Raw genomic sequence first — 72,089 nt, forward strand, 5'->3', positions numbered from 1 at the left:
TTGGGTGTCCTGCCCTGGGCTGGGGAGAAAGTCCCCATTGATGACCGCTGGCCTGCACCCTCCCCTGTCCCTCCCCTGTCCCTCCCCTTTCCCTCCCGTGTGGACTGGACCATCCCTTCCTCCAGCTTTATTTCACACCTGCTCCAGGTGCCTTCTCATCAGGGACCATGTGAACCTTTCTCAGGGCTGAGAGGGTCTGAGGGGACCAGGAGCCCCAGGCTGCCCCGGGTGTGACATCCTGTGATATTATTAGCACGAGAGGCGATGAGGTGCAGACAATTTGCCAGCTAGGACCGGAGCTAGATTAACATCAAAGCCATGCCAGAGATGGGCACCCACTCAAAAATGTAAAAATGTGAAAATATGTATTCCAGCTTTTGGAAGGGTTTCCAAGAAGGGGGAGGGGTCACTCGGTGGCACGGCGCCCCCTGCTGGTCATGCTGAAGATGCAGCATCACTCACAGGCATCCTTCGCTGCCGAGGGTGACCAGGGGAGACAGGGTGTGTGTGTGCACACACCATTTCCTTCTCTCTGTCTCACACACACACGCATACTGATGCTCCTCTTGGGGACCTCTCTGCCCACTGGCAGTACTAACCAACCAGTCACATAGCCAACAAATACATAAGCACCTAATGCATGCAGACACTGGCCCAGACTCACCTCATCCAGGGTGCCCCCCAGTCTTCTCCCTGTCTTCAATTTGCTATGGAGTCCTCTTGTCCTGCCTCCAATTGTCCCCTCCCCTCCATGTCATCACACCCCTACCGGGTCAATGGCTCAGTGCTCAACTAGTCACCTTGTCTCTGTGGTCCCTGCACCCACCCATCCTTCACCCTGCCCCGCACTCCATACGCTGCTCCCAAGCCTCCAGGGCCTCCATTGCGGCAGGTAAGTCCTCAGCGGCAGGTAAGATCAGCCCACGCATGCGCCTCCGACTCCCTCACTCATCCACCCTCTCCGCAAACCATAGCATCATGTCCTGAGATCACCTCCTACCTCCAGCCTCACAGACGCCGCCACAGCACCCCCTCTCACCTGCCAGGTCCACCCTGCTTTATACACCCACACCCACCTCGCCTCCCCTGCCCATGGACAGACCCCTTCCCCACCCTTTCTCTTCCTCACTCTTGGGCCACAAGTAACCCATCACCACTCGCCTGTGCATGTGAGACCCCCACTCTCAGAAGCACCCACTCGCCCCGAGTTCAGGGCTCTGCAGGGAAAGGAGGAACATGACAGAGATGACCCCAGGCCACCACCCAGTTTCCCAGGAGAAGCCTGAGGCATTGCATTCAGAGGGGAGCGCGGGTCCTGCAGGAGGGCAGCGGCTGGCCGCCAGGGCCCCACGTCCCGGGGGTGAGATGGGCAACCAGCAAGACCATTGTTTACACCGGGGCTACTGGAGCCCCTCCTCCATTTGCAGAGGCAGTGAGAATACAAGACCTTGTACCCAGGGGTCCAGGGGCCCGTTTGAGCAGCTCCCCTCAAGCAGAAGTTTCCCACATCGCCTTCCAGCCAGGGCACCGCACCAAGTTCTCCCACCTCCCCAGTAACACCAGCCTCCAGCTCGCTTGGCGCTGTGTCCGCGGAGCCCAGGGGAAGGCCTGGGAGAGGGGAGGGAGGTGGCAGGGGCTAACAGGCTGGCCGGGTTCCTGGAAGGTGGTGGCCCTTCCTGTGAGGAGACCTCTGGCCCTCAGACCACCTCTCCCCACCACCCAGAGACACCCTGGTCTGGCCATTGCAGCAGGGCCTCATGCTCCCTGAGCTCATGGTTCTATGGAGGCCATGGCTGCCGTGGTCTTTGGAGGCTCAGTGCCACCTGCAGAAGCCCCCTCTGAAGGGGCCTCTCTCATCAGGCCTGGGTACATGAGTGGCTATTCGCAAGCACCCATGGGGCATGGCTGGTTCCAGGAGCCTCTAAGCCCACCCCGCCTGCCCGCACAGCTGATGATGATGAGGCCAGTCTCCAGGCCTGCTCGCCCTTAGGACCACCCTGCTAAGACCTTGTCCCTGTTTCCTCGGACCTTTGATTTCTTCTTCTTTTAGTCCAGCTCCTCCACTAGGCTCGGTCCATGGGCTTCGGAATCTGGCCTTGACCTCCAGCTCACCCCAGAACTATGACTTGGACTTGGACTTGGACTTGGTCCTTTGGGCTTTTCTGCCCAGTGCATGCTCAGATGGGCTGCCTGGAGCTAATCTGGGCCTCTCAGGACCCATTGCCTCTGGCAGCTAGTGTTCCAGACAGAGAAATGTTCTGGAGGAGGGAGGGGAGCAGAGAGATGTACAGGACTCGGGTCCTGGAGCAGCAGACACTGAACTTACCACCTGACCCCTGGCAGGGCCTCAGACCGGATTCCATCCTCCTGCATCCCTTTGGGGTCCCAGTTCCCACACACGCCTGAGGAGGGGAGACTGTCCAGAGGGAGGTGGAACTCCTCTCCCACACGGCCATGGAGCACATTCTGAGGACGCTCTGGCCTGCGACTGTTCTCAGGTCTCATTGAATCTTAGCACTGGGGCTACCTGCCCTCCCGCCCCTTCATCCTGCTAAGTATAGGGTTGTCCAATAGAGGGCTAGAGAGGTCTGGGGGTAGAAAGACTCTGGGAGGAAGCAGTGGGGAAGGCAAGCCACTGTAATCAAAACAGAGAAGCATCAGTGGGAATGAGAAGAAAGAGGGTAAGCCTGAGAAGAAGGATCGAGCAGGCTCTAGAAAGAGCCCTGTGCTGTGCCATGGCTGAGTCCAGTGGCTGTGGTCCCCAGGAGGTAGAGCCAAAACCCAGGGGTCGGCAAGACCAGTGATCGAGCAGGACCCGGAAGACAGCAGGTGGCTCCCAGGGGGAGCTGTCTCTGCGATCCCGGTGCTCTGTGACTTCCCGAGGAATTCCAGTCTGGAGCGCAGGCACTGTGAAGGACCAGGCTGGCCCGCCTCTTAGGGGAGATGTCCTGGTCAGTGGGAGGGGCAAGCCTCCAGGTGCTCCCCTCATCCCCCAATTTCCCAGACCTCCTCATCCCTTGGTCACCACACTGCTTCCAGGGACTCCCAGGACCTGCTGTGAGGCCCCCTTGTGGACATGCCTCAGAGGTTCAGAGTCCCTTTAAAATATGATGTTGAAAAGTACTGCCCACCCCCCACCCAGCCCCCACGCAGAGGTGGACAAGTTCTCTGCATGCGTGTCATTCCATAGCTTGCTTTCATCAAGGAGAGACAGCAGCTGACATAGGACATCAGAACCGCCCATGACCCTGTGCTCAGCTCAGATGAGGTGGGGTGCCCCGCAGCCCCCATTGCTCTGCCTGGCTCTTTGGTTCCGCCCTTTGGTTGTCCCCTCTCGGATCTAGGACAGCAGCTTCAGTTTGGACCAAGGCCCTGACTGCTCTCTCCTCTCTGGACGCTGCTGAAGGAAGTTCATCAGAGATACAATCTCATTAGAGGAGATTCCCAGGGGCAGCTGCTGCTGCAGGGGATGTCCAGGGCTCCCCAGAGATGGGGTGTGGAGCACAGATGGGCCAGGGTTCTGCCCTGAGCAGCAGTACCCCCAAGGGTCCACGCCCACCACTGCCCAGCACCTCTGGGGTTCCATCCTCCCCTCTCTCTGTGTCTGCTCTCTGCCAGGCAGGCTGTGAGCTTGGAGACTCACACTCACGGAACCCCACTGCCAGGTGATGACAAGGTTCACCAGTGGTCAGTGCCTGGGAGGCCGCCTGCTGGAGGCGCCGGGCACCAGCCCACCCCAGGCTCAGCCCTTCCCGCACAAAACACAGGAAACTCCAGGCACTCAGTGTGTGTGGAGCCTAGCATGTCTATTCCAGTTTCCTCAGGAGTGTGAAAAGAATTTTACATGACAGCTCAATTTTCTTTCAGCAGGTGGGGTGAGCTGTGCAGGGCACATCCCTGATGCCAAACATCTGGATCCAACAGTGAAAAAGCTGCCCTTAATTTGGATCATCCCTAATATCCAGATGCCGGGCACCAGAGAACTCAAATTTCCACATGAGGACTTTGGGTTCTGAAGCGGGAAGGACCCCAGAGGCCATCAGGGAAGTGGTTGTCACTTTGCAGGTAAGTGGGCACACCCGGACCCACTTCCATGACACAGCACTGACCAGGCAGAATCAGGAGGCCCTAAGAGGGACTAGAAAACTGAAAGCCTCCTGTGCGCCTCCTGGGTCACCTGTCACTGTAGAAAATTCACCTGTGAGTGCTCGGCACACAGTGGTGCTCATTAAAGGCTGGAAGGTGTCCACTGACTTGAGGTCAAGTGGAGGAGCGCAGCCTTCCTTGCAGGCTAGATCCCCATCTGTGCTGAGCCCACACGTGCGCCTGCCTCGCCTAAAATGAGGAGGGAATTGCATCAGGACAACTGGAAAGCTTCTCCCTGGTCCCCTGCCAAGTGGCTGGATGCCAGAGCTGCGATTCAGGGCATCCCTGCCAAGTTTCCAGGCTCTTGTCATCCTCCCAGCTGCCCGGGGGGAAAACCCCTGCACTTTCTCACTTCTTTTGAGACAGATCAGTTGGAAAAGAGTTGGCTCCCCTCTAAGACAAGGCTGATTTTCTCTACATGTGTTTTTTTGGAAGGGGGAACAAATGATTTTCCTTCTTTTCCATGGGATGCTGGTGATGGGCTCTGGGGGAGGTGCTGCAAGGCACCTGTCGCTCACTCCTGGGGCCGAGCGGAGACGGTGCAAACTGCCAGCTGCTGTGGGCTCTGCGATTAAAAAGAGGAAAATCCACTCGAGTTCTCTGAAGTCCGGCAGCAGCGTCTTGCAGGAGATACGGCAGGGTTGGTGGTGCCTTGAATGTGCAAGTGGCAATGACGAAGTGGAAGGACAGATGGCACCACTCAGCCAGGAGGGCACCTGTCCACGAGCCCCAGGTCCTGTGCTCCTGGGAATTCCAGCTTGGGCTGAGGGGGAGCCAGGCACTCACACAGCAGCTGAGCCTGAGAGCTGCCTGGACTGGCTCCCTGTCCTAGAGAGAGGGCGATGTAGAGCCCTTGTTGGGAGGCGAGGCTGCCTCCAGGGCTGGAGGGGTTTATGCCCAGTGAGGTGAACTGACCATTCATGGGCTCAGCGAGCATCCTTTGAAGGCTCCTGAAGGGACAGCACCACCATGCTGGCATCTCTCCTTTTTCGGGGAAAATCACACAAGAGTCGCACCAAGGGTCCCCTTAATGCACTGGAGCACCAAATGAGGATCACCCCTGGGCTGCCCCCAAGGGGCTCCGGATCTGGAGAGAGGGGCAACACATGACCATGCCATCCCTGAGTGAACCCTTGATCCACTGGGGCCAGGAGAGCCCCCAGGAGGAGGCGGCTCCTCAGCTGAGCTTCACGAGGTGACCTTCAAGGACAAGATCTGTTCCTCCCACACGCAGGCCTCCACAGAGGGGCTAAAAAGAAGAAAGAAAATCATGCAGCTCAGCTTTACAGACCAGATCACACCGGGCAGAGGCTAAAGGAACGTATGTCCCCTTTTCCTATTTCTAGAACACTCTGGTCCCTCCCCTCCTTCAAATCTGAGGTCTTCCTCGACCTCAACACAAACACATACCCCCCCGCCTCCCCGCTCCACCACTTCCTCCAGGCCATCTCCCCGCTGACAGCATGGACTTGACTCCTGTGTATCACATGATGTCAGTCCTCCCTTCCGCTAGCGACATACTCTGCTTTCGTGATGTTTACTTGGGCCCAAGTGCAGTGCTAAGTTCTTTCCATGTGTTAAATCATTTGATTCACTCTGCACCTTCTGTGAGGCAGGTACAACCCATCTGTAAGATTACAGATGGGGAAACAGGGGCCCAAAGATGCTAAGTGTCTTGCCTGAATCGACCGGCTGGTAAAGGGCAGGGCATGGAGTGAATCCCACCCTGTCTGGCCCCAGGGGCTGTCCTGTTAACCCCTGGGCTTTAAAATCTCTACAATGTACATTATCTAAGGACCAGGGTTCTTGTCTGCTATCTATGCTGAAGTGTTCCCAGAACCTAAAACAGTGTAAGGGCTTCATAGATATTTGCCAAGTTAATAAATTTATATCACCTCCCCGCCCCCCCCACCTTGGGTTCACAGCCTCTGACACCCCTGCAGGGCACCAAGAGACCGTCGTCACCGAGGAAGCACTGAAAACGCTGGGTTCATCTGGGAGGCATCCCCACCTTCCATATCAGAAGCCCCTGGGACCCGTGACAGCAGTGCACACATGCCGCCGAGTCAGGGCCAGGATGCCACGAGAGGAGGCAGTGTCCAAGTTGGGAGCAAGGCCCGTGGACCAAGTAGCAAAGGAGAGCATGGGGCTGGAGGCACCTCCCTTCCCTCCTATCCTCTCACTCACACCTCTCTCCACCTCCCACCACAGCCTAGAGGTCCAAAACCTCATTGAAGAGACAACAGTGTGTCTCTTTGGAAACTTTGGGGTGATGGAGGGAGTGAAAAATGGTTAAAACTGGTGTTGAATCCCAACTCCTCCCTTAGAAGCTGTGTAATCTTGAGTGAGTGTCCCAACCTCTCTGAGCCAGATAACTCTGGATCTATAGGGCCAGGCTCCAAGCCCATCTGCTGATCAGGTTTCTGCCTGAGAAGTAACTTTCTAACACTAGGACATACACATGGGTGTCTTATTCTCCAGGCTTGCGTCCTGGGCCAATTTTAACCTGAGTCTCCCTGGATGTCTGAAGTCCTCCTTGTCACTGTCCTCCAGAGAGCCCTGTCTGCCCTTCCCGACAGGCCTCAGTGCTATCCTTTTGTAAAGTACAAGGCCAGCTACAAAAGTGTCTTTGGCCAGCCTCAGTTTCTAAAATCTTACCATGCTTCTTAAAGTAAGTGATATTGGACAACTTTATCAGAAGTTACCTTAAATCACGGTGGGGTGTACCCAGCTCCCAATTTTTCAGCATTACAATTCATTTCAATTTTGAAAAGGCTGTAGTGAATCCCTTTTGAAAATTCACCAGCAAGTACTCAGAGGACTTTTGAATTTGCCCAACAGGGAGGCTCTCCTCTTTAAAGGATTTCAGATTTAGGTACTTTTTTTCCTAGGGCAGGGGGAAGAAATTTCTTCCAACATTGACTGACAGTGAAGCTGGTGCCTAGGTCAGGATGTCCACTTCACTTCAGGAAACCAAAATGTCTTGAGACGTGGAAATCTTTTTCAACAAACAACCCGCTATTGCAAATTTGCTTTGTAAAAAAAAAAAATACACATTTCCATGATCTGTTTCAAGTTCAATGGTAAATTTATGCAAAAAAAAAAAAAAAAAGCCGTCTGGATACCATGAAACTCAACATGAGTGAGTGTTGGTTTAGCAAGTGAGCTTAGATTTCTTTTTTTTTTTTTTAAGTTTTTTAAATTTTACATTTTTTGAGAGGGGTAATTAAGTTTATTTATTTACTTATTATTTCTGGTGAAGGTACAAAGGATTGAACCCAGGACCTCATGCATGCTAGGCACGCACTCTACCACTGAGCTGACCTCCCCCCGCAAGCTTAGATCTCTTAATACACTTTTTTTTGTTGTTAACAAGAAGTGAGTTAACTTCTTAAGAGCCTTATGCAATGGGAAATAAAAGATGTGGTAAAGATTGACATAAAATAACAATTTCCATGTATGGAAAGTCTACAGTTGCTTACCAGGCGGGCCTGTGATTTTGTGGAAACCACCAGGCAACCTTAGTTTCTTGCCTGGAAAATTGGGGATGATGAAATCTACATTTCGGGGTTGTTTATTTATTCATTCAACAAACATCAGTCACGACTTCCACATTCTAGGTGAGCTCCCTACAGCAAGTGCCCATGTCGCCAAGCCAGAATGTCAGCTCAGGGCTGTGGGTCCTTAAGCCGACTCTCAGTGACAGCATGCTGCGTCCACCTTTGAGGACAGCCCTTCCTCCCTCTCTCCCTCCCTCCACGACTCCAGGGTGAGCATCCAGTGGTCACCAGGCCGGGGACGCTGCTCTAGGACTTGGTGATGCAGCAGTGAGCCGAGTTCCTGTTCTCATGCTGCTGCTGATCTAGGGCGAGAGGAGAGATGTGACAGAAATACACACAAAAGAATCCCCTCCGCTCTACACACCATCCTGACCCGTGGAACCCGGGCAAGAGGGCTGACCACACCGGGCCTTCCTCCCTTCTCATCAGCCCAGGCTGCCCATGCAAAGCGCTCAGGTGGGGAAATCACACCAAAGCGCTGACTCAGCACCTCACCAGCCTCCAGACTCAGCTGAGGGAGCTCCGTGGGGCCCAAGGATAGTGGCCACGGCCCCCGTCCAGAGTCCAGGCAGGTCTGAGCAGCACCTACCCTCAAAGTGGGCAGAGCAGCAGAAGGAGGAGGGAGGAAGGGAGGGACCAGCCGCATGTCCATCCACCGCCCTGTGCGGGTGGAGGCAGGCCCCCGATGTGGTGATGGGGCGGGACTGGGAATGGACCCCGCTCCAAGGAAGGGCGTGGGGCCATTTCACACAGCCTGGGACAGGCTTATCTTGCAACCTGGCAGGCAGAGTGAGCACTCTGGTGCCCGAACATGAGCCTGGCCCGCTGTGGGGCTTATCAGGGGACTGAGGCCGGTGCCCACCTGCCACTCAGGATGGGGCATGACCTACAGCCCAGTGCCAACAGACAGCAGTGTGGCATGGGGGTGCAGCTGAGCAGACAGGTAAAAGGAGGACCTGAGGTTGGCCCAGCCCACCTGGCCCGTCACCTGAGGTGAGCCCAGCTCTCAGGACTCGGAGCAACTGCACCATCGAAGTGGTTCTAAAGTGCATTTTTGCCACCAGACAATCTGAGGTTCAAATCCCACTTCTGCCCCTCTCCTCTGAGGGTGGGACCTCCCACACGTTTACGGGCCAGAAGTGTCACATGGAAACGGTGACACATGCCACACAAGGCTGTCTTGAGAATTGATGAAATGCTGAAATTTAAAGCTCTAGCTACAGCAAGGTGGTATTACTAGCAGGCCAGTCTGCACAGCTGAACCATCCTCTCCCCAGGCAGCCATCGGACAGCCCTGGGTGGGGACGCTGCGCTGGGCCGGCACGTTCTCATGCTGCCCACCTACTATGGACTGTTTATGTTAATGTCACAGCTCTAAAATATTATCACTGGAGGCCATGAGATCCCCAAAAGAGCTTCCTTTCCAGAGCCACGTTGCTGTCTATAATTAGCGCAAGTTTCCATAAGCATCGCAAAGAGGCGGGAGCAGCTGCCGGGCAAGCTAGGTTTGTTAATGTAAGGCATTCCTGGGGCTTCTGTGCAGCCCGAGCGCTGCTCCCCCATCCCCCGCGTCCCTGGATCCTGCCCTCAGCAGCCACCAAGACCTCATTAAGGGATTAGCAACATTGGCGGTGCAATGCCTTGGCTGTGGTCTCGAGAAATGCTGAGCTCTCTTCTCTGTCCCCTCTGTCCCTTATCAGTGGCCTCTGAGTCATGTTTGTGCTAGGGAAATCAAAACTGGGCTTGGGCGGAAATTATGGACCACTGGTGTCACACACTAATTGAAGACGCTGGGGTCAAACACCAGGGAGGGGACCAGACTTCTGTTCTCGGCCCCTCTGCTAATGGGATGTTGAAAAGCACTGCTGGGTGGGGCTGCAGACTGAGAAAACCCACGTTGCCCAGGCCCATGGGGGAGAGAGGAAAGGGTGACGCAGGCCGCTGTGTCTCAGGAAAGATGACAGGTCTTGCTTCACCAAGTGCAGAAGGGAGGCGTTCCTATCTGGACCCAGCGCCTGGGTCAAAAAGGATGCTGGTGCGGGAGCCGGCTGCGTGCTGTGAACACCCCAGGCAGTGGTTCACCTTCAATGGTCCTCTGCTTTCAGTTCAGGAGGGAGGCAGGAGCCCTGGGGGCAGGGAGGGGCAGATATTCTCATGTTGATCACAACACATTTATGACCTAGGAGGATGTTTAGGACAATTCTGAGTGTCTCTATCTCTGTCGTTTAAAAAGCAGATTAAAATTCAAGGACAATTCTGAATAATGGAAAATAGCCAGACAGACATACAGGGGAAAAAACAAAACGTAATTCCGAACAGCTTCTCCTCTGGTTCTCTGTTTCGCAGGCTCTCAGCCCACTCAACTGTGAGCAGCTCCATCAAGATGCTCCTTCTCTGCTCCTGTCCCCAGTCAGGCAGGTGCAAGGTGAAAGCTGGGCTCATCTAAGTGAGTGGCTGTGCTCACATCCTTGCACATGGGGTGAGATGACATCCCCAGGATCTGATCACATCTTCCTCTGCCTGCCGTACTCACTCAAGTCCCTCTTGTGACAAGGGGCCTTTGCCCGAGCCTCATCCCTTCAGATAAGGGTCTTACAGGCATCAGGAGGTCAACAGACCTGATCAGTAATCCCTGGGGTTCCCCAGAAAGCACATGAATTGGCACTAGGCTGCTCTCATGCCTGGAGAGCTGGTCTTGGCATGATTCTCTGGAGACTCAGGGAGCAGCCACTACTACAAAAACTGAGCAGGGTAGACATGGCTCTTCAATCTTTCCTCTCCCTGTGCCCTCTTGACCATGTCCCCTACACTCCTCCATCCAGCAGTGAGCTTCACCAGGGTTCAAGGGCCAAGGTGGCGGCCCAGGGCAGTGATGCCAGTGTGGCAGCAGCAGTGGCCTGGACCACCCACCCGCCTCCCCAGCTGACCTTGGCAGCCACACCTGCCTTGACTCCTGCCTCTTCCCCAAGCCTGCGCACCGGGCTTCTCTGTCACTTGCCTGATCTCCTCCAGTAAATTCAATTTCGTCAGAAGTTGACTCAGGTCTGTGAAGAAACAGAGCTTGGAATGATGAGATGGCTCATCTAAAGCGACACAAATAGTAACAGGCCGATCTGGGGTTCAGTTCCAGCTCCTCTGAACCTAACAGACAAAAGCCCTTCCATGCATCCACACTGTCCCTCAAGGAGTGACATCACTTGTTCCAGAATCTCAGAAATCGGCCACCACCCAGATGTGGCTGGAGCCATCCTGAGGCCCACCCTCATTCAGCCCCCAGCCAGGGCCTCCCTAATGACTTTTCTCAGGCCCAGGGCAGCCTCTTGCCCAACCTGCCTTCTTGGGAAACATGGTCAGATCCTTGGACTATGAAGTGGGTTCCAGAAATGAAAGCGGAGTTTTCAATCACATGTGGAACGGTGAGAAGGGGAGGGATGGGCTCAGAAGGTGCCGGTCAGCTTGAAGATGAGAAACCTCCCCCGTGGGCACCAGCCAGGAGGAGATGGGCAGGGGACTGAGTCCCTGGAGGGCCTGAGACTGAGTCAAGGAATGGAGAAGTTGAGCCTGTGGCGACTTGTTATTGTCTCAGAACAGGATGAGGAACAATTGGCCACCGGGTGGGGCCATGTAGGTGGGGACCTGGGAGTGACCTGGGCCGAGGGGAGGCTGCATGGGGCAGCGCCTCTAGCCTGCGCCCCTGCAGGGCTCCTGCACACCTACTGGTCCAACACGAGTCTTGGGGCCTCAGATTTTTTTCAGATACCTGAGGCTTATCTCTCTGAGCCTAAGGATGTGTGGACAGGATGGGTCAGGACCTTATTCCTTGCTCTTGCTGCTGTCAAGTGCTGGGCTGTACGACGCACCAGACATTAGGGGGAAAAGGTCGGGCTTCTAAATTTGGGGACCCATGGGTCCTGATTCGCTGTTCAAGGCCAGGGGTCCCTGGCTCATCCTCTAAAGGCGAGCATGACAGCCACACGCTAAGTCCTTACGTATTTACGTGACATAGGCCATCATGAGCACCAGACAGACATGTTTACTGGACTTCTAATCATCTTATTTTAAACCACAGAAGTGATAATAAATATGCTTTTTAAAAAAGAATTCCTTTTACTTGTTTTTGAAGAGACACTTAAGAAATTGTCTCACTTCCTCGGGCCTCCAAATTCCTGTTGAAAACTTGGACTGGGGGCTTGTAACATCCTTGTCGACTGTCCTTATTAACTCCACATTTTATTTAAATTGCACTTAGCACCTGCCTCCAATTACTCAGCTCTGGCAGAGAGCAGAGTTCTGATTAAATGTTCCGCCCAGCTCTCACACAGCATTACCCCAGGCGATGGCCCGGCCCAAGCAGGCCATCATCTGTCTTCATCAAGCTCTGTCCTCCAGCGCTCTGACAGCAGCTGCTCAGGAAATAATGAGGACGGCTAGCACGAAGGGGCTGAGATACTAACGACAGCTTCCATGGTACCCCGGGAGCGATTTGTATTCATTACTGTTCTCCCCAGTCCCTGTCCCTAGATTTGCATGGAGAGCAGGCACGGCGGGGCCGGGCCAGGCTGCCAAACCAGGGAGGCGGGAGGTTCATGGCCATGATGCTGATGACAGTGATGATGAGATGAGGTGGCGGCCGCCGAGGCTGATACTGGCACTGATGAACCCTGCCACTTCGGGAGCGCCTGCCGTGACTGGGTACCGTGCCAACACATGGCCTGATCCCCCCCGTGCCACGCCCAGAACAACTCGGGGAGACTGGTGTCCTCGGGTTCTCCGTCCACTCACCAGCTGAGGAATTGGAGATGGGCTCGTGATCGCTTGCCCAGACAAACTCAGCCGTGCCCTTCTGTCTGAAGCCCACCACCTTCAGCTTCCTCAAAGCCTCTAGAAAATGACCCTGCCCCTCACCTTTCCCTGCTGGGAGGTGCTCCCTGGGCCAATGGGGTTGGCTTCCTGGGGCCACAGGGAGGGACTTGTGCTGGGTGACTCTCTGGTCGTGAGCTGCCCCCTCAACCAAGGCCATTACCAATGGGTCTCTCTATTCAAACAGGGTTAATTAGTGAATGAATGAAATGTAGCTCTGTGTGTGTGTGTGTGTGAGTGCGTGTCTGTGTAATGCTGCATTTTAGAACTGGAACACGAGGAGGACTGTAGAATGAATGGAAGACACTACGATTCATGGGACTGGGGAGAGCCAGGTTGGAGCCACAGCATTACTTTCAACACTGTGATCTTGGGCAAGTCCTTCATTGACTAAACCTGCGTCCCAGCCATGCCCCCAGGGATGGAGCCCCCCAGACTTTTCGTGTACCACTGAGAGAGCCAGCATCTCTAATCTTCCAAGCCAGTTTATTCACATGAGGAGACGCTTTCCCCATTCAGCTCCAGAGTCTCACTGGCACTATTTCCTATCTCTCCGGCCATCTTTTCCTCTCCCAGTCCATTCCCACTGACCTATTTGCACCCTCATCACACATCACTCAGGCCACTGCAACCAAAAGGCCATCTTGCTAAAATGCATATGGCGCCACTTCCCTGCATAAAGTCATCTAAGATCTCTGGTCTCCAACCAAGAAGAGTGAAGTCTCTCAGGGCACAGTGCAAGTTTTCTCGGCTTGGCCCTCCCTTAGCCTCAGCCTATCTCTCAGCCCTTCCGGCCTCCCCTTTGCAACCCCAGTCATGATGAACCACTGCAAATTCCTCAAGCCTGCCCAAGGGCCCTGCCACCTCCATATCTTAACACCTTCTGCTCTCCAGCCTGGAAAGGTCTTCCCTCCTTTATTTACCTGTCACTTTTCAGACAACATCCAGAGAGCCGTCCTGAGCCCTGTACCTTCCTGTGCCCATGCCAACCCATCCACCACACCAAACCTAACACCACACTTTCTGCCCGCTGCTTCCTGTGTCTGTCTGTCTCTCATCACCACCAGACCACAGGTGCCAAGTCAGGAGCTGTGACCCATGCACATCTGCATGTCTGCCCAGCACCTGCCCCAGCAGGGCTCCCCGGGAGGCACGTGACTTGCCCTGGGCCATCTCCATCATGTGCTGTCACTTGTGAGTTCACACGGTTACCTCAAAGCTGTATGAATGGCCTTGGCATTGCCTGTGCCCACCTTCCCATCCTCAAAATAGTCACAGGATGCTCACCTCCCAGCTTTTGATTTGCTTCTGATTTGCTTCTAATAGAAAGCCTCCCTCCCCTCCCAAGAACCATAACGAAAAGGCAGATGAATGAAAGGAAAATAGAATCAAGTCTGAAAGCCCCGCCACCCACCATCCAGGGGAGGCTGTCTCAAGGTGTCCTCTCAGTTAAGTGACGTCTGGGAACCTGTCCACGACCACCATGACCAAAGCCATGATGGGTCCACCTCGCCGACTAATACCTAGTATAGTTGCCTGGAGAATGAGTCACAGAATCACCCACACCTCAGTGGTCCATCAGACCCAGCTCCCGTGGGAAGGGCCCTTTCTGCGTAATCCCCCAAATGGATCCCAAGACATCCTTAGGGAGGGGTTTCTGGGATAAGCCACAGCTCTGAAGTCAGAAAGGCCCTTCTAAGTCTTGGCAGACGCCTCCACTGTCTCTCTCGGGGAGCTACAGAGCCACCCCATGAGACAAATGCACCTGTTTCCTCCTGTCAGCCCTGCTCTGCAGGCAGAACAATCTCCTCAACCACCAGATCCACCAGATGGAGGATGGCTTCCCAGCCGCCCTTCTCTCTTAGGCTTTTTAGAAACACCACCTTGTGGGATATGAGCAGCCCGGAGGAGCCCCCGTGCCCTCATTCCAGTGGTTCTACCTCTCTGGGTGCAGCAAGCAGGGGGAGCCCCCTTCCAGGAGCGTCACTGCCCCGACTCCCATTGAACCACTGCCTTCCCCTCGGCCCCACTCAATGGAGCGACAGAGCCTTGCTCGCCCACCTCCGCAAGTGATGTCCCTGATCCTTTCACATCCCTGTGCTCAAGCCAGAGTGGCTTCAGCGAAAGGCAACGGTCTCCAGGGCTGTGCTTATATAAGGCTGGGCCTGGGCCCCCCTCTGCTTATCCCTGATGCTCCCCAGGAAGCCCTCCCCACTGCCCTCTACATCCCCAGCCCCATCTCCTCTGGTGCCGGAACTGCCTTTCGATCGGAAAGTTCCAAGGGCAGCTCAGACTCACCACATCCCAAACTGAACTCATGACCGATTCTTCCACACTCACTCCTGTTCCTTGCGCCAAAGAATGACATCACCACCACCCAGTCCTCACGCCAGAAACCTGGGACTCATTTGAGATGTCTACCCCACCAATTTTCCTAATTTTTCTCAAAGCCAGCCACCCGCTGCCCTCCCCATCATGTTTCCCTAATTCACCCACATCATCTTTTGTCTGGACTATTCTTACACCAGCCTCCTGATTGGTCTAATCCTAACTTGAATCCCTTCCCAGTCCACCTGCAACACAGTTCTTGAGAAGATCTTTCTAAATGTCCAGCACAGACATCAGTGCTCATGGTCCCCTCTATGTTTCAGTGGTTCCCCATCCATTTCAAGGAAAACAAAGCCTAACCTGGCTTTTGCTTGCCTCCCTACCTCGCTGCCGTTCCCTCCTGCACTCTCAACACTCTTTTTACTTCCCTGTGACCCCCGTGGTCCTCCATCCCCAGTTTTGAACATACGGTAAAGCAGTGGCTCTCAAACTTGAGGGCGCATCAGAATCAGTGGTGAGGGCTTGTGAAAGCAAAGCCCTGGGGACCCCCACCCGGGGTTTCTGATGAGTGAAACTGGGTAGGGCCTGTGAGTTTGCATTTCCAGCTTCCACTCTTCATAATGGTGATAAAAAATCATATTTAATATGTGGTGGTTATATGTGGGAATGGATTTTTTTAGATGCTGGAAACATTCCTTTTATACAGTAACTTTCAAACCTTAGTTTTTCTTCAGTATAGTTTGGGTATATTTTGTTATGTTGAATATTACTTCCCTCATGAGATTAATATTTGTTGAACGTCAAGCATGGACACAGTCTTGTGTCAGGTGTGGAGTTATCAAGCATAATAAGATACCAGATCCGCCTGTGCAAAAGGGGAGGGCAGGTTATTAAGGCTGCCTTCAATAGGCATTGAAAAAGTTATTCTTTCCCTGTAGGCAGTGATGGTGAGACACAATGTCTCTTCTGCTCAAAATTTGTATCTGAATTTCCTCTAGGATTAAGCGTCTCACAGACCACTGTTGATCTGCACAAGGTTATTCCATACCTTTTAACTGTATTTGTCTTAATAAATTTCTGTCATTATTTTCCCTCTGGTTCTTAATGCTAGACAGGATGGGGAGGTTCCTTCTATATCAAATGACTGACCGAGATGTACAGTATAGTCCAGATCATTCAGTGCTTAAGAAAAGTGGCAATGATGTCAAACAGTCATTTGTCTCAGAATAAATAGATCTCAGAATAAAAACTTTGCTGACTCCTTGCCTCACAAAAATAATAATAAATAAAATAAAATTATGGAGATGCTGCTCGTCTGGGGGCAGCATTTAGAAAACCACTGCTACGGGGCTTCCCTGAGCACTCAGACGGGACTCGGTCAACGTCAGCTGAATCAGTGCATGAATGACTATGCTGCATACACGCCGCCCAGCTGAGACTTTACAGCCAATCATGAGGACTCTGTTGATCAGCTCTCATGTGTGTGAGTAATCTCGGGTGGAATTTCTGAATAAGTTAAAAGAGACAAATCTACATCATGCTCTCCACCATGGTCCAAAGGACCTGTCTGAAGTTTCTCTCCAGGATCGCTGTGTGCCTGGAGGAGTCAGTATCTTTCCCAGGAACAGAGGTGGGAGTTGGAAAGCCTGGGCCCGGGATCTGTGACAGCATTCCTGTTACATCATTTGGGAGTCTTTATAGACTGGAGAGCTTACAACATCATCAAAACACATGTTTTTGTGATTTTCCAATAGCCCTGATTCCTGCTACCATGTCCTGTTCCCAGGCCACTGCCAAGATCGCCTGACAAAAGCCAGCAAGCCTCTGAGCTCTCAAATGCTCAGAGCATGTGCCTTCTCATGGAGGGAGTTCGGAGAATGGAAAACAGGATGCGAAAGACCCAGAAAATGCTAGAGAAGGATTTGCAGTGGGCCAGCCTATAATTGGCCAAGTAGCAATTGTGGAGATTCCACGCCTTCCAGAGTCAAGAGCAGTATAAAGAAGACCCCACTGCCCAGCACGGCCACGCCGGCCACCAAGGTCCCCATCTTCACCCACCGTGAGTCCTGAGCCCTGGACTGGTGCACACTCATCTTTGAAACGGTAGAACTAACTGAAGTAGCACCTGTTATCCCATTGCGCTTAACTACGGCCCCTCCGTGGTCATCAGAAGCTGATCCAGGGGCGAGCTGCTGGTCACCCTGTGGTCACATCCGCCTCCCTTCAGACCTACCAGCTGAAAAGGGGGAATTCCAACCCTGCTTTAAAGAAAGACTGCTCCCCGAGTCCCTGAGATCCGTTTCTCTCTCAGGATGTGTTTATGGGCTAAGCCAGGTCACCCCCAAATTCACATGTTGAAGCCCCAAAGCCCAGAACCTCAGAATGTAACTGTATTTGAAAATAAGATCTTTAAAGACATGATTGAGTTAGCAAAGCCTCAAGGTTGGGTTCCAATCCAGTGTGGCTGCTGTCTTTGTAAGAAGAGGCAATTTGGGCACAGACGTGTTCACGCACAGAGGGAAGACAATGTGAGGACACCGGGAGGAGATGATCACCCACAAGCTGAGAAGAAGCCAGCCCTGCTGACACCCTGGTCTTGGGCTCCCAGCCCTTGGGACTGTGAGACAAAAGATGTCTGGGGTGTGAGCCCCTCATTCTGGGATGCTTGGTAGCAGCAGCCCTAGAAAGTGAATCCAGATGCTCAGGAGCCACGGCCAGCAGGTGGAGAGTCCATCTGAGGAGGCACCGCGAAGGACTCCAGGCAAGAGGTCCAGGGGTGTTGGCCCCTGAGGGCTGGGCCAGTGCCTGCACCTGGGGAGGACCTCTCAGCTCCAGTCCCCCTGGGCATCTCTGAATATCACGTAGCCCAGCCCTGACTCCCCATACTCAGTGAGCTTCTGGAAATTCTGATGGTTCATTAAGAAAACCAAGAAGGGGTGGATTTGAGCCACGTCTTCCAGACAGCACTCCCGTCCTGAACCCCGGATATTAATGCTACCCTCCCAACCCCACTTCGGGGCACTGCAAGCTCCCCTGGGACTTCAGACTTGATGGAGGATGTGCAGGGTGGGGCCGGGGTGGAGGCTGGGGATGACAGCTGCATCCACAGCTGCAGGTCCCCTGCGGGGCTAGACCACAGTCGCGGTGAGAGCTGTTTCCCTGGCTTGAGATTTAGTGCTGATCCTTGGGTAAAGGAAGTCCCCCCCAAGGGGGCTGTTCCAGCCGCTCTCCCGCCTCCCCAGGGGCTCTGTCCCAGAGGGATGTGCTGTCCTGTGCATCTTTTTTCGTTTTTTTTTTTTCAGTTGAAGTATAGTTGATTTACAATGTCATGTTAGTTTCTGGTGTACAGCATAGTGATTCAGTTATACAACTATATGTTTGTGTTCATATTCTTTATTACAGGCTATTACAGGTTGTTGAAGGTAGTTCCCTGTGCTATACAGTAGACCTTGTTGTGACTCTGTTCTATATTTAGCAGTTTGCATCTGCTACTCCCACAATGCCCTGGGCTTCTTGCTTCTTCTGGGACTCAGTAGTTCACCTTGCCTCAGGTGAACTGGACCACAGTTGGGAACCACAGGATGGGAGCTGGACCACAGTGATGATGTGCCTGGAACATCACTGTGGAGGGGAAAATGGAGGAGGTGGGCTTGGAGAAAAGGCTGCAACATTCCAACACCAGCTCTCCACTGACACCGTAGGACACTGGGGTGTCCTACAGTTCAATTCAGTTCTGACAAGAGCTGCCCGGAGTCAGGCCAGACCCCGCAGGGTAAGAGCTTAGTCCCACAGGACTGCCTCCGTTTCAGACGCCGGGCCCCAGGTGGCAGGTGTCCTCAGGCACCCACACTTCTGCTCAGTCACCTACACATTTCGGGGTTCCCATGAACTACCTCCCAAGGTGTGATAATTTGCTAGCACAACATACAGAATTTGGGAAAAGCCTATACTTACGAGTACAGTTCATTATGAAGGACACAAATGAACACCCAGATGAAGCGCATAGGTTGCAGTCTGGGGGTGGGGCCAGAGGATCCAGGGCCCCGTCCCGGCACATCCATGTGGTCACCAACCCAGAAGCTCTTCAGGCCGCCTTGTTCCAGGATCTTTTCCTGGCGTTTCATTACAGAGCAGGATGGATTCCATCACTGGTCACAACCTCCAGCCCAGCTCCTCTCCTGGGAGGTCAGAAACAGGTGGGGCTGAAGGTTCCAACCTTCTAATCTCATGCTTGGCTTTCTGGTGGCTGCCCCTCCCTTGAAACTCTCTGAAGGCCCGCCATGGTCCACAGGTGTCTGTGAGACTTACACTCAGGTATGGTCCAGGGGCTTCTGATGAGGAACAAAAGGTACTCCCATCACTCAGGAAATTCCAAGGGTTTTCAGAGCTCTGTGCCAGGAACCAGGGACAAAGACAAATACGTATTGCTTTATACCCTGGGGCCCCAGGGACAAATGTAGTGGCCTCCTTTCCTTACAGTGTGACCCTCCAGCTCCACCGTCAGCCTGCAAGCTTCCATCCCTCCCCCGCCGGCAAGGCCTGCCTGGAGCGGAGGGGGGAGCCCCGCTGCGGCTCTCAGTTCGGGCACAGGCAGCCCAGGCTCTGGGATGCTGGGGTGGGGCGCAGGCTGCAGAGGCAGACAGAGGCCAAAGGGCCTGGGCCTTGGGGGCCTAGAAAGTCGGGCTAAGGCACCACCACCCTAGAGTCTAAGCGACGAGGAGCCCTGGGAGTAGGGATGTCACCCATGAAGGGCCACTTTGCTATTGTGTGGGAATCGTTCCCTGTGGGAACCCAGAGCATGGCTTCTGGAAAGGTTCTCACTGAACACTTCTTGAGTGGAAGTGGGCAGTGAAGCCTGAGGTGGGTGGAGGCAGGAGACTGACTACGGGGAGACTTCCCCAGTTCAGGTGGAGCAGTGGGGAGCAGAGGGGAATGATTTCACGTGTTTCAAGGTGTAGCTGGTCGAGTGACTGGCGGGGTGGGTGGGCGGAGGGCCCTCCAGGCATCCTGTCCGTCCCGTTTGGGGCTGTGTGACTGGCCTTGGGGACGCAGAAGGCCGGGAGAGAGAGCGGCCGTGGCAGCTTCCTTGCAGACAGGCTGAGGATGAGGAAAGGGGAGACTGAGCAGGGGCAGCTGGGCCAGGCCTGGAGGGAGACCCTCCCATGGAGGCCTGAGCCCCTGCCGGGCTCTCACCCTCCCCCAGGGCAGGATGCCATCACAAGATGGCCCTGTGAGCCTGGGGGGCACCCTCACCACCCTGGCTGTGCTGTCCCTCCTTGGGGTACGGAGACTCCATCAGCAGGTTCCTCTCAGGATTCAGCCTGGCAACCTGCCCAGCGCACCTGGCTGAGAGGTGAAGGCACATCAGGTGTTCCCTCCCCTGCCACCCCCCCACCCACCCAGTGCCTGTTCTGGCCGGGGCTGGGCCCCGGTCATCCTTCCCCATTGGGCCACCTTTGCTTACTTCAGGGAACACAGGGGAGACCTGGATTCCCTAACTGGGGGACTGTGGAGCCTTCAGAAAGATGGGCTGACCAGCCTGCCCCTCCCCGTCTCCCTCCGCCCCCAGAAACTCCTCAGAGGCTTCCTTCCCAGCTCCGTTGCATCTGCATCCCAGGGTGCCCAGAGGCACCCCTATGGGAACCCTCCAGCCAGGTCTCCGGAATTGTCAGTGTAAGTGTGTTTGGTGCACATGGGGGCAGCCATTGTGGGGGAAGCTAGGAGCTATGGGATCAGGCTGGGCGGCCCCAGGCTGGCCCATGACTTCTTAAGGAACGAGGTCATTAATGGCCATCTCCGAAGCTCTTACTGCTCTGGGCTCACAAGCCCCACAGGAACCCCCACCCCAGCTGTCAGGAGAGGAGCAAAGCTCCGATTGCAGGAGCCTGGCCCCATCCGGCCTCAGTCTTCTCTCAGTCCATAGTCCCTGATTCACTCATAAGTTCCCTGTGCCCAGCACAGCCTCCTCCACCAAGTCTGGGGCAGGGTCCAGGCGGTGCCACGCAGAGAGAGTGGGCTCTGGAGGCAGGCCTGGTTTCCTTCACCTCCAGGCTGTGTGACCCTGGGCCGTTGCTGAACCTCTCTGATCCTCAGCTTCCTCCCTTGACTGGTGGTTGTGAAGATCCAAAGCAGTGACGTGTGTAAAGTGCTCTGCATGGGGCGAATGAAGGCTTCCCTTCCTCCCTGCAATTAACAAGTGCAGCCCTAGGAAGTGGAATGTTAAGCCCATGCTCAAATAGGATTCAGTCTGATGGCTGTGACTTACAGCTGAGGCTCATCTGCTGGCCACGGACTTCCTACTCAGAACGCAGTAGGGGTCACAGGTTCAGCAGCTGAGAACGGGTGAGTGGAAGTCAGGGGAACCTGCCTCCCAGGACCCAGCCGCCTCTGGCACTGATGTGCGGCTGCACGGGCCGGCAGCGCCACCTAGTGGACATAGTGGGCACCGTGAATCAGGATGCAGATTTATGCGGTGGGTGTCCTCTCTCTCCCCTCCCACAGACACACAGACAGACACACACAAGCATACACATCATCGTGAACACTTATCACAGCCCCTACCCACACCTGCACCCGCACACAAACGTTTCCCGGCGTCCTCCTCGCTGGGGCTTGTCTTGGAACTGGCCATCCACAGCCATAAAACGTTGGTTCCTTTCTCTTTCCAAAAACTGATTCTGTGGCTGTGGGAGGGCAGCCAAATCGTCTGAAAAGGAAACAGGGTGAGGTCACGTTTGCTAAGGGCCCAGTCCGTGCCCGGCTTCAAGCTGTGAGGTAGGTGTCACCATCACAGGAAGGGTGACGGATCCAAGCCCACCCAGCCAGGGAGGAACTCCAGACTCCAGGCTGCACAGCCGATGCCTTTGCTGCTCTGAGCTCCACAGATTATTCCATTTTCTGAAATGGTTGGTCTGGATCCTGGAACTTCCTTCTTGAACTAGGATTTTATCTGAAACAGAATCAACTTGACCCACAATCCTGTTTTTTGTCCTAAGATGATTTTCTAAGTGACTTCAAAGCCCCAGTTCCCGATAGTCATTGTATTGACCCTGTCCTCAGTCTCCTCCCAGCAGTGAAGTGTGGGAGTGTGTGCATGTGTGTGTTATGTGTTGTGTGTCTGTGAGTGTGTATATATGTGTGTGTGCAGCATTGTGAAACTGAATCTGAGCGTGGGTGGTGGGTGGGGTTTGGGACACAGATGCTGCAGTCAGAGACAAATGGGGTCAAATCTGCCCTCCAGGATCCTGCAGGTGGCCCGATCCCCCAGTCTGGTGTAATCCCACACCTTGAATGTGGGCTTCCCCGAGCGAATTGCTTCTAGTGAACAGAATATGGCAAAAGTGATGCTGTCACTTCCAAAATTAGATTCAGAAAAGATTCTGGGGTCTGTCCGTTCTGTCTCTTGCTTTCCTGCTTATTCTGAAGGAAGCCGGCCGCCGTGCTGGGAGCTGCCTTATGGAGAGGCCCACTTGACTAGGAACCTCACCAGAGAGGCCTCAGCCAACGAGTAGCAAGTAACTGAATGGCACCATCATCACTGGGGGAGCTTGGAAGCAGACCCTCCCCAGTTGAGTCTTGAGAGGAGACCACAGCCCCTGGGAGACCTGAGCCAGGATATCAGCTCAGCCACACCTGGACTCCTGACCCACAGAAACTGTGAGGTGATAAATGTTGTCTGAAGCCATCAAATTTGGAGTAATTCATTATGTGGCCGTAGGTAACTAACACCTGGGCCTTTCCTTTGCCTCTTTGAGCCCATTTCCCTGCTATAAAATAGGGATTGGATCACAGGACAAGCTTAGCACAGCATCTGGCATGAAAGAGAGACTTAACACCAGTTTCCTTTCTCCTTTTCACATAGAAGGCTGGCTTGGCGTGTGGCTCCCCCAAACAGGGTGGTGTGATGGAAAACCCTCAGCCGGGCTCTGTTTGGAGTCTGGAGGTCGACGGAGAGCCCAGGCCTTCCCAGACTGGAACATGGCCTGATCCCTCCAGAGAACCAGGACCCGGCAGCCAGCCATCTGGAGAGCAGGTCTGATAGCGTCAGCCTGGGCTTCCCTCCATTGCGTGGGAGGTCGGGTGATCATCTCCAGCCACAGAAGCCCTTGACCTCAGCCTTTATTGGAGGGAGCAGGACCCTCTTCTGGACCAGGACAGGGCCCGGGCTCCAGCAGGTGGATGGTCTGCTGGGTGTTCTCTGGACCGGGTGCTAACAGCCCCAATGGCAACTCGGCTCCACCTTTGTCACAGTGAGCCCAGGGAGGCACCCGGCTGCCACCTGCACCTGCCAGGCTCCTGCTTCCTCAGCCCCTTTCAGGCACCTCTAAGTCCTTCCATCTATCCTCCTGGCTAAAGATGGGGGAGCCTCCACCTCCCTCCCCTGCTGCTTCCCCACTGGCATGTGATCTGCCATCTCACTGCGAGGATCCCAGGACCTGGCTCTCCAGGATGGGCCCTGGGAGCCATGCTCGAGGTGGGCTGTTGGTTCTGCCCCTGGGTGAGGCTGTCCAAACCTCTGTTCTCCTGCCACCCCTCGGATCGGGCACCCAGGTCCCCCCAAGTGTAGAGAACTCATCTCTGAGGCCCGGATTCTGCCAGCTCTAGCCCCCTGCCCACAGCAAGAGAAGAAAACATTTGTCTTACTTGCTAGGTGAGGTTCAGGGTCCTTGGCAAAATCACACAGCACAGATGGCAGTACTTTAACTCTCTGGTCCCCAAATTCTTGCAACATTCCTGGCACTAAGAGATGGGGTTTCTGCCCTCTCCCTTTGAGGCTGGGCCAGGGACCGCTTAGCCAAGAGAACCCAGCAGATGGGATGCTGTGCCAGTTCCTGGAGGTGGGCAGTAAGGAACTGGCCGCCTCCACTTCCCACTCCTCAGGACGTTGCTCTTGGAACGCAGTCCCCATTCTCTGAGGTCGCCTGTGCGGAGGGGCCGCATGGAGAGGCACCCAGGCCCCGGCCTTCAGCTCCAGCCAAGCCAAGCCCCCGCCACCAGCTGTGAAGTGAGTCATCTGAGAAGCAGACCCTCAGCCCCGAGTCCAGCTGCCCCAGCTGATGCCTCCCTGCTGAGTCCTATCCCAGCCCACACTGCAGGGTCCCGAGTGACATAAATGCTGATCTTTAAGCCAGTAGGTTTGGGATGACTTTAAGGAGCTGGTACAGCAACGTGATGAGCACAGCTCAGCCAACACCAAGGTCCACCCTCTTCTGGAGTCCCCACGTGGTGAGAATACCGCCCCCCCCCCAGCTAACTCCCCATCTCACCGCAGGCAGGGAGCTCCTTTCGGGCCTGTCCTGACTGCGTTTCACCTCCCAGCCCTGTGGGAGGGGCCCAAGGCCAGGATGATCCCTGAAGACTCATGCTTCTGTACAAACTCCTTCTCTTGAGCGCAGGTAAGACTTGTGAATACAATGCAATGTCATATTCACCCTTGATGGAGTTACGTATATGACAAAGGGACTTTGCAGATGGCATTCAGGCTACTAATCTGGTGGCCTTGACTTTGGATGGGCCTCATTAGACCTAACTCAATCACCTGAGTCCTCTAAACTCAGTTTTCTCTGGCTGGTGGGAGACAGCTGGCCCGGTGGAGTTCACCTAGACCTCCAACCTATAGAATCATGACATGATAACTGGGTGTTAAGTTGCTAAATTTGTAGCTCGACAATAGATAATTAATACGACCCCATTATTTTTGCTTCCAGACTCCTCCTTCCCTGAAAGTATCTTTCCTGTCCTCGTTGCAAATGGCGTGACACGTAGGCCTTCAGGCATAGGCTGGGGTGGGAGTCGACAGCCCAGGCCAGGGCCCCTGAGCCTGCTCTTGTGAGTATGTGGTTCCACCCATCACGGGTCCAAACGTGGGCGCAGGATGGAGGGCCTTATGTCCCCTGGCCAAGTGTCTCGATCCAGCAGCACCTCCAGATCTAGGGACCAGGGGATGGTAGGATCAGGTCTGCTGGCCTCCAGCTATCAGGCTTCCAGACGTCCTGTTAGGGTGGCTAAGCCTAGCCTTAATTAGCTGGACTCTAATGACCTGGACATTCTCAATTCCCTCATTTCCAGGATAATAATAGCTCCCTGTTCAGACCAGCATTTTCCCCCGAAGGACCAGTTTCAGACTCTTCATGCAGCTGGGTTTACTCTGCTCCCTGTCTAACTAACCCAGCCATGATTTGCCTCTTACCTTCTCTGAACCCGGCATCATTCTGGTCTGAATCCACAAGGAGACCCTCATGCTGGTATATGGATGGCACTTAATGTGCTCAAAGCCCCTTTCCCCTGCCCCCTCCTTGTGCTTGGTCCCCTCCATGCACCAGGCTGTATGTACCCCCAGGACGCAGACAACACAGCATGTCCCATGCCCATTTTCCAGATGGGAATCGCAAGGCTCAGAGCGCTAACACAGAACGTACCACCCAGGGGAGTTTCTAATTACTTCCTGTCACTGCCATTAATTCTTGGGTTTTTAAGGACAGACAATGATTTTTGTCTTCTATTACCAGTGATGCTGTCCCCATCAGGCAGAAGCACCAGCCTGGATGTGTAGCAGACGATTGAGAAAACTGCCTTGACTGCACGGTTGTGTGTTTACTTATCAGAGCGAGCAGGGACGCATGGTTTGGATTCTCCATTTCCTTACTAATTGTCTTATCTGTTTATGCAAAAGTAAATTAAAATCTCCCATTATGGTTATAGCTTTGCAATTTCTTATAATTCTGTTGGATTTTGCTTGATGCTTGTTGAAACAATGTTGTTTTTGAAATTCCAGGCCTACGTTGTTAAGTACGTATAATTGCAGATTGTTCCTTTTGGAATGGTGTGTTTGCCTTAAATCATGTTTTACCTGTTATTAATATTGTTTCACCATCATTATTTAGGTTTGCATGTGCCTGCTTCTTTTCTTTCCTTTTCTTTCTTTCTTTCTTTGTTTTTTTTTTTTTTTTTTTTTGCTCTCCTTTGGTTTTTCTGGATGATTTTATTTCAGTAGTGTCCCTTTTAAGCGGCGTATTGATGGATTGTTCAAATTTTTAATCTGACAATATCTGTCTTTTAATCAACAAGGGAATCTGCTTCCTTTTTTTGTGATTACTGATATATTTGGACTTACTTCAGCTATTTTATTTTCTAGTTTCTGTTCTCCATACTTTTCCATTGCCTCTCTTTTTATTTTCATTTTTCCTGCACAGGCAAGTTTTGCTTCCTTTAAGGTTTTGAAGTAATTATTATGTTTCTGTTCTTGCATTTGTGACCCTGGCCATTCCAGCCTCCATCCCTAATTTTACCTTTCTCTGGGAGCTGAGAATACTCTCCATCACCCACCACCTCTATCCCTCCTCCCAAGTGTAACAAGGACCTGGCCAGACTTCACAGCCACCCAGGGAGCCCTTGTCCTTAATTTGTTATTTGTGTCTGAGGTCAGTTTTACCTGTTATCTTCAGAAAAAAAAAAATGCTACTGATGCAGGAAAACGGATGTTGGGCGTGAGGAGGGCCGCGTCCCAGGTCTCGGCTGAGCCCCTGGGACGTGCCCCGCCAGGTGTGGGTCCTTGGCTTCGCGCAGGAAAGAATTCAAGTGCGAGCCACCTTTGAGTAAAGGTAGATTTACTTAGAGAGGTACATACTGCATAGAGTGCAAGGCAAGAGAAAGGCAAGGAAAGAGGTGTGGGAATTGGGTGCTCAGGTTAGAGTAAAAGAAGGTACACACTCCACAGACAGAGTACGGGCCGTCTCCGAAGAGGAGAGAGTGAGAAAAGGGCCGCTAGGCATGGTGTTGTCAGTTTTTATGGGCTCAGTAGCTTCATACGCCTATAGGTGAGACCATTCCAACCACCCTGGGGAAGAGGCTGGGATTCCCAGGAACTGGGCCATGCCCGTTCTTTGGCCTTTTGCGGTTAGCCTTGGGACTGTTACAGCGCCTGCAGGCATGTTATTTATCACGCTGTTACAATGAGCATATAATGAAGTTCAAGGTCTACTAGAAGTCAAACTTCTTAATCCTTAAGGCCAACTAAGAGTTGAATCTTCCACTATTTTGGTGAATCTTCCACCATTTTGGTGTTAAATTGCTGTCATTCCTTGAGTGGCTGTGCCCTGCCCCTCTTCCATCCTGTCTCACTACCTTTAATTTTGATAATAAAGTGTATTATAGTTTGACGTATGTTATAGATTCCATGCTATATGGCTAATGTGTTGTTTAAATCATTACCAGTTTGCCAACCCAACAGGTATTCTTTGTTACTACATGTTTACAATTTCCTAATCATTAAGTCTGGAGCCAGCCTTTTGAGACTCAGGAAAGGCCTGAAGCCAAGCCTTTTACTTCAAGAAATGGGGCACAGGGCGGGGGGGTGGGGTGGGGTGGGGTGGCGCTCTTATACTTGAGAGGGTTCCCAAAGGAACACACCTGAAAACTAAAGAAAAGGAAAAATCTTGAAAGCAGGCACCTGATATTCAAGCATATCAGAGCCATGCAAAGTGAGGGCTACCTGCATTTTCAGAGAATGAAACTGGCCAGCAGGGGACCCGTTGGGATGGAGGAAACTAAGGCGAGCATGGAATCTCAAACATCCCTCAAGGATCACTCCATCTCCAGTCCCTCTGATGTGGCCCTTGTCGACTGAAATAAAATGCACAACCTAAAAGCTGAGAGTTACGTTTTATTCGGCAGACTTCCTAAGGACTCGAGACCAGGAGACAGCCTCTCTGATGGCTCCAAGAGACTGTTCCAGCCAGGTAAAGGAGAAGCCAGGATATACAGGAATTTTTGTAGCAAAGACCAGGAAGTAGGAGCATCAAAAGATTACTGTTAATGAAAGGAAACCATATACATCAAGTTAAGGAATTAGCGACTTTCTTTGTATGGGAAGATGCAAAAGTCTGGGCTCATTGAAATCATCCCTTTGATCTGCACCTGGCTGTCCAGGGCCAGTACCCTGTACTTTCCCATCCTGAGTTCCCTCTGGGGCACCGTTGTGGGTGGCTGCAGAGGCCCGGCTGCCTGCTTGTCTCCATCCTGAGTTCCCTTCACCCACCGTCGGGGGCGGTGGTGGATGATGATTTGATGGCCACAGCCTCCTATGTTTACTGATAGGGCTGCACTGTTTTTCATGCACACCCGGATTGACTGAAATCTGCCCACTGTTCTCTCTCTCCCCAGTCCTGGTGTACCTGCTGTTTCTCCCCATAAAGATCCCCCCCCCTTTTTACTCATCCTGCAAGTTCCTCCTGAAATCATTTTGAACGCTATCCTCACGTGTAGCTGCAAGTCTGTGCCATCCCCTGCTCCCCGACATTTTTCCATTCCTGCCTCGCCAGGCACCAGCACGGAGAAGCCAGCACTGACTTCCCCTCCCAGCTCCCGGCCCCTGCAGCAGGGAGGGGGCGGCTGCGGAGCTGGTTGAGAAGCCAGTCCTTGCTAACCTCCGCTGGCCCCTCACAGCCCAGGTCTTCATCCCTCGCTGACCTTCCAGCAGATTTCCCCCAGCGGCTGTTCCCAATCTTTCTCCTCTCCCCAAGTCCACAAACCCATCTCCACTTCCTGGACGCGTAGGGGATGAATGCACAACATAATTTATCGAGCATTTCATCTGATAATGATGTTCTTACCTTCTCTCCCCTTTGCCTCAGAATGCCTGGGGGGCGGAGGGGGGGGGAATGTGTGCTTAGGTTTATTTATTTATTTATGTTCATGGAAGTACTGGGGATTGAACCCAGGACCTCGTGCATGCTAAGCACACGGTCTCCCCCTGAGCTGCACCCTCTCCCCGTCTCCCCGCTCCCCCCGGCGCTGCTCCTTCACCATGGGTCTTTATTGTGAAATATCCTTTCTCTTTTCAAGAAAAACTCTTCCCCCTGGACTCTGGATCCCTCGCCTTCCTGCTGCCTTCTTTCCATTTTTCTGTCTTTTCACTTTTTTTAATTTATTTTGCTTTATTGAGGTATAATTGATATACCAAAGCGTGCCCGTGTTTAATTTATACATCTTGACACATTTGCAGATATGCGTACACCTGTGATCACCACCCCTACAACCAAGGCTCCAAGGCCCTAAAAATATACATCACTTCCAAGGAAATTCCCTCATGTTCTTTTTTCTTCAGTAAGAACACAGCTTGAGATCTAGCCTCTGAATATATTTTAAACAGTACAATACTGTACTGTATTGTTAACTGCAGATACTGTGTATTAAGTTGTACAGCGAAATCCCTAGAATGTATTCACCTTGCATAGCAGATTCTTCATCCATTAAAAAACAATTTCTCCTTCCCCCCTGCACCCGGACCCTGGCAACAATCATTCTATTCTCCACTTCTATGAGGTTGGCTATTTTAGATAGCTCACATCCGTGGGGGGTCGTGCAGTATTTGTCTTTCTGTGACTGGCTTATTTCACTTGATATAGTGTCCCCTAGGTTCACCCATGTTGTTTTTTAAGACTCAGTAATATATACATATGTAATTCATCTGTTGATAGACATTTGGTTTGTTTCCATATCATGACTATTGTGAATGACGCTAAAATGATCATGGGGGTGCAGATATCTCTTAGAGATCCTGATTTCAACCTTTTTGGATACACACCCAGACCTGGGATTCCCAGATCATAGTAGTTCTATGTTTAATTTTTTGAGGAGCCTCCATGCCATTCTTCATAGTGGCTGCACCAATTTACATTCCCACCAACAATGTATGTGTTCCAATTTCCCCACCTTCTCACTGACACGTAGTTATCCTTTGTTTTTGATCACAGCCATCCTATCAGGCGTGAGGTGATATCCTATTGTGGTCTTGATTTTCATTTTCCTGATGATTAGGGATGTTGAGCACCTTTTCATATAGCCGGTGGCCATCTGTGTGTCCTCTTTGGAGAAATGTCTACTCAAGTCCTTGGCCCACTTTCTAATTGGGTTATTTGGGTTTTTGCTATTGAGTTGGAGGAGATTCTTATATATTTTGCATATTATCCCCTTACTAGATAGGTAGATGGTTTGCAAATATTTTTTCCTGTTCCATAGGATGCCTTTTCACTCTGTTGATTGTTTGCTGTTTCCTTTCCTTTTTAATTTGACTTAATCCCACTTGTCTGCTTTTGGTTTTGTTTCCTATGTTTTTGGTATCAAGTCCAAGGAGTCATTGCCAAGACCAATGTCAAGACGCTTCCTCCCTCCACATTTGCTGTGAGAAGTTTTATGGTTTCAGGTCTTGCATTTAAGACTCTAATCTATTTTGAGTTGACTTTTGTTTATGATGTAAAATAGAGGTCCACTTTCCTTCTGTTGCATGTGGATATCCCGTTTTCCCCACACCATTTGTTGAAGAGACTATCCCCTCCCCATGTGTGTTCTGTCTCGTGACTTCTCTTCCTCCACAAAACTCGTGAAAATTGAGTTTATCCACTTAAAATAAACCATGTCTTCAGGCTTGTTGCCTTTCAGATTCCTGCCCACCTCCTTCCCTGCTTCTCTTCATGATTATAAAGTTAGGTAGTGAACCCTGCAATCACCAGTTCTCACCTTGTCCTCGGTCCACCCTTGGCCTGAAGGCATTGTGTCCCCGCCCTCCCCACCCACTGAAGATCACGTGCAGTGGCTTCTCTTTGGCTTCTTTCTCCACAGCGTGTTACTCTTGTGACTCCCCAAGTCTCAGTTTCTCTGATGTGACAAGTGCCATGTCCCCTCCCACCTCACATCCATCCTCACTTTCCTTTCTGCAAATCTCTAAGATTCTGCCCTCCACCCTCCTCTTTTGCTCCATTTCCCCTGTGATTCTCAATGGGCAGGTCCGGCCCTTTAAAACTTATCATCATCCAAACTGGGCTGCTGTAGAGAATGAAAGAAATATCATTAATAATTATGTAGGGCGATAGGTGTCAAGCAGGACTATCCTGCTCAGCTGACCCATAGGGGCTGTTGGAGGGGTGCCTAGGGTTTGTTTTAATCAGGTGTGATGAGACGCACAGACATGGAAATGATTGTCATGAAAGAAGAAGTTATTTCCACAGATCCTTAGAAGCAGGGGGCACTGCCCGCTATGGAGGGCCACAAGGGGAAGCACCAGGGTCAACAGGAAGCAGAGGAAGAGGGGAAAACATGGGCAAAAGCCTTTATTGTGGACTCCAGGGGAGTGAGTAGGCAAGGTAGGGTGAGCTTGCTTAGGATTGGCTTGTTTGAATAATTTCAGTAGCTCTGGGGCACGGGGTATGTTTCTGGTACGTGGCCCTGGGTGATTAGGGCAGGTGGACAGTGGCCCGAAGTGTGACAGCCAATAAAGGAGGTGGTTGGGGTGTGGGCTCTGGTTTGGTTGGTTTGCAGTTGAAGAGCACACTCTCGGATGAGCTGTTTACCATCTTCAGGAATTGGCTCATCCTGGAAGGGGAGGCAAGGTCCCAAGGTGTCAAAGCATCAGCATACAGAAGATAAAAGATAATCAATACAGGGGTCACTGAAAGTCACTGGAGAGACTTTTCCAAGACTGAAGAGGAGGATGCTACACTCCCACCCCCCTCTTACCTTCCCAGGTAAGAGTGATCACTTCAGTGAGCCAGAGCCACTGGTGCATGTGCTATACTGTTCAGGGGTGTGAAAAAAGGGAATGTGTGAACCTATTTGCATATCACCATGTGACCTCCACTTATTATGCTGCCTTGATGAACCTAATACTTTGATTCCGAATCTATGTTCTCTTTCTGGGGGGCGGGGGTGGTAATTAGGCTTGTTTGTTTGTTTGTTTAAATGGAGATACTGGGGATTGGAGCCAGGACCTCATGGATGCTAAGCATGCGCTCTACCACTGGTCTATACCCTTCCCCCCACGAATCTGTATTTTAATCTCAGGCTCCCTTTCACTCCTGAACTTTCTGTTACCACATTTACTCCCATCCTTTCCTTCACCTGGAGCCCTGTCTCCCCTAGTCCCACCTATCAAAGACCAGCGTTCACTCAAGCCCTGCCCCCCGTTACAGTGCTGTTTCCTGGAGACATCTTAGTCACCCTTTCCCAGGCTGGGTCCTCCCCACTCCCTGACCCCGAGCACTTCCTCAGCTGCCTTCATCCTTTTGCATGTCTCCCCCATCTGTCTTCCTATCTGGTCCAGCTGTGGGAGCAGGGGGTGGGGGCAGCCGCTCTGCTGAACATGCATGCTCTCAGATTGGATTCTTTTGAATTCCTCCAGAGTCACGTATGTGTGTTAATGTGCCGATGTATTATTTCTTGGCAACATATTTAAATGAGAACGGAAGCCTCTGGGAAACATGATATTTCAGCCAGTGTTTCCCATAAAATATTACGGAGAATGCAAGCTTCCTGAGGTGCTAATGGGCATTAGGCAGAATAAGCAGGTTTGCCTCTGGGTTAAAGAGTTCAGTTCTGCTGAACTACAGCACCCAGCTTTAGCTACCAAGGAACTTTTAATAAAGACAGTCCTCCCAAGGAGAAGAAAAGGGAGTTTGGAGGTTGGGTTTTTTTGTTTGTTTTTTGTTTTTTGCAATTTACTTGGTCTTTTTTTCTCAGGTTCGTGGGACTGATGGTTTAGTATGAGAGAAATGCTCTCGGGAGGCTGGGGGCGCTGTGTCTCAGCAGGTGGGTCCTCCTGTATCCCCAGAGTCACATCAGCTCACATCACCTGGACCGGCACCTATTTAACTGGCGTGCAATCATCCCCAGTCTCCAATAAAGGTAACCTTTGTCCGGAGACGCTAATATGTCCCATCTGCTCCTTCCTTTTGGTACCCCTCCCACCCCGCCCCCCACCAGGGACATAAGCTAAGCCATCCCTTCCCCTGCACCCTTGGCTCCAGTCAAGCTAATCAACTTACAGTTTCCTGAACCCAATGCCATGTTTCTCACCTCTATGCCTTTTCTCACACTACTTGATCAACTGAAAAATTATACATATATGAAGATAATGATCTTAATATATATGAAACCTAATACAGATAACCACACACATACATCTATACACGTAACCACGTATATATGAAGTCTGAGCTGCACATATACGTAGAGATGTATAGGAAGGACAGAGAAGCACCATGGACCCATTCCTCAAAACCTCAAATGGCCTACCTTTCACATCTACCTTGTCAGAGAGCTTTTTTTTTCCTTGTCAGAGAGCTCTCGTGCCCTCCAAAATGACCCACCTCTAACCTCTCTTCTCCTAAAATCTCCCATCGCCCACACTCCCCCTCACTCCAAGCGGATAACCCTGCCCTGCTTTCCAGGAGGAAATTTGTCGGGCATCTGATTCCCATCAGAGCCCCTGAGCCTGGCCCCACCTGCCCTCAGGCCTTGCCTCCACCCTCACTTGCCCGGCCGTGCTGGTTTTCTCTCAGTTCCCAGGACACAGCCGGCTCCCCCTGGCAACCCCGCAGCTGGCAACCCCGCACCAGGGCCTGCTGCAGGCTGCTCTGTCTCTTCTGCTTGGCCGCCCAGCTGCATCCTCAGTAAAGGAACTCCCAGTCACCCTGCAGATCTCAGCTCAGCCATCACTGCTCCCGGGCCCCATGGCCCTGAACCCTAAGAATAGGTCCCATTCCTCTGCCGTGTGGTCTCCAGGCCCCTGCTTCATTTCATACCTCTCATCTCCTCTCATAGTCATCATGAGATTTTTTAAGGTATAGACATTTTAATCTCCTGGAGGGTCTGAAAGCCCCAAGTGCACAGGCACCATGTCTACTTCTGCTTCTTAGGTTGCCCCTAACACGGAGGAAATGCTCAATACTATTTATTGCATGAAAGCAAAAAAGGCAAAAGAGAATAAGTGAATGAGGGAATGAGGGAAAGTCAAGTCTTCAGTACCCACATTGGGGAATCTTGATCTGATATGACATGGAAGTTGTGGCTTGGCAGAGACTCCCCTCTTGACCAAGCTTTTGTCCGGTCCCTCTGAGCCCTCTTCTTGACTCAGCCTTGTCTCTGGCCGGCTGAAGTCAGGGTCGCGTGCTGACAGACTCCAAAAGGGGTGAGAAGACTCAGGCCTGAATTCCAGGACAAAGTTATACTTGCTTACGGTAAGCCCGCCTGTCACAAACCCAGCATGGCCCTGGACAGCGAGCCATGGCCTTTCCGCGCCCTAGGCCTGGCCAAGCAGCCGGCCGGCCTGTCCGGAAGGAGCCCGGGGACCTGTGGAAACGGCAGTTCTCCTGCTTGTGGACGAGGCTGACCACATGTGGGGATGTATCAGACTCCAGACCTCACCTGCCAAGCTTCCCTGGGACACAGCCTCTGAGGCAAAAACACCTCCTGGTTGTTCTCATTCCCTAAACGGCTATGTTTTATGATGTGTTAAGTTTGGGGGGAAAAAAGAAAATTCCTCCAGCTGTGGAGTTATCCCAGCTGAAGGCACTGCGGGCCGGTGATTTACGACCTGCTGAGTGCCAGCAGCGTGCGCGGCTCCGGGAGGGGACCCGGGGCCGGGGAGCTGCGCCCCGCGCCGCACCGCAGCTACGACCTCCACGGAGACCCTCCAGGTTGAGGTGCCCCCCGTGGGCCCGGGGCTCCCCGCATGCCAGAGCCGTCTGTCTCCAAGCCTTGTAAGCTGTTGGCCCGCTGTGCATGTCGCCGTGAGAGTCTGAGCATGGCCTTGGTTCATGGAGATTCTTTGGCTTGAGTGATGCTGGAGGCCCGGTGGGCAGCTGGTCCTGGCCTGGGGTCCCCGCAGCCTTGCCCCTGCCTCGGTGCTTGGGCCCAGGGTAAGCCGGCCCTTGTGTGTCTCAGAGGCTGACTCGGTGACCTCAAAGCAGACTTTGTTTGCCAGCTTCCCGCTGCCAGACCTAGATGTGAGATTCTGCTTTCCACTGGTTTCTTTCCCCGGGAGGCAGAAGGTTGGGTCAATGCAGAAGACAGGTGGCCTACCCACGATACATGATACAATTTAACCGCTTACATGGTGAGGAGCCCTGCCAGGCTGGGAGTAGAGTGACCTTGTCAGAGGTGACCTTTAGAGACAGGCTCTCCAAGATGGGCACATAGAGTGACTGCTGGTGTGGACATGCGGGTGCCGTGTGGCGGGGGCATGGCGGAGGTGGCCGGAATGCATTTGGAGGTGGTTATAAAGGATCTAGGCAAGACCTGCTTTGTTTGGAATCAGAGCATAAGTGGAAACAGTAAAATTAAATTTCAGCGTATCAGTTTTCTAAAGCAGTTTAAGTTATGGTGATTTAGCAGAACACAGGAAAGCAAGAAAATGTCACACTTACACCAGATTTAAGGAGGTTGAGTTATGTTATGAATGTATGCAATTTTAATTTTGTTTAACACTCTCTGCCAAAATAAACTTTATACTTAAAATGTGTGTGTATATATAATAGTTTATTATGTACAGTTAATTCCACTGTTTTGGCTTCAATAAAATTGATTTTGAAATAAATGAAACATTGAAAGTAAAAAAAAACAAAAAAACCCACCTTCCTCCTTTAATAGGACACAGCCCAGCCTCTCAAAGCTCATTTGCAGATTCCTCTCACCTTGGGAGCTGCCTGTAACTCTTGGCAGGTCTTGAATGAAGGTGGGGGTGACAGTTTGAAGGGGTGAGAACTTGGGGCTTCCAGTCCCACAGGAGCCACCTGAACCAAACGATCGGTGCCCTGGGCTCTGTGCGCTCTGGGGCTGAGTGCTACGGTCAGGTATACCACTGGTGTACACAGGAGGTTTCTGTGCAATAGGAGGCTCACTGTCAGCTCCAGAAACAAGCAGAAAAACTGAGGGACCCCGATCCCCACCGGAGAGCTGAGTCTGAGCCCTGAGCAGACGGATGGAGAACCAGGGCAACTGGCTCTGGCTGTAATGACGCATGACTTAGAGTCCTCATCCCCAGGAAGGACCAGTAAACCTCTCTCTCGGCTGTTTCTTCGAGCTTCAGGTGGGACAATAAGTGAGAATGTCTGCTGTGCTGTGACCCTGTTCAGCTGTGGGGCGGGGGGGTCACAGCCCCTTTGCCCCACCCCAAGGTGGCTGGTGCCACTCTCCCTTACAGGTTACCAAAGAGCAGCCATTCAACTAACATTTAGAGTTAGGATGAACCAGCCCTGCTGCCCAATCTTGTATCATGTATTTATTGTATTTTTTTATATCATTCATTTAATCACCCACTTAACTAATGTTTCTGGGAATCAGGAAATACATTCAGCGCTGACAATACAAAATGAAAATGGTGAAGTTGGAAGTATGTTTGACCACGGTTAATTAAGAGGTAAACAGGAAAATTATCACCCCAATGATAAACTTTTAATATTGTGGTCTGGTTTTTTTCTTTTTTTTTCTTTTCTCAGGTGGGGTGAATTTTTTTGGAAGAGGAAATTCATGTGGAAAATTAGAGGATTACAGAGAGGTGATGGGCCTTTTCTATGCCCAGCCCCATGCTGACCTGCCCCATCTGAAGGGACCCTGGGTTAGAAGGAAGCTGCTGTAGGACCAAGAAAGAAACAAATGAAAGCTGCTCTCAGCAGCCAGGTCCTACAGAGCCCGGTACCCACACTTCCTTCTCAACAGCCTGGAACACAAGGATGGCTTGACTTCCAGGTGGATCACAATGTCTCTGGCCCAGGGAAAGGTATTATGCTGAACGGGCCTCCAAGTCTCACTCCTATCAGTGGAAACATGAACAGCCACTTCTACTTAAGGGCATGGCCATGATCCTACTTCCCATCAAGGAAAGGAACACACAGACCAAACCTGCAAAAGAGGACACCGTGTACTGGGCTGGTGTACAAGCCGGGCAACAGTATTATGTAAGGGCCTGGGGAGCTCCTATTTTGACTCAAGGATGATCACTCTCTCCCTGTTCTCCCTCTGTCTCTCTGGTTTCCTGTTTGGTCATTCTCCATGAGGGAGTCATCGCTGGTCAGGCTGCAGGATGAACAGGGCTCTGAAACATAGAGTCACCTTCTACCATCAGCACCTGCTCCAGCTCTGGGACACACAGGGTGAGGGGCTCTAATATATCTGAGCAACTGCACACCTGGAGAGCAGGACCCTGGGGCTGACCTACACCGTGACTTATTTTCAGCCAGCAACCTTTGGTTTCCCTGTTTTCAACAGAAGCGGCTTAAACAAAACAGAATTCCCAAGTTCAGAAGGATTCACTTCGCAGAGATTTCCCCAAATGCCTTATACAAACAGCAACAGGAATCAGAGAGGTGACTGTATATTCCTTATCGCCAGCCTGCTTCTCCTGCCAAAGATGGTCTGGGAGAGAGTGTCAAACGCCATCTATTTAACAGCTCTAGTCATCGGCACTACATCATGAAGATGGCACTTGTCTCTTTTCATTTCATGAACAAGGCAAACTCCTGAGGGCCCTCTGTGAATCAGCGACTTATTCACTCAATCTCTCTACCAGCCAACGAGCGTTTGTGTGACTTGCTTCAACAAAACACTAGGAAAACGCATCCTGAAAACAAAGTAATAGGAGAACAGGAATTTAACAGTGAGTTGCTGGAGAAAATTTCTTGTTCCTTAATCCAGCCCAGCCCTTTTGTCTTCCTGCTGGTTCTGCTATTAATGAAGTCGATGAAACAATAAAATGTGCTCCCTGTCTTTTGGCATGAGAATTACGTTTTCAGTACAGCTGGTTCCTCCTTAACAACTGAAGCTATTAGAAGGTGAGTGAATGTCTGCAAAATGTCTACAAATATCTCCAGGGTCTACAAAACCCTCCAAGTGAGAGAAGAACGATGCATGAATTTTATGCGGCACCAAACGTCATGCACGATAAATACATTTTATTTTATTTTATTTTTTTAATAGACTTTATTCTTTTGGAGCAGTTTCAGGCTCACAGCAGAATTGAGCAGAAAATACAGGGAGTTCGCACATAGCCCTCCCCACCCACACATACATACTCCCCTCCCCTCATCAGTGTGGCATATCTGGTACAATTGATGAACCAACATGGGCACATTATTATCAACCAAAGTCCATAGTTTACATTAGGGTTCACTCTTGATGTTGTGGATAAATACATATTCAGATATGCCAGACATCAGGGAATATAGAACTCATGAGGTCATCTAGGAAAAATTATTTTGGGGATGAATTCTAATCAACGTAATGAAATTTCTATAAATCCACCAAAGAGACAAAAACAACTTTGTTATTACAGTCTGGTATTTCATTCACTCATGTTTCTTCCTACAGTCATCATTTCACACCAGAGGCCGAGAGAGGGATGGCGTTTTCGACACGCAAGACCTCCTCCGGGTCCATCAGGTGCCAGTGTACTCATGTGCATTGAGGAACTCCAGCTGAAGAAGCTCATGGAATGCGGTGTTTCCCAAACTTCTTTGATCCAAGAATCCTCCTCTTATTGACTCTCATGGGACTGATTTCTGCGGAATATTCCTAAGCATTTCAGGATAGCAAGCTCATGTCATAAACCAATGCCTATGGTATGAATAATACTCCAAAAGATTGACGTTACATGATAGGTACAGATCCCACTTTCTCTCTTCATTCATTCTTCGTTGGCTTAACTTTTACTGAGGGCCTGCTCTATTTAGGCATCGTGCTAGGTAATGGGGACTTGAAGCAGAGTAATGCACCGGCCAGCTAGAGAGCTCCTAGCAAAGTCATCAGTGAATATGATGCTGTGTTTGCTGTAGCAGGGGTACGAAGAATCACTCTAAGAGTCTGCGGGAGAGGGTGAAAAAAGTGTAAAGGGCTTCGCAAATCCGCACCTACTTCAAGGAGAGGGCTACGTGTGGAATATGTCACTGTCCCATCCTGCTCTTGGAAGAAACATGTATGGTATGGAAAGCGGAAAAGTACCAGGAGGTCACACTGCATGACTGTGCACCTGGATGTGGGCAACTGGGGAGTGCGTGAATGAGCATGAAGGGAGAGAGCGCTAGGAGTGTGTGTTTGTGACTCCCCAGGAGCAGAGGTGGCGATAAAGCCAGACTAGAGCAAAGCCAGCCTCCCCAGCCCTGAGGTGCCCCTCTGCCCTCAGATGTACTGAGGACCTCCCAGCCTGTCTCCCAGCACCACCCAGTTGTTCTGGAGCATCTCCTTGCCTCCTCGGGGTCCTGGCCTCCTTGCGCTCTCCCTCCAGGCAGGACGCCCTCCTGGCCGCAGGTGCAGACCCAGCCCTGGCCTCCTCATTTCAGTGATGAGCAGTGACCTCTTTCCATCTCACTAAAACCCCTGATGAACCCAACAAAAATGTATTCGCAGGTTATTTGTTCTTCTTACACTGCTTTATTTGATTTGCTTTTACGGTGTACCATTACATCTACCCCACCGCCCACCCCCCAACTTCACATATTTTCCCTGAGGGTCTACTGCCAGAGTTCATGTGAGAGGCCCTGCTAAACCCCAGGCCTTCCTTACAAATCCCTCACTCATGGTCTTTGACTCTGTCAGGAGCCTGGCAGGCTCCTCACCCCCTGGATGACTCTCCCCTACAAGCTTGACCTGAAAAGCTACGGGGTGGCCATTGTGTCCCAACGCCATCATGAGCCCTGGAGGCAGCAGTCCGTGCCAGTGGGCAGACATTAGCTCCCCCAAGGGGTCATTAGAACGCTCATATAAATAAGCTGCTCCTATAAGTATGCCAGCCCAGGGATCCCGGGCACGCCCTTACGTGTCCCTATTCTCAATGGCGATCCAGCTTGGACAGTCATGAAAGCCATTTGTTTTGCAGGGTGGGTAACGCTCAGACTCTGGAATGCTGTGTCTCTTTGATTTGGCCCTTTGATGGCAGTCACTTTAATGTTTCTTTTTATTTTCTGCTTCATACAGGCAGAATTCCCTGCACGTAAGCACTTCAGCACTAGAGTACCACACTCTTCAGATGTTTCCTGGAGAATCAAATACTGCTAACGTATGCGATTCTGTTTGGCCTGAGAAGTACCTTTTTTACACTGGGTTTGTAAAAGCACTGGCTCTGGACTGCTCACATCTCAGTGGTGACCCTGCGCAGAAAAGACACCGGCAGAGAACACTGAAGGTGCTCTGTGGGGTATAATTAACCAAACCTACTTCCTCTGTATCTGAGAAAGACCTTAAGAATCATCACCAGTGAGGAAGACACGATCTTTTGCATAAAGGGACACTTTGCCGTTTCCTTGGGGCTACTATCCAAGCCTGGCTGTGTAGTGGACTCAGTTTCCCCAGTTCCACACACAACCCCGTTTTCAGAAGACAAGACCAAGACAGCACTTGATTTGTAAGAGGGGAACAAAGTCTTATTATTAAATGAATGTTGCCTGTAAGTGTGCTGCAGCCATCCGCTAGGATTAAAGCAATTCCCTTCTGTTCCTAGCTCGCTAAGAATTTTCTTTTCTTCTTTTTTTTTTCTTTTGCTTTTACCTTGCTATTTTTATTTTATTTTATTTTTAAACATTTTTATTGAGTTATAATCATTTTACAATGTTGCGTAGAATTTTCTTTTCTTTTCCCAAATCAAAAATGGATACCAGACTTCATCAGAATTTTTTTGCGGCATCTATTGAGCTGTCCATAGGATTTTCTGTCTTAACCCATTAGTGTGATGAATCACATCTATTGATGTCACATTGTTAAACCAATTTGGCATTCCTAGAATAAACCCAACTTGGCCATGATATGTTACCCTTTTTATATTGCCAGGAAAAAACTGTGACAGGCTTTGAAATGAGCCAAAAGGAATACTTGGTGTTCTCAATAGAAAACCAGGAATTTTTAAATTTTAGATAACCTGATTTTACGGGTACTTTCATTAAAGTACCTTTGAGCTATTTTCAACTCTGTAATTGTAGATAACTGACAGCAATGCAAAATGATTCTTATCCGTAGACATGTAAGTTAAATCTGCCCAGTAGAGGGACAACTGATTTTTCTTCCTACCCACTATGGTAAAAGGCAACTGATCATCTATTTGTAAATTTCAGCATTTATGTGTGATTATTTAAAACTGCAGTGTGGATGCTGTACTGTATTGTATAAGTTATGGGTGCACAATATAGTGATTTATAATTTTTAAAGGTTATACTTCATTTAAAGTTATTGCAAAATAATGGCTATACTCCTTGTAGTGTACAGTATATCCTCATATCTTCTTTTATACCAAATTATGCTTTTTTTTACTTTTCCTGAGAACTAACTAGCTTATGGGTTCCCTCATTAATTGATGAGTTAAAAAATTTTTGACTTGTATATATTTAATATTATGAGAGTAATAATTATGCTTTCTTTAAAAATTGTCTCTTAACAGTTTATTTCTAGATTCAATTTGCTACCACTTTGTTAAGGATACATAATATATGTTCATGAGTCAAACTGACCTGACATGTTCTCATAGTTTCCTTTTTGGGTTTGGTATCAGTGTTATGCTAACCTTTTTCTTTTCTCTCAAAGAATTGAATATGATTGGAGTAATTTCTTATTATTTTTCAGAATTTCGCAGTGAAGCCACCTTGACTTGACATTTTTATTGTGGAGTGGTTTCAATTGTGAATCAGTTTCTTTGAAAATTTAGACCTATTATGATTTTCTATTTTAATTGTATTAGTTTCAGTTTTGTTTTGTTTTGTTTTGTTTTTTTGAGGAATCTATCCATTTCCAGTGTACTGGCATAAACTTATTCATATTCTCTCATTTTCTTTTTAATTTTCCAACTTTTTATTGAGGTATAATTGACATATAACATTATAGTAGTTTTGGGTTTACAGCATAATGGTTCAATATTTGTACATATTACAAAATGATAACCACAGTAAGTCTAGTTAACATCCTTTACTATACATAGTTTAAAAATTTTTTTTTCTTGTGATGAGGACTTTTAAGATCTACTCTTTTAGCAATTTTCAAATATGCAATATGGCATTAACTATAGTCACCATGCTATATATTATATTCCCATGATTTACTTTATAACTGGAAGTTTGCACCTTTTGACCCTCTTCACTCATTTCATCCACCCCACAGCTTCTGCCTCAGGTAGCCACCAATCTGTTCTCTGTATCCACGAACTTGGATTTCTTGCCTGTTTGTTTTTTAGATTCCACATATAAGTGAGATCATATAGTATTTGGTTCTCTCCGTCTGATTTATTTAAGTTAGCATAAGGCCCTCAAGGCCTAGCCATGTTGTTGAAAATGGCAAGATTTCATTCTTTTTCATTGCTGAATAGTATTCCATTCCATACACACACACACACCCCCCACATCTTCTTTCTCCATTCACCCATCGATGGACACAGATTGTTTCTATATCTTGGCTATTGTAAATAATGCTGCAGTGAACTTGGGGTGCATGTATCTTTTCAAATTAGTGTTTTCATTTTCTTTGGATATATACCCAGAAGTGGAATTGCTGGATCGTATGGTAGTTTTATTTTTAATTTTTTGAGGAACCTCCATACTGTGTTCTGCAGTGGCTGCACCAATTTACATTCCCACCACCAGTGCACAAGGGTTCCCTTTTCTCCACATCCTTGCCACTTCTAACAGGTGTGAAGTGATAGCTCACTGTAGTTTTGATTTGCATTTTCCTGATGATTAGTGATGCTGAGCATCTTTTCTTGTACATTTTGGACATCTGTGTCTTCTTTGGAAAAAAACATCTACTCAGATCATCTGCCCATTTTTTAAATCCGATTGCTTGGTTTTTGTTGTTTTTGTTTGCCATTGAGTTGTATGAGTTCTTTATATATGTTGGCTATTAACCCATTACCATTATTACATAATTTACAAATATTTTATCCCATTCAATAGGCTTCCTTTTTCATTTTGTTGAATTTTCCCCTTTGCTGTGCAGAAGCTCTTTAGTTTTATATACTTGCACTTATTTATTTTTGTTTTTGTTGCTTTTGCTTTTAGAGCCTGCATTTCCTTTTTTTTTTTTTAAGTCTCCAGATTCTATAATAAAATTACCTTTGTTTCCCCCCATTCTTGTTCTTCGTTATTTGTGCCTTCTCTCATTTATCTGGATCAGCCTTACTAGAACTAGTTTTGATCAAGCTTTGTTGATTCTCCTTATTGCATGTTTGTTTTATGTCATTCATTTCTAATCTTAACTTCCATTGATCTTCATTAAAAAGGTTTAAGGTTATGCATTTGCTTTAGCTCTCTCACATAAGTTTTTAATTGTACTACTTTCATTATCAGTTCACACTTACTTTGATTATGATTTTTCCTGTCTCAATATTTATTTTAAAATGAATTTCTTAAGTTTCAGATATATGTGGCTTTTCCAGTTATCATTCTGTTACTTATTTCTAGCATAATAGCATTTGGTTTAGAAAACATGATGCTTATGATTTCAATATTTTGAAATAAATTGAAATTTGATTTATGGCCCAGGTTATGGTCATTTTTTTGGCAGGGGAGTGTCATGACTTTGTCATAAGTGTCATGAGAGCTTGAAAAAAAGTATATTCTCCAGTAGCTAGGTGCAGTGATTTACATATGTTCTTTGGTCAGTTGGGTACATCATGGTCTTTTATAGTTTCACTGACTTTTTTCTTCAACTTATACAACAGAAATTTATTTTCTTAAAATTCTGAAGGGTTAAAGGCTGAGATCAGGATATTTACAGGGTTGGTTCCTTCTGAAGCCTCTCTCCTTGGCTTATAGATGGCTGCTTCTTCCTATGGTCTTACTGATTTCTGTCTGCTTGTTCTATTAATTACTAAGAGCTGTTTTGCTCATACTATACCCATTCTCCCCCATTTTTAAATGATTACATCCACTTTGTTAGGTCATACAGTCATTTGCATACTACCATTTCTCCCACAAGGAGAAAATTCACCCACAAAACGCTTTTGTATGTTAAGATGTTAAATATATAGGTTTTCCAGTTCTGTTCCCTCCCTCACTTTTATATGGACCTCCTCTTTTCCCTGTTACCCCTGTTCTGCTCAATTTTGATAGTAGTTTCTCCTCAGTGTGGGACTCTGTTCTGGAAGAGAGTCATGGCTGGGCAGCTTTTAGAGTAGATAAGACCTAGACTGATCCAACCCCTGATGGCCTTACCAAGTGCAGCTGGCACGCACTCACTTTTGAAGAGGACAATGGTGCTACTCATCCAGTTTCCACTGCTGTTCCCAGATGAGCCCACCACACTTTCCAGTGAATACCTGCTGGCTATTTCGGCTGTTTTGGGGTCCATCTGTTTGTAAATAAAACAGGTCTTTCACCACAGAGCTTGAGAAGCACTGATGAAGGAATCAGAGAGGGAAGAGCTGAGTGTTAAGAAGGCTTCCTGGAAGAAGAGCCATGGCTCTGAGGCCATAAAGGGCAGTCAAGGTGGGAATCAATGTTGACATTCCCCAGGGCTCTGCCCTTGGCCTCATCTCAGTTTCTCTGGGGGAGCTCATCCATTCCCATGCCTTCAAACATCACCTTCAAGGAAAACATTCCCCAAGGTCTAGGTCTTCAGCTCAGGAATCCTTTTAACACGAGACTTGCAGAGACACCTGGAGGTCCCACAGGCATAACAAATTCAGCATAGATCAAACCGAGCATCTGTCTTACCCCCTAAACTTTGTCACTGCATCTCACAAGTTGTGATATGTTGTGTTTTCATTTTATTTCAAAATATTTTTCTAATTTCTCTTTACTTTTTTTTTTTTGTTTGACCAATAAGACTTTTAGAAGTACACTGTTACTTTGGAATTTTTGACATATTTTTATGTTATTGATTTCTAGTTAATTCCATGAACATACTTTTATAGTGCCTTTCCTTTTAATTATATTGAGACTTATTCTGAACCTCAAATATAATCTCTTGGTGAATGTTCTATGTGCACCTGAAAAAAAGTGCATATTCTGCTGCAGTGTTCTACAACTGTCAACTAGGTCAAGCTGGTTGGTAGTGTTATCCACATCTTTTACATCCTTACTGATTCTCCATCTACTTATTTTATCAATTACTAAGAGAGGAATGAGGAGTCTGTGGAGTCTGTTTCTTGTCTATTTTGTTCCATGGATCCACTTATGTATCTCTGCCGCAGTATCACATTGTTTTAACTACTATGACTTTGATCACTTTGATATTATTTCTAAGGCAAACTCTCTCCTTTCCCCACAATTAATTTTCCTTTTCAAAAATATCTTGGTTCTTTGCGTGCATTTACTATTCACTTAGGATAAGAGCATCAACTGGTCAAGTTCTTGGTAAGTTTAATCTTAAATATTTTATACATTTTATAAAATATATGTTATATGCCCCTGTTGCTCAGAGATACTTTCCTATTAAAGGCAGATAACAGGAGTTGGCCAGCTTTTTCTTTAAAGGACCAGATGATAAATATTTTAGACTTTACGGGCCATATGATCTCGGCAACTTCTAACCTTGCCTTTGCCATTGTCGCACAATAGCAGCTACAGACAACATGTAAAGAAATGGCCATAACACTTTATTTATAAAAACAAGCAATGGGTCAGATTTGGCCTGCAGACCGTAGTTTGCTGACCCTGGATATAGAGAAAGATTAGTTTTTGGCACATAGGTATCTTTTCTCCAGACTCCACAATGAATTTCTAATACTACAGTTTAGCTGAGTCTACTATTTCTATGTGGGAAAAATATACAAACAAAAGATCATTGTGTTCTAACTTTCTAATATTTATACCAATTATTCCTTTTTGTAGTCTTACTGTCTAGATAATGCTAGCGCAGTACTCAGCTATAGTGCTAACTGGAGGTACAGTTTTGTTAATCGGAAGGCCCCATTTTTTCGACTCCAAATATGCTGCTATTAGTGTCTAAAAAATGTTCAAGTTTCAGATATGATGTCTGCATTAAGTATCTTTAAAGATTCCTTCTAATTTAAATTGTTTCATTATGAGGTCATTAGTTATTGCTTTTTGATTGTGGCTGTAAATAAACTGAGAACTCCACCGAGCAATCCAGCACCCCCACTGAATACCACTCACCTGCTTTTACTTACTGAATACTTTCCAGTCTTCTGGTTCAATTACTTGAACCTCAAGATAACATAGAAGAAAACTAATTCTTCCCAAGTATTAAGAAAAATTAAGGAGGAAATGAAACTTATTTGTTTTAGAATTATTTAAGGTATGTTCCTTTGAGATTTTTAAATAAAAATAAATCACTGAAATGACCTTTGGGTAAGAATTTTAAACTTAATTGAACATTCAATAGTGTTCTAGACAGATTGGGGGTGAGAGGTCCAAAGAAACATAAATTATTAAGACTTCTATGAGAATAAAACCTACAATGTTTACTTCTGAAAAGTTTGGGTCCAACATATAAGTCTATCAAGCACAAACAACTTCAAAACCATGTATTTAAAGTTGAGAGCTAATATATCCATAAATGCTTATATTTAAATATTTTTAAAGTTCCTCTAAATAAGCATTCATATACTCACAAAGGTATCAATGGGAACATTCATATCCTAGGCAAAAACTGATTTATCGTTGATGTGAAACTTAGTATTTCAATTAGTCGAACATTTTCAGTTTGGAATTTGCTTTCCAAAAGTGAAATAAAAACAAATGCAATCAATATTTCCATATATACTTACTTAATTTACCTGAAAAACTAAAAATTAGTCCAGCTATAAAAATACGAGGCACACATTAAAGAAGAGACATGTTTACCACCAAGAATTGTGGAATAATTCTTTGCAAGAACATTTCAAGGCCCAAATAATAAAAATACTTCAGGCAATATATAGTAAATCTTTTAATTTAAATAATAGTATAGAGTCCTTCTCAGAAATTATATTATTGTACATTATATCTGTTATTTTACAGTAATAGAGAGGAAATAAAATTAGTAATACAAATATTTAAAGCCAATCATCAGAATTAACATTTATTTATATAAACCATGTAAATAAGTAAAAATCATCAATTCCATTTAATATGAAGTATATTTCTGGAATGTAATTATTTTTTAAATGAAAATTATCAATTTTAATTCAACCAATTCAAGTATTCATTCAGCCAAGAGAACAAAATAAGCCTCTTAAAAATTCAAGATTTACAAATTAATATTAGAAATGTTTTCAATAAAGTGTTAGGCTATTCTGATCTCTACTGAATTACATCATACAGAGACATGTATCACTTGCTTCATAGTTTGTAATCAGGTATAACTGGTCACTAAAATTCCTTGACCAAAATATCACTGTAATTGGATGAGGCAATATCCTGTAATAAGATGAATGTAATAATGGCCACATCTTTTCAAAAACAGAATATGGAAGTTTTCGTTTTCACAACCATGAATTTGGTTTTCCAAAATCTGGTTCCCAAAACCCACTTCTAAATGTTACAGCAGAGGTGGGGCAGTAATGGAAAGAAATGATTTAATGGGACCCTGAAGAAAAAAATAATTATCATAGATTTTAGTTTGAAAAATGTATCTGGCATAAAAGATACTCAGAAGTATGTAATGATGCTGGTATCAAAGTTTATTGGTTAGCTAAAGGGCAGAGAGTAAGAGGTAAGTAAAAGGTAATATTTGCTTTTAACAAAGCAGACTGGGTAATATGTTAAGTGTTAGGGTGGGATAGGAAAGAACTCAAGACAGGCAAAAATTTCCTCTTGGACTTTCTATATAAACATCTATTTTAGTTTTGGACCTTTCACCAGTGTGCTCATGTGATGGGGAGGAGGAACTCTGCCCACCCATGAAAATACTTCCCAGACCAACAGGTCTTTGTCCAGCTGCTCGAGAAAGGCAGCTTGTCCTCTGAGGTTCCTGGGGCCCCACAGGAGTGCAGAAGTATAGGAAAATGGAATCCAATTTGTGTAGAAAGTTAACCCATCCCATTTGGACTCTTCAGTAGCCTAAGTTAATCAAATACCACCTAACAGTACAGCCTCTAGCTAAAAACCATGGATAATGGGTAAGTGTCTATCTTGAAAATGCCTGTTAAGAGGTCATGATGTGATCCTGCGATCTTGTGATCCTGAAAATTCTCAGCTCCCGTTAGCTGTCTTTCCAAATAAAATCTTAAATAATACAGTTTAAGTCCTCTACCGAGCTCTGTAATCCCTTCAACCAAATAGGCTGCAGTTGTTTTACGTAACTTTCATTTCATTGGAAAATGTGGGAGGGTACCTGCTATTACCTAAGTAAGGTCAGTGGGTAAACACCGTTCACTCCGAATCCAACGATGCTGCCTTCAGGGAGTTGCCAGGAAGAAAGTCAAATGATACACCAAGAAAGCACATTTGCAGGAGCAAGCCCTTCAGCACAGCTTGAACATATTCTTTGTGAGGAAGATCCAAACTATTTGGTAATTTCAAGTGTGAGGCAACAGAAGTCTTTCTTACTTTAAAGTCAGAAGCTTATGAAGAATTTCATGCACAATTTTATACCAAAAGGTATACTGCTCCTAAATACATCTATATGAAAGACAATGGAATGTTAACTGAATACCAACATCCACTTTCAGAGAACACATTTGTAATTTCCTACCACAAAGAGCAAACATTTAACCAAGAACCTCTGTATGTAAACATATTTTAAATACCAGGTAGATAAATGATAATATAGTTCTTGGTCTAGAACCAGTTAACTGAAGGTTAACTGAACAGAGGAGAAACTGCCTCTTAATCTCACTCTCTTTATATCTTCACTGGATAAATCAAATTTGAACTCCTTTTTTTCAGGTCTCTCAGGCACCCCTAGTCCAAATGAAACACTTCATATCATTCAACATTGCCTAAAAAAAAACCCTAAAAAAAGATTTAGGGGTATCTGTTTGTTTTCATTATTCATATTTTCTTGATTACCCCAATGATTAATATAACTAATCTGTGACATAAATGTCTTTTTTATGACATGCCAATGACTGATATGTTTAGTTCCAAGTAAATATCCCGAAACTGCTATCCAGAAGTTTACAGAAATAACTTTAGGTATGTTACTTAAATAACATGGCATTATGGACAAAGCATGTGTGTGGGCATCAGGAGACTTCAGTTTCAGTCCTGGCTCCTCCCCTTGCTATCTGAATGACCTTAGCAAACAAACTTCTTCACCTTGAACTTGGAGTACTTCATCAGCAATAGAAGAGCAAAACTCTTGTCTGTCTCAAACAGTGAGAATTCAACGACATCATGTAGGCAAAAGAGCTTTATACATTGTAACGTGCTATACAGTGTTCATCTTTATATTCATTATTGTTATTAGAATTTATGTGGTGAGACTTACCTTTGTATGGATCATTCTATAACGTTGTTCTCTCATTTGGCCCACTATATTCATGGTGTTGAACTGTAACAGGATGACAATAATTTTGTATTATCCATATAGGGGGAAAACACAAACTCATAAATGCCAAATGAGAACCCCATATTTCTTTCAAGTAAAAAATATATCACAATTTAACCAGAAAGTTCTCATTTTCAGTCATAAGAAAATGTACTATGTTCAACCTAGTCTAATGGATAAGGAAGACTTGTTTAAATGGGTTTCCAGGAAAAAAACAGGAAGCAATCATTTATAATAAGAAATGTTCTCCAAAAGAAATAACAACAAATTTGCCCCTGTGTATACTTTCCTGTTCTCTAAAGGGAGAACTTAAAGCAACACTATGATTTTGGAAAATTCTGAAGCACAGAAGAGTTTTTCTGGCCACAACAGTAACACTGCTGTTTCTTATATAAAGAGCCCACGCAGCTCAAATGGAGACCCTGAGCACCAGTTGGCCCAACACCAGATTCTGCACCTGCGCTTTACCAGTGTGGTTGCTAAGATGGTGCAGGTCTGCAAAGGGCTGTTGCTAGACCACAATGAGATTAGTCTAGAAACTGGTAATAAGTGTCTAGAAACTCTCACGGCAACCTGACAGTGGCGCAGCATTGAGAAGCCTCATCAGCAGAACAGAATCTAGACCAGCTCAGGTGCTGCTGAACTTGCCTAAAAAGTTACGTGTGGTGCACTGAGGACCAGCCATGTGCAGCAAGATCATGCTGACATGCGCAGCAAGACCATGAAATTTTAAGGTTTGTCAACTATAATCCAAAAGTATGTAAAAATCAGAGAAAATGTTAGCATTCCTTTATTTTTATAACTTGCCATTTCTGTAATTTAAAATTTTAATTAAGCCTTAAACATTTTTAAATTGAAATAATTATAGATACATAGTAAGTTGCAAAAAAAAAAAGCTGTACAGATTCTGTGTATCCTTCACCCAGTTTCCCCCAATGATACCATCCTATATAACTAGAGTATAATATATCAAAACCAGGAAATTGACATTGATACAATCCAGAGATTACTCAGATTTTGCCAGTTTTACACAGCAATCATTTGTGAGTGTATGCATGTATGTGTGAGTGTGTGTAATTCTATACAATGTTGTCACATATGAAGATTCGGATAACTGCAACCACAATCAAGATACAGCACTGTCCCCCTTCAAGACTTCCACCTGCTATCCATTAGAACTACTCATCCATCTCAACCCCCAACCCTTGGCAACCAGTAATCTATATCCATGTCTACAGTTTAGTTATTCCAAGAGGATTATACAATGAAATCATGTAATATCTAACTTTTTGAGATTGACTTTTTTTCATTTAGCCTAATTGCCTTGAGATTCTTTGAAATTGTATCAATAGTTCATTTCTTTTTATTGCTAAATAGTATTCCACAGTATGGATGTGGACCAATTTTTTTAACCATCAACTTTTTGAAGGACATCTAAGTTTTTTCCAATTTTTGGCTATTCTAAATAGATTAACTATGAACATTTATGTACCAGTTTTTGTGTGAACACAGGTTTTCATCTCTCTGGAATAAATAGCCAAGAGTGCTATTGCTAGGGTTCCATGGCAAGTTTAATTTAGTTTTGCTTTTGCTTTTTTTTAAAACCAAATTTTAAAACTGTTCTCCAGCCTGGGTCTACCATTTTACATGTCCACAAGCAATGTATAAGTAATCTAGGTTTTTCAAATCTTCACCAGAATTCGGTGATGTCATTATTTTTTATATTAGTTTTTTTCTGATAGATATCCAATGATATTTCAGCATGGTTTTAATTTCATGTCCCTAAAAGCTAATGAAGCTGAGTATCTTTTCATGTGTTTGTCATCACTACATCCTGTTGAAATGTCAAGTCTTTTACCGATTTTCTAACTGGATTTTTTTCATTTTTGTTTTTTCTTACTCTTGAGCTTTAAAGTTTCTTTATATATTCTAAATGTAAGACCTCTTCTGGATATGTGGCTTGCAGTCTCTCCAAGTCTGTAGCTTGTCTTTTCATCCACTTTGTAGGGTCTTTCACAGAACAAATGATTTTACTTTGCTTTCCCCCTAATATCAGTGATGGCAAGAAAGTCTTCTCTCATCACTCATATTCAACACAACACTTGAAGTTCCAGATAGTATAGTAAGAACAGAAAAAGTAAGAGGCAAACATATTGGACAGGAAGAGATAAGTCTGTCCCTACTTGTACACAGAATGATCATCTATGTAGAAAATCCCAAGAAATCTAAAAACAAAATAAAACAGAACAAAAAACCTCTTACAACTGATGAGTGAGTTCAACAGGATCACAGGATACAAGATCCCCATGTAAAAATCAATTGCATTTCTACATACATATACACACAATGAACATGACAGTGAAACCATTTATAACTGCTCCAAAGAAAATGAAATAGGCTAAATCTAAAAAAAATGTACAGAATCTATATGCTGAAAATGACAAAATGCTGATGAAAGAAATCAAAGAAGACCTAAATAAATGGAGACATACCACATTCACACTGGAAGATCCAACATAGTAAAAAATGTCCACTCATCCTATCAAAATCCCTCAAGCTTTTTTGTAAACATAGCAAGCTAATTTTAAAACTTCCATGGAAAGGCACAGATCTATAACAGTTAAAACAATTTTGAAAGAGAAAGATTCACTCTATCTGATGTTAAGACTTATATAGCTACAGGAATCCAAAGTGTGGTATTAACGAAATGATAGACACATAGATAAATGAAACAGAATATGGAACTAGACATAGGTCCCATACAAATACTCCCAATTATTTTTGACAAAGAGTGTTTTTGACTAAAGGTGTTTTCTTGAAAATCTGAGATGATTATGCGGCAAAAAAAAAAAAAGATAGTTAAAGTACCATTTTCTAATGACATCACAACCTGACGAATTCAGGGACTGCCTGGGGATGTGGAGTGGTACCAACTTAGGAAACAAATAAAAGTAGCAAAGTGTTTACCAGCACAACTTAATAAATGCACAGATACTGCTAACATAGTGATTCAGCATATCTGTGATTTGAACATCATGTGATAAGAAGCAAAAATTCTTCCTTTGCTTGGTTTGATTACTGACGAACACAACGGGTTTTAAATTGTATAAAAATGCAAAGTACTACATCGTCAACAAATGTAATTTGGAGCTTAAGTTTTATATCAGATTATGTTCTGGTAGTAGAGCTGTAATGACAAAAAAAAACAGTCTTAAGGTAGTTACACAGATTAAAGAATTTATCCCAGAAGATAAATCAACACACTGCTTCATCCAGAAAGTCTTGCTACCAAAAAAACAAAAACAAAAATAAAAATAAAAACAAAACAAAACAAAAGCCTACCAGGTGAACTGAACAGTGTGCTTAGAGGGGTGGTAAAGAATTTTTGACTTTGTAAAGGTTCATGTGTTAAACTGTGGATTATTCATTTTCATTATGTCATAACATAGAAACTGACAATTAATGACCGTTATTGCATGCTGAAGATGGTTAGAGGAGAAAGTTCTATCAAGAATGTTTCAACTACAGACCAATCTCAGTGTTTTGGCAAGAGAAGAGCCATTTTGTTTCCAATGTTTTAAGGATTTTTAAGTAAGCCTGATTAAAAGTAAAAATGACTAAAAAATAACAACTAATAAAAAGAAATAAATGGTTACATCTTCTCAGATTTTCATATTCTTTAGAGTCATAATTAATAAACTAATCTTAAAATATCAGTGGTCACGTGTCCAGCCACCCATGGCTGGTATGCAGTCTGCAGCATGCGAGACCCCCTGTGTGAGTTCCACAGCACACAAACTGGTCTACACCCTGTTCAACAAGGCCAACCCACCGTCATGCTCTTGGATGTCACAGTGATACACCAAACTGCTTTGAAAGTTTCTAAACGCTTACTCTCAATTTCAGAAAACTTATCTTGCTGCAAATGACGAACATCCACAAATTGCTGCTGCTCCAAGAGCACACTTTGATTGGCTCTGGTAGGAAACATTTCTGAGAAGAGTGGAGAGGGACATCCGTACGAGCGCTTGACAGCTTAAGGCTCTATGCAAAGCCAATAAGGAAACAATGGATGTATTTCCTATTTTTGAACCACTATTTTTAAACCAAATCTAAGCATCCTTAATTAGAAAATATATCACTATTTTATGTACCCCTAAGAAAAACTGTTGAGCTGACAGATGACTTATGATAAAACACATTTTGAATTTAAAGAAGGTATAATGATGGGGGAAAAAAAAACAGAGCTACTTATAATCATAAAATATAAAATTTACAGTTTTTATAGTTTCTATAAGGAATACAAAATAAGGACAAATACAAAAAATGATTTAATTATGATGAACAATACATAAAATAAAAACTCTGCTAATGCATTTTCTGTTGAAAGAATAAAACAACATAAACTATGGGAACTGGTAACATCAGATTGATACGACTTAAATTTTCAGCATTTTTGAGGACATTCGCCATTTTTTTGATCACCTCATTTATATTCATTCTTTGTACTAAAACTCTCAGTTTGCTTTGGAAAACCATTTTGCTCTTCATTCACAACCTTATGGCCTAAAGTAGTCCGAATGACCTAAATGGACCAGCATCTCCCACAGTGATTAGTTTAGAGTAAAGGCTATATAACTCAATTGGAATCAGAGAAATGCTAGGAGATACTGGCTAAAGCTTCTGAGAGAAAGAAACTTCCTCTGTCCTCCAGGGAGTGACATTTTTCTACCCCCCATGAAATGTTGCAGAAAAACGTGTTACAGCTCAGTGTTACAGCTCAGTTGTGACAGCAATCTGGATCTGGACAAGAGACCAAGCAGCACTCGGAGAGTTAGAGAACTCAGGTTTATTACGCCAGCAGGCCCAGAGGAGTTAACACTCCAAGCTCTGGACCCCATCTGCAGGTTTACACAGGCTTTTATAGGCTGCCAGTCTAGACTTTGCAACATCATACACAAATAAGGTGTAACAAAAGTTGACTAATTAGGAACAAGCTTTGTAAAAATGGACCAATCAGGAGAGAGAGAAATAACTAATCAGGAGTAAGCTCCATGCAAACAAAGTACTACAAATGGACCAATCAGAAGTTAGGGAAATGGACCAATCAGGAGTGAAGGAAATATCCGATCAGGAGTGAGCTCAGGGAACCAATAGAATTTCAGGGGTAAGTAAGCCGTTTCAGAGGCAAAAAGTGAGATAGAGCCTCTGGGCCAAGGAACCGGATGATGCTGGCAGGGGAGTAGTGGCCCTGCCTAGGGGTCCTGCCGGTCTTTTTTTATGGGGCTTCCCACCTCAATAATACAACCCTTAGAAGGGAGAGGTGTGGAGCCCATGCAGTTAACCTGCTGTCACAGGGGAAAGCCTGTCACTGTTGGGCTCTAACTACATAATGCCCGAGAGAGCAGAGACTTGACATCTATTCTGATAACAAGATAATGCTGCAGGACCTGTCTACCAGGGCAAATGTCTCATAGCTCTTGCTTTCTTACGACTGAGGTGTGGATTTTTGTATACTTTGTGGACATGGTAAGAGCTGCTTTCTCCCAGTGCCTGCTTCCTCTCCTCATAGACAGGAAAACAGTTCAGTAGGTAGGCCTTTTGGGGCACATATCTAAAGCCACATTCCCTAACTAGTTTAATCAGTAATAAAGGTAATAGAATCACAGTATGTCTAATTCTTGTGTCTACGCCTTAGCTGGTTACAAATTTAGGAGGGAAGTAAAGAACTGTTAATGATTGACTCAAACCCAACAATATTATTATCCTTATTTTATGTATGAGAACACTAGCTTTCAGGGACGATAAGCAATGTCACAGTCACCAAAATCTAAAGTATGTGGCAAAACTGACAGTCACACCCAGGGACCTCTCATTAACTCTGAAGTCTAATGTGCTCACGTGTCTGTATTTCTGTTCATTAAAAACAGGCACGTGTCATCAACATCCTCTAATAAGAGTCTAAAAATTGTATGTGTGGGGTGGAGGGAAGCAAAGGGAAAACTAACTCACATTTACTGTGTACCTACTACGCTCCAGACACTGTCCTAAGCCATTCATTTGCATTCTGTACTTTAATCCTCACAACCATCTCCAAGAACCTGCAGCAGTTAAGTGAGAAGCTGGTAGCCAAAGCTCACGTGCTATTTAATAAGTTGCTCCTGAAAGCCAAACATGAATCTTCAGATATTAGAAGGCTATTAAAAGTACAGTATTTACTAACAGCATTGGTTTGTCTGCTTAATTCACACACTTACTGGGAAGTTCCTTTCAATGGCACAGAACACAACATCCACACAGAGGAACACCCCTGTCCGGCCCACGCCAGGACTGCAGTGATCAAGGACGGGTCCTGTAACGTGGCTCTTCCTCACATAACGAACATACTTTATGAAACCTTCTGCTGAGGCAGGAGTGCCATGGTCTGGCCACTTGGTGAACTGCAAGTGTTTTACAAAGTGACTAGTTTCTGTCTGTTGGGGGTGGGAGGTGGGGAGGGTAAGAGGGAGTAAGGGAGAGAGCGTGAAAGAGGGGTGGGGAGAGAGAGAGCAGAAAAGGGGAGAGAAGAAGAGATTTCTCAGCTTTTTGTATTAGAGATTTTATATTAATTTCTAATATGCCAGATATAATAATAATAATGACTACATCGATATGTTAATAAAAATAAGAATACTAACAGGTAACAGGAACTGAGCACTTAACAATGTGCCAGGTACTGTGCTAAGGACTTGACACATATTAGCTCATTTAACCTGCACATCAGCCCTGGGGAACAGGCACTATGTTATCCTCATTTTACAGATGAAAAAGTAAGAGCAGGAGTGACTGACAGATGCACTCTAGCTCAGGAGGCTCACAGGCTTAGAGCTGGACAATAGGGTAGGCCCTCCAGATCAACACTACCATTTTCCTTCTGCACCAAGAATCCAAACGCTTAGAGTGAAAGATGAGCTCACATGTTAGGAATAAGATAGAAAAGTAGTCTACCTTGGCTTATATGTCATGATACTAAATTTAATTAGAATAGGTAGGTGTTGTCAAGTTGGGTCAGGTTGGTGAGTGGCGGGGGGCAATCTCCTCTGGCGATGAAGACAGGGTGGTTAATGACCATGTGAATAGACTTTGGTCCCAACTCTTGTGCTGAGTCCCCTGAAAATGGGGTCATGGAACTCTCCTCAGGGTCAACAGATAAAGCACTCTGAGTTTACCCATCATCCCCTCCAGAGGGCTCACCCTTTCCCCAGGGTGGAGCCCTCATCTTACTTCACTGGGTACCCTTGTGAAAAAACTCTGGGCGGGTTTCTCACTCCTTCTCTGCTTCTCCCTAATGCACCTCTTTTTCCTAAGTTCCAAACAGAAAATCAAGTATGAATCATTCGTATATGAAACTGGATGAGGAAAACAATACTTGAAAATCTTGTGAAGGCACCAAGTTGAGGACAGCGCTCATCCCATCACATAGCTCAGGGATTAAATCTTTCCTGCCCCTGCTGACCCCTGGGAAACTGAACAAAGGTGGGCCTCGCCGCTTTCCTGAGCCAGTGCCGTGAAGACAGAACCCATGATTCAGATTCTCCAAACATAAACCCCGTGGTTCTGAGGCTCGTGGGCCTCAGTCCAAAGGCCACCATCCTAGACCCCCTTGCCAAGGCTCCACAGGTGGACCCGAGCATTTGCATCCTTGCAGACAGATCATCTCTCTGTGCCTCCCATCTGGCCTGTGTTCTCCAAGCATGCTGTCCTTCTCTCATCGCACGCACTACATGTCACCTGGAAGTGGTGTCTTCCTTCCTCACCAGATGTAAGTACTCTAAGATGGAGACTGTATCTGCTTTCTATCTGCAGCACCTGGCACAATACTTGGTTAATCAGAGGGAATCAACAGTATTAGGGGAGCGAGGGGCCGGGCAAATCCCCAGGCATACAGAGCAAGCACAGTGCTTAGCACTAGCAGCAAGCTCCCCACCAATGTCAGCCATTATTATTCTCAGCCTCCCTGGTCACTGCTCTGTGCTCTGATCCTCCCCATGCCCCTCAGTTTCACCTCTTCCCTCCCACCCTACTCTTCTGTCTCTTCCATGTCTCCCTTTGCACTCAGGCCCCCATCCTACAGTAAACTCTTGGAAACCCTCATCACTTCCCTAAATGCTTCTTCCACTTCCTTGCCTTGCCTCCCATGACACTGCACTCCGCAGCCCTCTCTAATCCAGCCCACCTGTCCTCCTGTGCGCCAGGTACCACAGAGCGTAGAGATTAGGTTGCAGACTCCCTACTGTCCAATGCTATTTCCAATTCATTATTCCTCCTCCTGGTACAAAAACTCCTCTTCCTTTTGAGTGTCATACCTCCTAGCTCCATCTTCTCATTGCTATCATCCAGTGGCTAAACCTCCCGGTTCATCTGCCACGTTCACCAGAGATGCTGCCTGTCTCCTGACGACAGACTCTGACAGGGCAAATTCAGGATCTCAACAGCCCAGCACACACTCTAACCTCACATCTTTACTTCTCTCTTGCAAAGGGGACCATTCCTTTCTTTCAGTCTTCACACTGATGATCATGCATTGGACTTACCACCACTATACTGTCTAGTATCAAAAACCTCTCAGTTCTTAAATTCCAGCACCATTTTCTGAGCAGGAGCTCATATGCTACCACCTCACTTGTGCTGCACTTCACCTCAAATGTGTCCCAATTATCTTCATAATAAAGTTCGTGCTCCTGAGCTGAGATCCAAGATAGTTCCCTGCCTATTTTCTGTAGCCTCCTCTCAGCCCTCATTACCCCCTGGCATTGCGATTTTACATTCCAGAAACACTTCACTACTTACATGTCTCTCTACATATCCCATGCTCTTTTACACCTCGGCCATCTACTTCCTCTTTCCATCTTTCTCACTTGGGCGATTCTCAATCCAGATGTCACCTCCTCTAGAAAACCTTTCCATAAAACCCAAGTAGAGCTAAGTACGTCCCTCCTGAGCCCCCAAAGCACCCCATACAGATCTCAGTATTACCACTGAGCAGAGGAACTGAAAGTCCAGGGAGCACACTGAACTCTCCACTACTCGGTGTGGAGCCGTAGCGCCTGGCACTGTGATCATCAGCATTATCTTAAGGACTCAATATATATATATATATATATATGTCACACTCAGCAGAAGCAGCCGAAGTACAGCCCAGGATTAGGCAACTTCCAAGAGTAGCTCTCAACTGCCCTAACATCTCTCCAGAGTTTGGTTAGGCAGAAATAGAAGTGGTGTTGTCTTACTTTCTGGTACCAGGGAGAAGTAAAAACAAGTTACTTTAAAAAGTATCCCCAGCTATATCCCACCCTACTTCTAACTGCTCCTCCTGACACGTGTGCTTATATAATGAAATATATATCTCTAAATAGATGAGTTTTTTTTAAAACTTACGGACTTCCTGACAACTTGAAATATTCGAACGACAAAATTCTGAAGTATCTGGTAGTTCTCCAGGAAGACACGACAGCTTTTCAATTCCAAAGGCTTCTTCGTAGAAATGGGCCAGTAATGGTGGCATTCGATAACTCCATCTTCTACCTCTCTGGTTATCATGACAATAACATTAAGAGTTATTTTCCAAAGTCATCTGCCAAAAGTCATCTGTGGTACCTGGCAGTGGTCCTTGGGTAGTGATATAGTAGTACTCTTCTCCAGAATTGACTATTTTAATGTAACTAGCATTGATGCAGTCCTTGTTTTCTCTGAGAAGAACACGTGTTGAATCATCTATTACAAAAACAGAAACATCTGATGGGTAAAGAAGAAGTGGGAGATGCCATACACCCAGATTTCATGGAAGCATTTCACATGAGTACATCCATGTATCTCTTTGACCAATAGAGAAGATGGCATCAGAGTTTCTTTTCAAAATGGTTACTTCAGTCCATGAACTTAAATTTTTCCCTCCTGAAAACCTACTGGTATGGCTTAAGGAATATACAGTTAGGATAAGTTAGTTTTGTTTAAAACCCAGTTTCTACTAAACAGAGAAGGATGCCACCAAAATCCAGACACTTTGAGAGATTGCTGTTATATATGGCATAGGTAGGATTAGGCCAAGGGAGGTACCTCCTATCCTGTAACTGAACACAGCAAAGGGGGAGAGCTCTGAGGAAGCAAGTGAATGAATGACAATCTCCTACAAATCCAGAGAACATGTGAGCCCAGAGCAGCAGGGGCCGGGGGGGTGGGGGGGCGGGAGAAAAATACTCGGGTAGCTGATCAGATACAAATGCTAGGATTACTGGAATTCTACCAGTGGCCCCCACACAAGGCAGTCATCTTTTATGTTCATTCGCAGCCTTCACCTGGTGAAGTGGCATGCTAATCAGAGTAAAGGTATTGTGATAAAAGGATGCCTCAAAGTAGTGAATTTGCTCCAGGTAACATGGGGCTCATCTAACATGAACTATTAGAACAAATATGAGGGGGAAACCCAACTACTTGGCTCTCTAATAAACTCCACTGGCCCAGGAGCTCTTTCTTCACTTTACATGGACATCTGGGGCTCTGGTTCCACCACTGCTCCCACAGAGAGAATAAAAGGAGGGTCCTTCCTACCACGCAGTGGTCTCACCCATAGTCCTTCCCTGCTACTCAAGGTACTCAGCCCACTTACCCAGCAAATACGCTATGACCAAGATCACTGAACAGGGCGTACACAATTTCTGATAGAACCTTTTTCAAATTCCAAAATACCAAACAGATATCTCCTCGTAAATGTGAATAAACAGGAAAAACAGTTACTAGATATACAAAGATATCCAGCACTTCACAAAAGGAGACCATTCTGAGAAATCATAGCAAATGTCCTCCTTTTTATAAGAGGGAAGAATGTTTTTAAAAACTCCTATTTGTATTTTAAATGAAATCTAAGCAAACATTATTTTATTATTGAAAAGGATGATATACATGTGTTTATTGATATAAATTTGTTAAATTATTCAATTACAAAGGAGGTAAAAGAGCATTAAAGTAAGATCTTTCATCATATATATGTATGTACATATACATATATATCATATATAAACGTACATTAAAAAACTTGGCAAGTATTTATCAAAATGCTAGCAGTGGCTACTTTATCATCCAAAATTTTTTAGAGTGAACATGTACTATTTTGCAGAAGAGAACAATTTTTTATGATCAAAAGGGAGATTCGATATGTGAAAATTAAACAATATAAATAATAAAAGCTTGCTTTCAAATAAAAACCATTGTTACTCAATTAAAATCCCTAAAGTGAGAAGTGAACAGAAAAGCAAATTAGTGATTTAGAAAATTGGCTTAAGGAAGTTCACCAGAACTCAAAAAAAAAAAAAAAAAAAGGTGAAAAAATGACAATAATTATGAAAATGCTAAAGGATGCTGAGCATATAACAGGAATACATAAAAGGAATTTCAGAAACAAAATTCAGAACACAGGCATACTTTGGAGATGCTGCGGGTGCAATTTCTGGACCACCACAAGAAAGAGACTATTGAAATAAGTGAGTTACATGAATTTTTTTTGTTCCCAGTGCATATAAAGATTATATTATACTGTAGTCTATTAAATGTGCAATAACATTATGTCTAAAAAGCAATATTTTAATTAAAAATATTTTATTGCTAAAAAAGACTAGCCATCATCTGAGCCTTCAGCAAGTTGTAATCATTTTGTAATAGTAACATCAAAGATCACTGATCACAGATAACTATAACAAATATAATAATAATGAAAAAGTTTGAAATATTGCAAAAATTGCCAAAATGTGAGGAAATGCTCTTGGGAAAATGGTGCTGATGGATTAGCTCTAAGCAGGGTTGCCACAAACTTTCAATTTGTAAAATAAGTACAAAAGCATAGCATTAAACCACCAGGTACGCCTGTATTTAGCAGGGAAGAAATAACTCAAGTGGTCACAGGAGAAGAGTCCCCCAAACAAAAGAGAAAGTATTAGAATTTAGTGCAAATATGCAGGCCAGCGCCAAGCAGCGTCCTGAGGAACCCTTATTCAAAGAGGCTGAGTAATTTGTTCTGTATTACACAGCAATTCCTCTAGACTCCACAGTCCACAAATAATTCCATGATCTGCTTCCCTTCAAGGAAGACTCAAGTTTGCAGATGGAAAAGCCCTACCAAGTGCCAGATGACACTGATGAAGACAGCCTAAGACCTTGAGACCAGCAGAGCATAAGGTTGCAATGACAGGAGGTGAAAAATGTGCTAATCACTAGAAGTTACAGTAAGTGGGGCCACTCCCATTTCCAGCCCTTGATTCCTGATTCCTGGCTATGGCAGAAACAGCATCATATACTGGACACTAATTTGGAGCAAATAACCTCCCAGAGAACACTGCCCCAGCCCTGTGAGGTACTGCCACCTCACTGGCACTGCAACTGAGTCTCCAAAAGGCCACTCCACTGCTCTGTCAAGCCAGCTGCCTCAGGGTTACGAGGAAAATGTGAAGGCCAGTGAATTGCATCACCATGAGACCCTCAAAGTGAATTCCTTAATCAGAAACAAGGCAGTGTGGACTACCTTGATGGTGGATAAGGCATTTTGCAGGTCCGCACATGGTAGATTTGGTAGAACCCTATGTGTGGGGAAGGAAGATCCACATCCAGTGTCTATTTCAGGATAAAAAAAGCACTGTTCCTTCTATGACAGAAGCAATCCAATGTAATCAACCTGCCAAAAAGTGCCAGACTGGGTCTCAGTCTTGGTCTCTGCTGCTGGCAGATGGGGCTCTCGACAGTGGCCACAGGAAGGTCAGCCCTGGAGAGTGCAAGTCCATGTCGATGAGCCCATGCACAGCCTCTGTTCCTGCCAGCATATTGACTTTGTTCATAAACCCACCGGGTGATGAAGGGGATGGCTGGGAAAGAGGCCGACTAGTATCCACAGAATAGGTCATCCTATCCAGTTGATTATTCAAACCTCTTCTTAAATCATACTTTGATGAGCATTCACAAAGGACACAAATATCTTCATGATTTTTTGCCCTTTCAGAGAGATCTATACACATTTATATCTCCCAGATCTCCTTGTGATCAACTTTCCAATCATGTTCCTTCCAAGTCCCTGGCCATCCAGCTAAACAACTGACTACAGCCCATGAATTAGTAAAGATTTGTACCTCTGGCCATTTCTCCTTTCAAGAAAAATGAACAAGCAAGTGCTTTGGTCAAAGTGCTACCAACTGGGAGGACTTCCCTTCACCACTGTCCCCCAAAAAAGGGGCTGCAGTGCAGCTGCTGTCCGCTTTCAGGTGGTGCCTGCTTATCATGCAGAACCATCTGGAAACCAGGTCCCAGTTTCCTCTTCCTCAGTCAACTGATCATAGGGAACTCGTCATGAGGCCACAGGTGCAGGCTGGGAAAGAGAAGGTAACGTAGCAGGAGAAGGGACCCTGGGCATTTTGGTCACTTCATGTAACTACCTTGTACCCTCAGAGCCTGCTCAAGCCCGACCTTGTACACACCACTTCCATTTGATGATGGAATGCGGCGATGCACGTCCAACTTTCCGGCTCGACGGCCCATGGGTAAGTGTTCAGTCTCTACTAAGGCCCAGTAGCAGGTCAAAAGCTGTTTCTCAAAAGGAGAGCAGTTATATACAGAGACTGGCAAGACTGCTCCAAAATCCCATGGGCCTGAGCTGTGATTCACCTATAGGGGCCTGACAAAGGCTCCAGACAGTCTCCCTGTCTTCCACTGGCACTGCATCTACTGGATCCCGTGGCCCAAGTGGCAGAGCAGCTGGGCGGCAGCCTGGCCCTGTAGCACAGCTTTCTCCTGTCTCCTGAGCCCCAGTCACAACGAGCAGCTTTTGAGTCTTCTGGTAAGTGGGCCAGAGCAGCACACCCAAATGAGGAATGTGTTGCCTCCAAAACCCAAAGAGGACCACTAGGCATTCTGCCTCTTTCGGCTGTGGAAGGGATCAGGTGCAACATCTTATCCTTCACCTTAGAAAGGATTATTTTGGCATGCCCCACACTGCTGGACCTCTAGAAATCTCACTGAAGCAGAAGGCCCCTGAATTCTCACTGGATTCATTCCCGACTCTCTCGTGCACAAATGTCTTCCCTGTAAGTTTAGTTAGTTGCTACTTCTTGCTCACTAGGTTCAGTCAGCACAATGTCATCAATATAACGGACCACTGTGATATATCAGGTAATTCAAAAGGTGGTCAAGATCCCTGTGAACTGACACAGGGCTGGAGAGTTGATATTTCCCTGAGGTAGAACAGTGAAGGTATATCGCTGACCTTGCCAGCTGAAGGCAAACTGTTTCTGGTGGCCTCTACTAACAGGTATGGAGAGAAAGTGTTTGGCAGATCATTATGCGCACACCAGGTACCAGGGGACGTGTAATTTTCTAAAGCAGTAAAATCACATCTGGTACAGCACTTGCAACTGGAGTCACCACCTGCTTAAGCTTCCAATAACTCACTATCATTCTCTAAGGTCCACCTGTTTTCTGCATAGGTCAAACAGGTGAGTGGTGGGAATCACCACCTCTGCCTCTTTTAAGTCCTTGAAGGTGGCACTAATCTCTGAATTCTCTCCAAGAATGCAGGATTGCTTTTAATTTACTATTTTCTTAGGTAGAAGCAGATCTAGTGGCTTCCATTTGACCTTTTCTGTTAGATTAGCCCTCTTTCACAGGTCAGGGAACCAATGCAAGGATTCTGCCAGTTGCTGAGTATATCTATTCCAATAATGCATTCCAGAACTGGGGAAATAACCACAGTGGGGCAGCACCCACTGGACCCACTGTTTAAATGGACCTGAGCTAAAACTTCATTAATTATCTGACTTCTATAAGCACCAATCTAACTGGTAGACCACAGAGATGCTTTAGGTCTCCTGGAATCAGTATTGGATTCGTGTCACCGTCAGTAGCACCAGCAAAGAAGATGCCTCAGCGTTTAGGGGTTTGTTGGGCGTATCTTCACCAGGATCTTCCCCTATGTTTCTGTTCGTTTTCAGGATCGCATTCTTTCTCAGTCAATGCCCTCATTTGAACAGCAAACACCTTGAAAGGTTGGGAATTTAATTTGCATCATATTTTAGCCATTTGCAGGATGAGACTTGGGGTTAGGTTTTCAGAGGTGCTGGCTCCATGGCTATAGGAGATAAGAGTTTCTTTCAGCACAGACATAAAAACTTTCAGGACATTTATGTGGTGCTTGGGCTGGAAATCTGAATCCCTGGGATGGTAACTTTCTTTTCCCATTTGTCCAGCACAATTAGGAGCAACCAGCCAATCTCATTATACTTGTTAGTTTGACAAAAGTAATCTAAGGTAGCGTATACATAGTTATCCAGAACCTTGCCTCTTATAAGTATTTGAATAGAATATCCACCAGTGAGATTTTGTGGATCTCTACTGCCATGTGATGCCATGAATTAGCAGTGCTCTCTTTACTACTAGGAAGAGTCACTAATGCCTTTAAATTTTGTCAGAATGGGGAACTAATTCATAAAATGCATCCATAAGATTCCATTCCTCTAGACCCACTCTTGATACCAAAACTTGTATTAGTCAGTGTTCTTTAGAGAAACAGAATCAATAAGCTGTGTGTGTATATATATATATATATATATATATACACTGAAAGAGATTTATTTTAAGGAATTGGCTCACATCACTATGGAGGCTAGCCAGTCTGCAATTTGCAGGGCAGGCTGTCAGGCTGAAGATTCAGAGAAGAGCTGATGTTGAAGTCTTGAGGCCAAAGGCAGTCTGGAGGCAGAATGGCTTTTTCCTTGGGGGATCTCAATTTTTTCTCTTAAATTGATTACATGAAGCTCATGCATATTACAGGGGAGAATCTGCTTTACTCAAAGTCTACTGGTTAAATGGTAATCACATCTAAAAATATCTTTACAACAACATGTTTGACCAAATACCTGGGTACTGTGGCCTAGCCAAGTCAACGTATAAAATTAATCACCACACTAGCTAAAAATTTTTGTAGATGATCTAAAGGAGGAAAGTCTTTCTTGAAACTTAAATTAATTCCCTAGAAGACCAAATGAAAGAAAGAGAATAAGAATAAAAACTAGAGAGAGAAAGATAAATATATGCAAAAACTACAAAAAGGCAGAAGTAAAGATATAGAGGGAAGATGAAAGCCTGAAAAGACAGATTGAGAAGACCAACCCTCTACATCACAGGAGCTCCAGAAAAAGAAAAAAAGAGCAGACCGAGGATGAGCAATGATTAAATAACTGAAGACACTAACCTATGGCTAAAGGAAGACTGACTCTGCAGACTGAAAGGTTCCATGAGTTGTAGGTAAGACTGATAAAATGAAACACATCTGGTAACATTCCTGAATTTCAGGGAAAAATTGAATGTGATAAGGTTTCACATTTATGAATGAAAAAAAATGTTTCTTACAGAAGAATAAGAATCAGATTATCATTATATTTCTCATCTAAAACACTGGAAGCTGGAGAACAGTGAAGTTTAATGCCCAGAGAAAACTGAGAGATAAATGCCATAATCCTAAAATCAACAAAGATATTCATTTATCAGGATTAAAAAAAAAAAGGGAGAGCTAGCTGCAGACAGGCAGAGTTTGAGACTACATTAACTACTTAGTCCGTATCTAATCAAACAACTAATTAATCAGAACAGAGACCTCAGATTAAGGGAAGACAGAAAAGGAAACAGTAGAACACAACAAGCTTGCAAAATGCAGTTGTATTTCTATATAAAGAATAACTGAATGTACCATTTAATTTCTGGAAATAGAAAATAACACGCAGCACAGAAAAACCTATCAGTAGTCTAGAAAAAGAATTAACATAGAGAAACACTACTGCAGATGCTTAAGCCTAAGTTTGAGTCCCAGATCTGTCTCCTAGTTGCAGTGTAGAAAAGTAATTTCTCTTAGCCTTTTTGTAAAACAAAGATACTGAGCACCAGCATCATAGGGTTGTGGTGAGGATTACATAAGTTACAACCTATGAAGGACTTAGATCAGTGCGGGGCACATACAAGCATATTACTACTACTGCTATTACTGGTGGTGGTGGTTAGTAACAGAAACACACAGAGGCCTCACTAATGTATGGATGTTTGTTTAATCTCTCTCCCTTAGATAGCTTATGTTTTTCCAGCTCTCTACACTACAATGGGAAAGTGTACAAAATATAAAAAGTGTAATATAACTTCCGTACTCACAAACCATCTTTTTCAACAGTGTATTGAGGTATAATCATTATACACGTGCACCCACGAAACCATCACTACGATAAAGATAACGGAACATCTCCATCACCACTCAAATGTTCACATCCCCCTCTGTAATCTACCTGTCTTGCGCCGCTCCTGCCCTCAAGGCAACTACTAATCAACTTCATGTCCATCTAAATTAGTCTGAATTTTCTAGAATTTTATATAAATGGAATGACACAGCGCATTCGTTTGCTAGGGCTGCCACAACAAAACACCGCAGGCTGGGCGGCTTAAACAGAAACTTATTTTCACAGTTCTGGACACTAGGAGCCCAAGATCAAGGTGTCAGCAGGGTTAGCTTCTCCTAAGGCCTCTCTCCTTGGCGTGTAGCTGACCACGTTCTTGTGTCCTCACCCAACCTCACATTCCCTCTCTGCCCAAGCATCCCTGGTGTCTTTTGACGCCACTTTTTTTTTTTGGTGTACGAACATGCAATTGTCCAGCACTGTTTGCTGAAAGATGTCCTTTCCTCACTGATTTGCATCCTTAAATTCAGATACTATCATCTGCTCTGCCCTCCTCCTGTGATTGTAGAAATAACTCAATGAGATATGTGCAAATGTGCTCTGAAAAGTGGAAAAGTACTAGAAATCTAAGTCACTATCTTTATTCGTTAGTTCTGAGTATACCCTGACCCAAAGACAAGTAACGGAAAAAGTACTGGGCCGAGAGCCAGAGAACCTGACATGTGTGATGGCCCTACTCCTTTCTTAGCCCTTAAAATACCTTTTAACCTCAGAGCTAGGAATAATAATATCTGTTGGGTCTGCTTCAGAGGGATTTTATGAAGCTCATATAAGATTTTACATTTCAAAATGCTTTGTAAAGTTTAAGGTGCTACAGAAATGCACGATACTGTCTTTATACCTGAAGAACTCCTAGACCACATAATGCGGTCCGTTCTTGCTTTACACGGTAGGACAGAGCTGTAAATACGGCTGTGTGAGTTGAAGCTGTGCAAAAAAGACCTTAATAATCATAGTCTGACAAATTGTGATTGTTCCATACCCTTAAAATTTTTTCTCAAAACATTAGAAACTCCCTTTCACTGTTGGTTATAAATGTATAGGAAAGTGAAAAAGAGCAAGACTAATATTTATTTAGAACACTGCAATTTACAACATTAGAAACATTGAGAATTAGAACATTTAACTTATTAAAAATTTATCAAAAGTAGTTTCAACAGAGCATGCCTCTACTTTCCATAACATAACTCACACTACAGAGCAAGCATCTTCTCTGTGCCTTGGTGAACTACTGCACTCCCTTCCAAGTTCGGATCAGCTTCCAGCACTTTGTCCTTTGCACTTACGCTGCTGTGGAGTAGCTCCGAGAGTTTCTTTAATGTGAATGGTTTTTCTGCCAGCATCACTTCCACCAGGACACCTTCATCCTTTCTGTCACAAACTCTTCCTTCATTTATGTTGGTAAGTTCCCCTTCAACAGGTTGTTCTGGCTTCACATCTGGGCTCTCTTCAATGGTGGCAGTTCAACGTTTTCCTGGTCAGTTCTTTCTTCTATACCCCTACTTATGTTCTATTAGAATTTCATCCCCAGAGCTATCACTTTTCCTTTCTTTGCTGCAACTTGATCTTTGTTGGCCAGTTCTCTCTTTTGATCCTCTATTTTTGTGAAGTGTTACGTGGGTTTATCACTGAGAGGCAAGGAGGCAACACAGCTATGTGCTTTGCTGATTGTGCACGAGCTGAGTAACAGGCACACAGTGACCGAGTGCTGATGTATTCGGAAACAGGCAACAGGATTAGTCGCTGATCACGGTGCACATCTGTTATTTATGTAGTGATCTGTGGACTGAAGAGCTGGAAGTGAAGTTTGCAGTTTACACAGGTGCTCACAGTGAATGCACCATGAGCTCTGAAATCTGAATAGCGTTGTTGAGGGACTGGCGCTATTCAGTCAGATACAACAACTGAAATGTATGCATATTGGAGCGAGGCAAAGTGAGGACTGCCTGTACTTACAGTATCCTGAGATGCGTGAATTCTCTCATTTAGTGTTCTCAGCATTTGAAGAGGAGAGAAAACTAATCATTGCTCTGGCTTTCTTGATGTGATTCTTCAGAAACCTTGACTATAAATTCAAGAAATGTGTGGTGTAGAAATCAAGGAAATTTACTACGACTGTCACTTAAGTAGGCTCATTTTAGGTTAAATTACACTGTGGCATGAGGTAGAAAAATCAGTGGACTTTAAAACAGAATTTGGTTCACTGGGGAAAATGTCCTACGAACTTGTTTGGAAACATGGGAATTTTTGAGGAAAGCACTAACCATTCTGTCTTTAGACTGCTGTTCTAATCTGCAGATCCTGGATTTGAGCTGCGACATTTCCCACCTCCAACCAGCCCTGCTTCAGACTGGTCCCCACCATCCATGATGGCAAAAGCCAGCTCCTTAATATCCTGTTGCTACTTTTCTGAATTCAGTGGGTTTTGTATACTGACAGACTCCTTAGTTTGTCTGAAAGTCAAGGGGAGACAGTCAGCTCTGTCCTGAACGGGTTTTTCTTCAAACTGCAGGGCTCGTCCCTACACTTGCGTACTAAATGTAAAGGCACGTAGTTATACCACCCCCCTAGCTGTTTTTCCAGTTGTTGAATATACTGTGTAGTGTTTAACTCAGATCCTTAAGGCTTTCCATTTATCTTTATTTCAAAAATCTGAACTTGGCTAGCATATACTGAGCTCAGTGTTTGAAATTTAAATGTAAATAAATTAGCATGCCTCGTGTTTGTGGATTTGCATTCTCAGTAACTGACCTACTCAATGACTCGGTGGGTCAATTTACGCAAGTAGGGGGTTCTTGTGAGAGGGGTGTGGGGAAGTGGGCAGGGTTCTGTGCCTCCCAAATATTTGCTTTTTGCTCGCCTTTAAGCACGGGAGGAAAAGCTTGTTTCCCTTTGGCTATTGGGACCCTTTACCAGGATTAGCTAAACGCATGGGTTTGGGTTTAGGAAAAATAAGGCCTTGAGTTGCCTACCTTTATGGGGCCATTGCCTAACTCACTGCATTTGCAGTGTTTCTTTTCCAGGTCTGTTTAATAAGCCTTTGGGGCATAAGCCCTTTTCTGTTTCAAGAGGATTTTCCTTCCAATTGCATTTGGGGATGCTGCTTGTGTGCCCAGTATTAAAAAGGTTTTGCAATTTTGCATCAGTATTGGCCTTTTTTTCTCCAGCTCTGCTAATTGATCCCTTTTAATAAACTGAATGTTTGGTTAAAAAAAAAAAAAAAGAACTAAAGAACTTGGTTGAATTACAGTTGATTTTCTTTTAAGAGAAAAGCAAGAAATTTTATATGATTTTCTTTAGTTTTAATCATTTAACTACTTTTTCATATCTTTGCATCTTTTTAGTTGTCACTCTTCTTGTACCCTGAATAAAGAGTTCACGCAAGATCAAATGTTAAATGTACCCCATGTCCTAAAACAAGTTTCTCAAAATTATGAGAGTCTCATTTTAAAGGCCTGTTTGCATTCAGTCTCCTTGAGGACTAACTGCACATGCAGAGACAGGAATTATATAATTGGGACCCTTTATATAACTGGCCTCTCGGACTGACAGCAAATTGTTGGCATTATCTCTTAAAATGTCTAATAATGGTTTATCACCCTGATTTCAGAAATAGTCACCAGTGTACTTCTGCACACTCTCCCCCAAAAAGATAGAAGAATAAATTATTTCAACTATCCCGGGAAGGAAGTATTACTTTTATAAACATAAAGTTATTTTAGATCTGAATGAACCAACTAAACATTAAGGTATTTATCCAATGATGGCAGTCACTTATTCTACTCTGATTTTTATGACAGCCACCTCAACAGGAGAAACAGCAATGTAAATAGATAATTTAAATATAGCTTGGTAAGTGGGGAAGGGTAGTCACAAGATGGCATGAGACTATTAGAGAAGCACCAAACCTAGCTTTGTGGGAAACAAGGAAATTCTGGTCAGGCGAGCTCTGAAAGACAGCAGGAACTACCTCAGCAAAGAAGGGAGGATGGATGGTTCTTGCAAGAACCACAGATTCAAAGGCCTGGAGACAAGAGAAAGAGAACGATGAATTCCAGAAACCAGAAGAAGTTCTGTGGGAGAGTCGAGACTAGAGAGGTAAAATTTATGCCGTGCTAAAGAACTTGACCATGACAGTAACAGAGAGCCAATGAAGCGTTTTCAAAGGACAGTAACATGTTCTGATTCACATTTTAGGGACATCATTTCAGCAGCTGCTTTGAGTAGACGGGAGTGGAGGCAGTGAAGAAGACAGAGACCAGCTGAGAGACAAAACAGGCTCAATCTAAGTCAGCAGCAGCGGGAATTAAGAGATCGGGCAGATTCTAGAGGCACTAAGGAGGTGGAATCAAAAGGACTTTGTGACCACTTTGGATATTGCGGGTGATTCAGAGTTTTCTGGCTTGGACAAATAAGTGGTTATACTAAATAAAATACAGAATAAAGGAGGAAGGTCATGTTGTAGGAAGAAAAATGGTTATTTAATTTGGACAAATTTTGACTTTGAAAGGAACGTGAGGCATACAATGAGACTTCCTGCCTCAGATTAAAACAATGTTGTTTTGTTTCTGCTCTTTGGATGGTCTGAGACTGGTAACTCTGTAACTGGGTGGGGAGGCAGCAGCACTGGCTTCACCGGCACAGGGAAGCAATGTGTAACCCTTTGGCAACAACCAAAGGGCAGCCTCTTGTTGGAGGGTAGACTGACAGCTTTATTGTCCAGGACAAAGGGTACAAATAGCCCTAATGTATTTGTGTGTCTGAACGAAAAATGGCCAGGAAACTTCTCAGATGGTTAGACATTATGTTTTAGATGGTTCACAGTAGTAGCAATGTATAAGCACAAGGTTGCAGGACTTGTGTAATAACACTGTGACAGTGACTGGAAGATTCACCTGGGACAGAAGACTTGATCTTCGCTCTGTTCTAGTACACCCAAAAAAGGGCCCAGGTGACCCACGGCCGGCTATCAGAGCTCTCCATCATGGTCACCAGTCAAAATGCCTAATACTGAAAGCCACACAACCCACTTTTTATCTTTTCCCAAATGTAAATAGGAAGGTAATTGAAAGCATTTTTCACTTACATGGAAAAATATCTCAATTATCTGTTTTTGCCTCTGTTGTGTGGTTCATTCCCAGAGTTGAACACAGCAGGCAGATTCTTAAACTCTAAAGCCTTTAAAAGGTAAGAAATGTAAGTCATGTATTTACTATAACAAGAAAGAAAGAAAGAAAGAAAGAAAGAAAGAAAGAAAGAAAGAAAGAAAGAAAGAAAGAAAGAAAGAAAGAAAGAAAGAAAGAAAGGAAGGAAGGAAGGAAGGAAGGAAGGAAGGAAGGAAGGAAGGAAGGAAGGAAGGAAGGAAGAAATCTGTCTTTGTGTAGTATTCATGATCCTTAGTCCCTATATGACATTACCTGATGATGTTAAACGTGTTGTATGGTAAATAGAGAAGTCAGAACCTCACTGAAAAAGTACTATATAAAATATCTAAAATTTGAGATAGCAATCAATAAATTGCTTTAAAAGGAAATGTTAAACTCTCTGGAGATAATTTTTCCCTTGAACTTCAAGATTTTTCCTTTTTCATATTAAAAAAAAAAAGAGCCAGTACAGAATATTTCCTTCTTAGGACCTACCCCTAAATGTATCATTTTATAAAGAAAAATAATAAAATAACAGCAACAGAAACATATAAACAAAAAATATAAAGTCTCACAATTTATTCCTT

The 72,089-nt window shown here is 46.0% G+C and overlaps 1 protein-coding gene across 1 annotated transcript; it reads right to left on the reverse strand.

Moving 5' to 3' along the window:
- Window positions 1-46,581: 46,581 nt before the first annotated feature.
- On the reverse strand, window positions 46,582-58,683 carry PTPN20 (protein tyrosine phosphatase non-receptor type 20). The gene is given in 5 exon segments (XM_010963478.3): window positions 46,582-48,189; window positions 49,011-49,073; window positions 55,328-55,543; window positions 58,488-58,661; window positions 58,663-58,683. Coding segments are annotated over 5 exon segments (540 nt in total). The 3' UTR covers window positions 46,582-48,123.
- Window positions 58,684-72,089: the final 13,406 nt, after the last annotated feature.

The sequence above is a fragment of the Camelus bactrianus genome, chromosome 11 (genome assembly GCF_048773025.1).
Source record: "Camelus bactrianus isolate YW-2024 breed Bactrian camel chromosome 11, ASM4877302v1, whole genome shotgun sequence".
NCBI classification, from domain to species: Eukaryota; Metazoa; Chordata; class Mammalia; order Artiodactyla; family Camelidae; genus Camelus; species Camelus bactrianus.